This window comes from Delphinus delphis, chromosome 6 (assembly GCF_949987515.2).
Source record: "Delphinus delphis chromosome 6, mDelDel1.2, whole genome shotgun sequence".
In the NCBI taxonomy this organism is placed as follows: Eukaryota; Metazoa; Chordata; class Mammalia; order Artiodactyla; family Delphinidae; genus Delphinus; species Delphinus delphis.
This window is the reverse complement of record NC_082688.1, coordinates 1,257,902-1,318,849: the sequence shown is the minus strand read 5'-3', so window position 1 is coordinate 1,318,849 and position 60,948 is coordinate 1,257,902. Positions and strand designations below refer to the sequence as shown.

Genomic DNA, 60,948 nt, shown 5'->3' with positions numbered 1-60,948 from the left:
TGCACACAACCATGTTTTTCCGAGTCTCCTATAAAGACAGGGCCCATCAGCGCTCGGGCCCCGGGAGCACCAATCCATCTTCTGCTGAACCTGGGAGACGCAGTTCAAGTTGAGACGCCTCCGACGGGGTGGCCCAGGCAGTGTCTCTCCCCAGAAAGGGGTAGGCCTCCCCAGCGTGGGGTCCCAGGTGGGTACCACACCTCTGACTTCTCACTCCGCACGATGCTTAAGTATCAGTGGGGGCGGGGGTGGTGGTGCCTGGGAGCCTCCAGAAAGAACAAGAACTCACAAGACCAATGAACAACTACGTAATACTGAACCCGAAACAAAGATTCATGATTGGTACCATGAAACGTACCCTTGGTATACCCCAAGAACACGTTTTTAAAAGCGTGTTTTAAAAAAGTCATTTAAAAGAACACCAAAACACATAAACCACATCATTCCACATGCTCCTTCCCTATTTTAGAAGCCAATTAACCCATGTGCGTAAGGAGTAAAGGGTCTGCTTTTCTCTCTCTAGATGCATCTTCTCGCAAAACGCAGGTGGTCCTGGGAGCGGGGGTCGGGGGAGTGGTCCCGCTTTGGAGGAGGGGTGAGGGGGCTGTCTGGGGAAACGGGCAGCAGGCCCGGGCACCCCGGGAGCTTTCTGAACAATGCTGGCTCGAAAACCTCCCTTCTCTGACATTTCTTTTCGGATTAAAAAAAAAAAAAAGGAAATCAATAAATAAATGGCATTTGGAAATCATGAATCTTTGTTTATATTTTACAAACACCTGGGAATCTTCATCCTAAGCAGGGAAATCACGATAGAGAACTAGTTTATTTTCTTGGAGCAGATAGAAGTTGCTCCCTGGTGATATACAAAACAGTACATATAAATAAAAAGACAGTGTTTCCAGGTAAAATAAAAGTACATAAATAAATACTAAAAAAAAAAAAAATTAAAAATTCTTGTCCTCTTATTTTGTATAAAGACTCATGTTTTGAAAAAAGCTCCTTTGGTCGGCCCCGACATCCACGGAGCGGACGCGAACGTCCAGCAGGGCTTGGGAAAGGAAGCACAGGGTCCCTGGGGGCAGCCGGCTGTTTACTTAAAGGCCTCAGGAACGTGGGCGATCTGGGACGGCATGCTGGTGGGCGGGCTGGAGATGCCCTCGGACCAGTCGGAGATGTTGGAGTGTGGCGACGAGCTGGACCACTGGTCGGGGGACTCCGGGGACGGGGTGAGGAAGGGGTGCTCGGGCACCTGCAGCTGGTGGCTGGGGGTGTTGTCCACGGGGGAGGAGTAGCTGTGCTGGGAGGGGGGCGTCAGGAACTGGGCGGTGGTCATGGGCGGGGCCAGCGCGGCCGGCAGCGACGTGGGCAGGACCTGGCTGTCCTGCGGCAGGACGGTGTGCGCCGCCAGGCTGCCGGGGCCCAGGGGCTGCACGTCCGCCTGGCTCAGCTCCCCCGCCAGGAAGCTCCGGGCCATGTGGCCGCTGGTGGCCGAGCCCACGCCGAGGTGCGGCTGCGGTGCCTGCGGCTGCATGTTCGGCGGCTGCATCTGTAAGTTCTGCTGTTGCTGCTGAGGCTGTACCAGGTGAGGCTGGGCGGCCAGCCGCGTGCTGGGCAGGGCCTGGTAGCTCATCATCTGGGACAGGGCGGTGGCCGACAGGCCGCCGTGCAGCGGGCCCACCATGCCGTGCTGGAGGGCGGGGGCCTGCGTGCTCAGGGTGCCCGGCGCCACGCTCCCTCGCAGCGGGTTGTACTGGTTCGGCACCAGGCCATTCTGCAGCCGGGACAGCCACTCGCACTGGCCGTTCAAGCCTGCGGCCCCACCCACGGTGAAATTCACGGCCCCACCGCAGCTCCCGCTGCCACCAGCACCCAGGACCGTGCTGGTGCCGGAAGCCACGGGAAGGTGGGAGAGGCGCGGCGGCCCCGCCTCGAAGGCCAGCCGGCCACCCCCACTCAGCGCCGCCATCTCGGGCTTGGCCGCCACGCTCAGGTGGCTGACGCCCAGGTGGGCCTCGGGCATCCCGGGCAGGTGGTTGAGGGGCATAGAGGGAGACTGCTGGAAAGGGGAGGGCAGGAGGGGCGGGGAGGCCACATCCGACAGGTAGCCGTGGGGGGACTCCAGGGAGTCCACGGGCGACAGCGCGCTCGAGCTGTCCAGCAAGCAGCCCCTGCCGTCCTGGGACTTCTTCCTCCGCGCCCTGAGGTCCTTGGGCTCCTTGCCGCCGCAGGCCAGGCCCTTGGTGCTGGGCTTGCGGGCCTTCTTGCCCTGCACGGCGGGCTTGAGGTTGCCCAGGTAGCCGCTGGGAGAGCAGAGCGGGGGCGACAGGGTGGGCGTGCCGTGCAGCGGGGGGCTGCGCACCAGGCTGTACTCGTCCAGTAGCCGCACGATGTCGTGGTGCATGCGCTCCTGCGCGATGTCGCGGGGCAGGCGGTCCATGTGGTCCGTGATGTCCCGGTTGGCGAAATGGTCCAGCAGCACCTTGGCCGTCTCGTAGCTGCCCTCCCGGGCGGCCAGGAACAAAGGCGTCTCCTCCTGGGGGAATGGACGGGGGCAGGTGAGGAGGTCACCTGTCACCAGAGGGACCGGCGGTCTGGCCCCTCCTCCCGGCCACGGGGCGGGGGGCAGCTCATCTCGACCCTCCCCAGCATGCTACCTTTAACTGGCCTGTTAAGTGTTAACAAAAAAGGCCTTAAATACATCTTCTGAGACCCACCCAGAGGCGGTCTGTGGGATCCTAAACTCTAAATCAGTAAAGCTTCACCCTTCCGGGGGTCATAGGCCCCGCAGGAAATCTAACAGACGGTGGCCCCTCTTCCCTCCCTCCAAACCTGCACAGACGCAAACCCTGCCACAATTTCAGGGGCTTGGGGATGTCTAAAGTGCATCCGTGGGCACCACACGGTCCCCCAGGGACCCTGACATCTTAGCTCTGTCCCTGGGTCTTGGCTTTCTCATCTGTACAGCGGACATGCCGCATACGCCCCCAAGGCTGCTGTGCGCGTGTGGGGTGAGGCCTGATGGTGCCGGCCTGGTACACACAAGGCCTCGGCCACGGCCGCCGCCACGCCACGGCAGTCCCTTCGGCCAGCCCCTCCGTCTCCGAGGCTGAGTCTCCCCAACGGGAGGTGGGATCACGTCTCTGCCCCACCGCAGACTCAGGAGCTCCTGGGCCCAACACTGCCCCCTGCGCCCCTCCCCCAGGACAGTCTGAAATGCAACCAGGGGTCAGTGAAGTATAGGGTGGGGCTGGACACACAGAGGAGCCCAGCGACAAGTTCCGGAGACGTGGGGCACAGACTGTGGCAATGCTGAGGGAGATGGGGCGGCCCAGGCGCAGAGCCCCCCACGCCCACCAGCCTCTTGACTCAGCGTGTACCATCTGCGTCCCCCCACCCCGCCCAGGGACAGCCAAGGACAGGGCTGAGGTCCAGGTCACAGTGACAGAGAGCGGAGAGCGGCAGCCGGTTACTCGCTAGCGGGGAACGCACGCCCTGCGCTCGAGAGGGGACCCGTAACTACGGCAGGAAGGAGGGAGGGAGAGCCAACGACACACAGGCACTCGCTGAGGGGTCCCCATCTGTGCGCCAGGGGGTCCTCCTGGGCCTTTACAGGTTAGGGAGCTGAGGCCCAGGAGCTGAAGTCACTGGCTTGGGGCCCCCGTCGGAAGAGAGTGGCGTCGGGGCCGTGAACCGCCAGCCGGCGCACCTTGTTGCTCTGCATGTCCTTGTTGGCCCCGTTCTTCAGGAGCACGACGGCCGCCTCCACGTTGTTCACCGCGGCGGCCCAGTGCAGGGCGGACTTGCCTGCGAGGGGAAGCAGGGGGCGGGTTAGGGAGCAGCAGGTGAACGCGGGCACCCCCGCGGGCCGGGCGCAGCCGGCTCACCCAGGTCGTCCACGGCGTTGACGTCGGCGTGGGAGTTGATGAGGTCCTCCAGCATGCCCTCGACGGCCAGGCGGGCGGCCAGGATCAGTGGCGTGGTGCCGTCGTGCATGCGGGCATCCAGGTCCGTGGCTCGGTTCCGGATGAGGATCTAGGCGACAGGGAGGGTCTCAGGCTCGGCCAGTGTGAGCGCCAAGCGCCCACCTGGGACAAGTGCTTGGGATCCGATCCCTGACGTGGAAGCAGCCCCTCCTGGGGTCTAAGTGGCCCCATGGAGCTGGGGCAGGGGGGAGACACCGGCCGCCGCTAGAGGGGCCGGGGCCAGAGCACCCGCGAGAAGGACGGTCACTGTTTGCTGGTGGGTGAACGGAGCTGGGGACCAAGCCATGCGCGGCACGGGCCGAGCTCCGAAACAAGCGCCCGTGGGAATTTATGTCTCTAAGCGCCAGAGAGGCTGCCAGAGCGAACTCGCCAGGGCCTGCCTCCAGGGGCTCATTTAAATCGTCCTTGATCTCTTACTTCCATAGAAAGACAGCACGTCAAAAATTACTAAATTAAAACCCCGGTCTGCGCCCTGTTTACCTGCCCGTCTGTGCAGAGCACCACGGCCCAGGGCCTGGTTGGTCTGCGGCAGGGGGACCGGCCGGCGGCTTTCAAAGCACCCTGTGCCAGGGACACTCCCCAGAGGCCCAGGTACCCAAGTCCCTAATCCACCCCGATCCTGAGCCCCCGGTTTGCAGGCAGCAAACAGCAGCCTCTAGCCCTTCTCCCCACCGCCAGAGGCGACGCCTCCAGCCCAGGCGGGAGGGGCAGATGCAGGGGACGGAGCCTGTCTTGGGTGAAGGCGAGGAGGCCCTGCTTCCTGCGGGTCCCCACGGCCTCCTGCTAGACCGCGGCTAGACGGGTCCCCCCGCGAGGACGACACGGGGCTTTGATGCCCTCCCCGGCCTCGGGCCCCCTTCAGGGTGCAAAGGCTCGAGGTGGGGAAGCGGGGGAGACGTCAGCTGCCCCTGCTCTGGGCACGCTCGGAATGAGGGCTCCGGGGCCCGGCCACGAGGAGGGAAGGCGCGCGCAAGCTAGCAGAAGGGCGCGGGCACGGCTGCCCACCTGAAAGACACCCTGCGCGTCGGCAGCCACGGCCGCGTGCAGCGGGGTGCGTCCCATGTTGTCTTGGATGTTGGCGTCAGCGCCGGCCTCCAGCAGGCGCTTGGCCGCGTCGGAGCGCGAGTAGCGGGCAGCCAGGTGCAGGGCGGTCTCGCCGGTGCGGTCCGTCTGGCTGTGCAGGCTGGCGCCCTGGTAGATGAAGTCCGAGATGACGGCGGGTGCGTCCTCCTCCTCCTCGCTCTTGCCCGTCTCCAGGCCCCCTCCGCTGCAGGAGGCTATCATGAGGGGCGTGAAGCCGTCTGCAGGGGCGGGACAGGGGCGGGGCAGGGGCGGGGCCTGGTCAGGAAGGCCGGCCCCCAGCAGCCGCTCGGGGACTGCAGACGCGCAGCCCACGGAGGCCACCCTGCCTGGGGCCAACGCAGCCCATGCAAGCTCCCCGAGGGCAGAGGCAAGTCCAGCTCCAACGGGCTGGTGAGAGACAGAGACGCCCGCCGCTCCGCCTCCGGACTTGCCCGAGATCTTCACCAACAGCCCACCCAGGAGAGACCACGTAAGAAATGGGTGGTTAGGAAACCAACACCTTGGGTGTCTCAAAAGAAGCGTTTCGGATCAAGAAATGAACTCGGAGGGCAGAGTGAGTTTTGAGACCGTCGCCCCAAGCGGGGAGCCGGCGAGGAGGCTGAGCGACTCCCCAGGGTCCCCACCGCCTCCCAGGTCTCATCCCCCCAAGCTGAGCTTCCAGGTACTGACCCCGAGGGCTCAGGGGAGGGGGGCAGGCGGGTCACGAGGTCAGGCAAGAGCAGGCTGCCCGCAGCGGCTAGGTGCCCCAGGGTGGAGCCCCGGAGGGTGGTGCGGGGGGCCGGCGGCACCTACCCGGCCCGCGGACGTTGACATCCATGCAGTCAGTGTCGGCCTCGCCCTGGGGCGGCGTGGGGGCCATGGCGGACACGCGGAGGTCAGCGGCGTCCAGGTGCTGCTGGGTCCACTGCCGGTGATCTGTCTGGTCATCCAGGTCGGGAAGGACCACGGGTTCCTCGAACTAAGGAACAGGGTCGAACGGAGGGCCACGTCCAAAGGGGCCGGGAGGGGGGAGGGGCGGGGCGGGGGCGGGGGCCCTGGGGCACCAACTCACCCGGAACTTCTTGGCTTCCAGGCCCTCGTCGCCCCACTCACTCTGGTTGTCGTCCACGAGGGCGCCGTCCGAGGCGTTCTTCAGGGGCCTGGGGTGAGGGGGTGGGGAGGTGGGACTGAGCGGGGCTCCCAGGAGACCCTCGGGGCCCCGCCCGCTCCCGGCATCCGAGGTGGGGCCCGTAGGTCCACAGGGGGCGGCCCCGCCTCCCGCCAAGTCCCCCAGATGCCGCGGCCACGTCCACTAACTTGAGGCCCACGGAGTCCTCGCCGAGGGGCTCCCGCCGCTTCTTCTTGCTGGCCTCCGACACCTTGAAGCCCTCGGGGAACCAGAGCTGGCCATGCTGCCGCCGGCGCTTCCGCGACAGCAGCACCCCACAGCCCACAAAGAAGAGCAGCACGAAGGCCACCACGGCCACGTACATGAAGTGCAGCGGCGCGGGCGGGGGCGGCTCCACCGTCTCACCTGCGGGCATCAGGCCGAGCTACCAGGCAGGCTGGTGGCCGGGGGCAGCGCACTGGCTCCGCGGCCGGGCGCCTCCTCGCCTACTCTCCTCCATCCCGCCCCCCAAAATAAGGTCATTTTCTACGCGATTAATCAGAATTGCAAACTATCGCTAAATTCTCTCCTGCACCAGCCGGCTATCTGGAGACGGCTTTTACTTTTTTCTCCTTTAAGGGAGAAGGATTAGCCAACTTCAAATCACTGCACTTGCGTTGAGCTGTTAAGACAAAGGATTTAGAGGGATTTTCGAGATACAAACTTCAACACTTCACATGACACCAATCAATTCTTTTCTCTCTCTCTCCTTTTTTTTTTAAAAAAAAGCTGTAATGATTTTGAAATAATACCCAACAAAGAAAAATCAGGAGGAAGGGGTGGGGCGAGAAAAAGGCTCCCACTTTCTGGGATGTGCTGGTCCCCCTGGGCCAGCCTCGCTGACAGCTGTCACTGTGGGGAGGGAGAGCGTGCGGGGCGGGAAACGCCAGCGGACACTCCCTAGACTCTGGATGGCGTGACACCCCCGTGGGTGGCAAATGGCACGAAGAATGTGAGCACCTTGGAGGGGAACTGGGAGACAGCCCCTCCCCGGCGGACCCCTCCCAGTACACGCAAAAGCTCCCGAGGGAGTGTGGCTGGGCGAGCAGGGCGGGCCACTCACTCTGCACGGCCTCGATCTTGTAGGGGATGTTGAGGCTGCCCAGCGAGGCGAGCGCGCCCAGGAAGGCGGCCACGTCCGTGGCGCTCTGGAAGCACTGCGAGGACGACTGGACGCACTGCCGGTTGTCGATCTCCAGGTAGACGATGGACCTGGGGGCGCACCGGGGTCGGGGGGCTCGGACCCCAGCCTCCTCCCTGCGCCCACCCAGCGCACTGCCTCCAGGGACCAGCTCTGGCCCCTGTGGCCTCACCCTGATGGGCGGGGGCAGAGGCACTCCCAGAACCCAGGGGGGCAGCCTGGGGCAGCGGGGAGCTGGGTCTGGACAGGAACAACCCTGGAGGTGGCCGGCGCCCCTGCCGGCCCACGTCAGCCCCAGCAGGGCACGCATGGCTGCTGGTCACAGACACTCCTCTGAGAGCTCCCGCCCCACCCCGGCCCCGGGGCTCCCTTGAGTGCCACGAGCATCCCTGTTCCTCATCTCGGAAGGGAAGAGATGTCAAGAAGCTGATCCTCCCCTGGAGCTGACCCCAGGCTCCAGGGCCTGGGCCATGGGGTGAAGAGCCCCCGGGGGAACGCTGTCTCCACCCCTCACCCCACACAGGCCCCGTAAGTCCTGGGCCTCTTTCACCACGTAGTGGGAAGAGCGCTGACGCTCGGGGGCGGGGGGGGGCCCGCGGGAGCGCACTCACCCGCGGATGTCCATGGGGTCCAGCTCCCTGCGCCGGCGCCCGCCCCCGCTGCCCGGGAGCAGCGAGGCCCCGCCGTCCACAGAGCGTCTGATGGGGTGCTTGTGCAGCTCCTCCTCGCGGCCGTAGTAGGGAAAGATCATCTGCTGGCCGCTGGCGTCGCGTTTGAAGACCACGTTCGTGTGCAGCAGGCGGCTGAGCTCGCGCAGGAAGTGCAGCGAGTGGTTGCGCAGCTGCTCGGGTGGCATCAGCACCACCAGCACCAGCGTGCCGGCCGCCAGCCGCTCGGGCACGTGCTCCGCGCAGTCCAGCCCATCCCACTCGCACTCGGCGCTGTTGCAGCCCTGGTCGCAGTGCCCGTCCCTGAAGTGGTCCTTGCAGTACTGGTCGTACAGGGGGCTGTGGGCACGAGGCACGCTCAGGGCTCCCTCCACGCCGGGCCCCCGGGGACCCTCGGCCGGCACCTGCCCTCCCGCCGCCCTGCCCGCGAGCTCGGGGTCCTTTCTCCACCCGCGGCCCTTGCCCTCTCCTGGCCCATGAGCGGACGGCTCCCTCGTGCTGCCCCGTGAGCCCCGGGGCCCCCGCGGTGCAGAGCGGCCGTCCCCGTGGGCCTTACTTGCACTGGCCTTCCGCGCGCTGGCAGTCGAAGCCGTCGAAGAGGCAGCCGGCCGAGTTGCACTGGCTGTCGCAGCGGCCGTTGCTGAAGTACTTCCAGCACTGCAGGGACTGCGTGCAATTCTGCCAGGGGTCGTTGAAGTTGAGCGAGCAGTCGCCGCCGTCCCAGCCGCAGGCGTGGCTGTTGCACTGAAGGCTGCAGACCTTGTTGCCGGCCTCCTCGCGGCAGCCGGGGAGCTCGCAGGCCTCCGCGATCTGCGGCGGGGGGATGTCGAGGCCCACGCCGCCGCCAAAGCTGTAGTCCAGGATGTGGCACAGGAGCCCGTTGAACTTGGCGGGGCACAGGCAGCGGTAGAAGGGGCTCTCGGACGTGGGCTCGCAGCTGCCCTGGTTGTAGCAGGGGTTGCCACCCATGCAGGGGCTGCTGACAGGGAACTGGCACTCGGGGCCGGTGAAGGGGCCCAGGCACAGGCAAGTGGGGCTGCGCGGGCCCGAGATGCAGGTGCCGCCGTTGAGGCATCGCAGGCTGCCGCAGCTGCGTGCGTCGTTCTCACACGTGGCACCCTCGAAGCCCTGCCGGGAGGGGGCCACACAGGGGGTGTCGGGGTGGGCCGGCTCCCCAGACACCCAGGGACCCGCCCAGGCCTGACCTTGCCTCTGCATCCCCCATCCCCCTTTCCCCGGGCAGCCGGACCCTTTAAAGAAAGTCAACATAAAACGCTCGGGGGTTCCCAGGGGTTGGGAGTGAGGGAAGAGGGAGCACAGAGGGGGGAGCGTGGGGCAGTTTTAGGGCAACGGCAAACCCACGTGACCCTGCAACAGTGGACACGTGACACTACACGTGTGTCAGACCCAAACACCACAGGAGAGCAGACCTGACTTAACAGCGTATCAGTGTTGATCATTTAACAATGTATTAATGCTGGTGGCAAGTGGTAACAATGTTCCACGTGAGGGCAAGTTGCCAACAACTGGGAAACTAGGTGTGTAGAGGGAGGGGGTGCGCGGGAACCCTCCTTCTGCACGATTTTTCTATAAAAGTGCTCTAAAGGTAAAGTTTATTGACACAAAGCACACGGTCTCGAGGGGAACAAGGAGGTTGGAGTCCAGACACTCAAGCCACCCATTGTCCTCCGGCACGTGTGCGGGATGGGGGGAGGCGGGGTTCTCTGGCCACCTCAGTATCCCAGGTGCGCCAAGCGGGCGCGTCCTCCTGTCACCTTCAGACCAGGGAGCCTTCCTGGCCGCACAGGGCCCTTCCCACCGCCTGCCCGGCTGTACCTACCGCTGGGCATTTGCAGATGAACCCGCGGGCGGTGTTGGAGGCCACGGCACAGCTGCCCCCGTTCTTGCAGGGCCTGTCCTTGCAGCCGTTGATGACCGACTCACAGCGGCGCCCTGGGGACGACAGCAGGTGTGAGGGGCTGACCCCCACCCCGGCACCGCTCCCTGCCCCCGGCCGGCGGCACCCACCGGTGTGGCCGGCGCGGCACTCGCAATGGAAGGCGTTGACGCGCTGCACGCAGTTCTGGGTGCCGCGGGCGTCGCAGGGGTTGGACAGGCACTCGTTGACATCACCCTCACAGCGCTCGCCCACGAAGCCGGGCGGGCAGGTGCAGCTGTAGCCGCCCACCTGGTCCACGCAGGTGCCGTTGTTAAAGCACCTGGGGCCCCGGGACACGGGATCGATGGGGGGGTTGCAGTCGTCCACGTTGATCTCGCAGTGCACGCCTGCAGGCCCAGGCACCGTCAAACCCCGTGCGGCAGGTCCTCCCACAGGTGCGCCCCTCGGCCAGCGGTCAGGACCAGGGAGCCTGGACGCCCAGGCAATGGACGCCGGCCGCCGGCCCGCACGCTCCCTCCCCGGGTGTGGCCCCGCCTACCCTGCGTGCCCCGGGGGCAGGAACATTTGTAGGTGTTGGTGAGGTCGATGCAGGTGCCCCCATTCCGGCACGGCTGGGACAGACACTCGTTGACCTCCTCGGAGCAGTTCACCCCGTGGTAGCCAGCCACGCACTGCAGGGGGACAGCGAAGGGGCGGGCCCGGGCTCAGTGCGCCCCCCACTCCCTGTGCAGGCTGACGGGGCCCATGAGCTGCCTTCTTGCCCAGCAAAGCTGGGGGCTCCCCCCACTTGGCGGACCCAGAGGGAGACCCTGGGAAGGGCCCCAGGAAGCTGCAGTTTACTGGCCAAGGTGGGTGTTAGACCTGGTTCCCTAGCATAGAGGTGGGGGCCTTGGGGCAAATCTGGGGGAGGGGAAACCCCGTCCCATTTCCTCTTCCAGGTGCCCCCCCGCAGAGGACAACTCCTCCAGGCAGTCTTTCCTGATTACCGAGCCCTCCCTTAATAAGACTGAAAGTTGTACACGTCTGTGGGCTTGGTCTTCCCTGCTGCACCGGCTCCCAGCCCGGGGCCCAGCCCTCGCCGACACTCATACCAGACACGCGCACCCTCACCAGGGACGGGTCCCCACCTCGCAGGAGTAGCCACCAGGGTAGTCGGTGCAAGTGGCCCCGTTCTGGCAGGGGCTGGGCGAGCACTCGTCCACCTGGTCCTCGCAGTAGCTGCCCGTGTAGCCCGCCTGGCAGTGGCAGTGGTGCGTGTTGCCCACATTCATGCAGAGCCCTCCGTTCCGGCACAGGTGGGTAACATTGATGCCTGCAGGGGACGAGGTGGACGGAACGTGAGGCCTGGGCTCCCCTCCGGACAGCAAACCTCCTGACCTCAGAGGACAGACGCCCGGTGGTTGTGGGGAAGCCCGGGCCAGGTCGGGACACGGCCGGTTACCTTGCTGCCATGCGGCCACCTCACAGGAGACGCTGGGCACGTCGCAGTAGAGGCCAGTCCAGCCACTGTGGCACTCGCAGCGGTACAAGGCGTTGGTCTGCCAGCACCTGCCGCCATTCTTGCAGGGCGAGGAGTCACACCAGCGCACGAGGTTCTGGGGACGGCAGTGGGCAGCCTCGCTCACATGCCCCCACCCGTCAACTCCCAAGGGGCCCATCCCACCTGACAGGGGAACACACATGCGCCAGAGAACCTCTCACCCGAGGTGGCTCGTGACCCCATCCTATAGAAATTGACCCCGAGGCCCATGGGCCCCCCTGCTCAGGAACCGCCAGGGGCTGGGGTGCGGGTCTCTCTCTTGTCCTGGGCCCTCGGTGAATCCGGACCACCAGCTGTCTTTCCTTTTTTTTGGGGGGGGGGAGGGGGCACGCCACGCACCTTACGGGATCTTAGTTCCCCGACCGGGGACTGAACTCGCGCCCTTTGCAGTGAAAGTGCGGAGTCCTAACCACTGGACAGCCAGGGAATTCCCAGCTGCTTTTTCTTGAAGGAAGATTTTTCTTAAAAAGTAAACAGCTCTTTTGCAACTGACGTTTTCTTGTTTGTTTGTTTGTTTGTTTTTGCGGTACGCGGGCCTCTCCCGTGGCGGAGCACAGGCTCCGGACACACAGGCTCAGCGGCCATGGCTCACGGGCCCAGCCGCTCCGCGGCACGTGGGATCTTCCCGGACCAGGGCACAAACCCGCGTCCCCTGCATCGGCAGGCGGACTCTCAACCACTGCGCCACCAGGGAAGCCCGCAACGGACGTTTTATGTGAAAATCTTCAATGAACGTAAACCTTCAATACCTTTACGTATTTCCTATGGAAACACTGGCTTTTAGCTGTCTTCCCCCAGATCAGTGGTCCTCGTTCTTGCTCCGTAAACCTCTGCTACCTGAGTTCAAGTTCACCTCTGACTCCTTATCTGGCAGCTAAGCCCAGGGCTGGGCCCCAGGCTGGCAGCCCAGATCTCCAGGAGCACCCCCGCCCCCTGAGCCTCGTACCCCAGGGTGGTGAAGCCAGCTGGAGTTGAGGCGAGGGGGACTCAGTGGTGCGGCCGTGACGCTGAGTGGTGGGCACCCCTGCGGCCCTGACTCACCTGGCAGTTGAGGCCAGTGTAGCCCTGCGGGCAGGTGCACTTGTAGGTGCCGTAGCTGTCGTGGCAGGTGCCACCGTGCAGGCAGGGCCGCGAGTCGCACTCATTGACGTCGTGCTGACAGTAGCTGCCCGTGAAGCCTGGCGGACACAGGCAGGTAAACGAGTTGATGCCGTCCACGCAGGTACCGCCGTTGAAGCAGGAGCTGGAGGTGGGTGGGCAGCAGCGGGGGGCGGTGGTGAGCGGGGGTGGGGGCAGCGGGACCCTGCCGAAGCAGGTACCTCCACGCTGGCGTCTCCCCCTCGAATCAGTGTGGCCGAAGGGGTCTGAGTGCTGGGACAGGCCAGGAACAGCCTCCCTGAGGTCAGCCAACAGGAGTCCCAGGAGGTCGCCAACTCAGGACCAGGGACCTCAGATTCTCACACCACGTCACACTCCCTTCCTTTGCCTCCTTACAACTCACGCTGAGGAACTTCATTACACACGTGGTATACAGCGGTTAAGATAAAAAAGGCAGGAAACAGAATCGCACAGACAACACGGGAGACAGTTATGTCAGAAACCAGGAATGAGCTTCAACACTGAGCCTCCTGGCAGCCAAGGCAAATAAGGAAACTAGATGGGTTACAAGGTCCTTGGTCTGACAGAAGGAGGAACGCCAGTTCTTCAGGATAAACCACCAGGGCTCCTGCTTCTAAGTCACACGGGCCAATGGGCAATAGCTCCTTTAGGAGGAACAGCACCTGAGTCAACCCGACTGGCACTGTGTGCCCACCTGGCAGACACCTGCCAGACACTGCGTGGCCCTGCGGCCCATCTGCCTCCCCACGCCAGCCCAAGGCCCGGGACCGCCCTGCACGGCGCCCATGCCGGTGGCCGTGGCCCCCACGCACCTCTCCGTGCAGTCAGGCGTGTTGTTCTCACAGTGGATCCCACTGAAGCCCGCGGGGCAGGTGCAGGTGTAGCTGTCCACGCAGTCGGTGCAGTTGGCGCCATTGCGGCAGGGGTTGCTGGCGCACTCGTTGATGTCCTCCTCGCAGAAGGCGCCCTGGAAGCCGGGCAGGCAGTCGCAGAAGGCCGTGTTGATGCCGTCTGTGCAGGAGCCCCCGTTGTGGCACGGGTCTGGGAGGGGAAGGGAAGGCAGGCCTGATGGGCGGGCACCACCCCCGCTGCCAGGGCAACGGAAGCTGCGGGGACCCCGGCACTGCCCCCACGGTGTCTGGCCAGGAGCCCCTGACCCGGCAGGCTGCATCACGGGCTTGGGGTCTACACCCCTCCCCGCGTTCCCGGTCCCCAGGCCACAAGGGCGGGAAGAACGCCCGGGCTTAACAGTGACACCAAGCAAGGCTGAAGTCAGTCTTCCCTGCTCGCCAGTGACGCCAGATGACATACTCGGCTTCTCCGGATGCCAAGGTCATGTGAACCAGGGGTCTGAGAGCCCCGCTCCTCAGGGCGCCACGCCGGGCCCGGGCAGGCAAGGCCCTGGGGGCAGAGCCCTGGAGTCTGGTGGGGAGATGCTAGGACGGGCTTGAAGCCTGGCAACCTGGCTCCAGAGCCTCCAGAACCACGTGGGAACACCTCGCTGGTGAACGGCGGCCACCCCCCAGCACTTCCTCCGGCCCCTGACCGGGGCACCCTCCTGGAGGGTCCAGCTGGCCAGCGCCAACCCTGCACCCGGTGCTGCCCCGTCCACTCTCCCAGCCGACCCCGACGAGCTCCCTGCCCTGAGCCCCCTGGGGAAACAGGTCTGAGCATCTCGGAGGTGGACGGAGCTGGCCGGCCACTCACTGGGCCGGCAGTCATCGACGTCCGTCTCGCAGTTGCGGCCCGTGTAGCCGGCCTGGCAGTGGCAGCGGTAGCCGCCGTTGGTGTTCTGGCAGGAGGCTCCCGCGCGGCACGGGCTCTTCACGCACTCGTTGATGTCAATCTCGCAGGTCTGCCCTGGGGGAGGGGGAGAGGGAGCCGTTAGCTCCGCCCCCGCCCCCCAGGAGCGGGGCCTCCGCAGCCGCGGGGTGGTCCTCTGGGGGCGTCCCGGGAAGGAGGGGCTCTCCGACTTGCTGTCCCCCAGCGTGGGGCCGAGCCGGATGCAGACGTCCAAGGCTGGGAGGGCTCTGCAGCCCGCTGGCTCCTCTCCAAGGACGGGGAGCTCACTACCTCTTGCTCTACAGATGCCCAAGCTCCCCGGAACCCCCACCCTCCCTGTCCCAGCGCCTCCTGGGCTCGCTGGCTCACCCTGCCAGCCCACGGGGCAGGCGCAGGAGAAGCTCTCGTAGTCCTTGGACTCCTTGCACTCGCCGCCGTTTCTGCAGGGCCCGGGGGCACATGGCGCCAGCACCACCTCGCACGTGGCTCCTGAGGGGAAGAGGCGCAGGCGGGGAGCCCCGGCCCGGAGGGTCAACGCCCCACGGCACCGCCGGGCAGAGACCGCTGTGGCCACCACTGCGGGTGGCTCTACCACCAAAGCACGTTTGGTTGCCCCGCAGTGGGGCATACGGTGTGGCACCGGAACCCCCGTGAGCGCCTGGTTGAGTCAGGACCTGAACACGACCCAGATGACCCCCTGCCCCGCGACAGGCTGTGGGGCACGGCCTGGGCCTCAGCCCACCGAAAGCACCAGCAGCAAGGGCTGGGCTGGGACTGATGCCCCCCCAGCGTCACAGGGGCCCTGGACCTGCTCCCAGCCTCACACCCCCTCCTCGCCTCCTGGTAGCTGAGGGCCCTGCACTGAGCCGGCGGCCTGGGAGCTAATCCAGGGGCTCTGTGTCAAGGGCAGCAAGTGCCCAACGCAGGAGGCCACTGAACAAAGGCTGTGACAACAGGGGACGAGCCCTCGCTGCCGGGGACGTGCCAGCCCCAGCCCCGAGCACGGGCTACTTATCAGGGGAGCGGTGGGTGAGGTGTCAGGACCCCGGGACGGCGATGGGAGTCTGGCTAGACCCCCGTGCGCACCGGGTGACTTTTCCTCCCTGAAAGCCCTATGCAGGGCTTCCTGTTTACAGCCCACGGGACTGAGTCCTGAGGCCGCGAGGAAGCGTTATCTTCCCCGTGGTCCATTATCTCCCCGGCCCGCGGGTGTGATTGTCCAGGGCCTTTCTTTCTATCGGTTTCCACGGCGACCCGGGCAGGCAGGAAATTCGCTAGAGTTTCCGACAATTGTGCAGAGGGAAGCAGGAAGCGGGCAGACGGGAAGCAGGTCAGCACAGGCCGGCTCCTCCCCGCCGGCCCGCCGGCCCCGATGTCAACGTGTCCGAAAGGACTCGGGTGCGCCCTGGGCGCGGAAGCCCCTGGGCGGCCACCAGAGGAGAGTTTCCTCACCGGTGCGAGAGAGAAAGTCCAGCTCCCCAGCTTTGGTGAAAGAAAACACTGCTCTGGCCATGGGCCGCCCGATGTCATGAGAACCACAGCCATGGGCCCCACCCCGCCCGCCGGGGCCCTCTCAGGACCGCTGGGGGCCACAACCGTCCCCAGTGGCAGCCCCCTCTGCCCATTCCCCGTGGGGCTGGTGGCCCTAGTCGTTGTGGACTTTTATTTTCTAACACTTGGCAAATCTCTTCTAAGGAGGGGACCATATCTCGCGATCCCTTTGGCCAGGCCAGTGGCGGAGGCTGAGACGCCCGGGGACGCGTCTCCCGCCGCTCTCAGCGGGAACAGAAGGCTCCTTGTTCCCCCACACAAAGAGGGCCCGCCATCAAAGGAATCCCTCAGGCCCGGCCAGCGGATGCGGAGGGAGGCCTGGCCGCCAGGGGCCCAAGGCAGCATGGACATTGGGCCGTGGAGGCCAACAACCCAGGCCCAGCTCCCAGCTCTGCCACCAAGGGGCCACCTCACCAGATAAAATACTTGGGACCTACTTATACTAAAGCTTCCTCCCAGGCACCCGGTACTTTGTGGGCTCACCTGGCAATGACACCTGCCAGGCGAGGCCCTAATGTGGCCAGGCCCAAGTACAGAGCAGAGCCTTCGAGATGCCCGCTGAGCAATGCAGACAAGGCCAGCCCCGGAAGCCACTGCGTACCCCTCGGGCACCGCTCCCGTGGGTGGCCCGGGCCCCGCCCCCGCCCCAGGCCCCGCCCCCAGGCCCCGCCCTCACCTGCGTAGGGCAGGAGGCAGTTGCACTTGTACCCAGCCACGTCATCGATACACGTGCCCTGGTTCAGACACGGGTTGGACGCACACTCGTTGATGTTGGTCTGGCAGTTGGGGCCTGGAGAGGGAGGGACAGCAGTCAGTGTGGCCATCACCCTGGGTGCTGTGGCCAGGTCCCACCTGGTGTGGAGGAAGGGCCCTGCGCTGAGCCTGGGGCCTGGAGTCAACCCCAGCAGGTCTGCATGCCCACCCACCCCCCACCCTGGGAGGGAGCCGCCACGGGTCGCGGTGGCTGGACCTGTGTCCTGGCTCCGCGCTGCCGTCCTGGGGGGCCCGCTCTGCACCAGGAGCCCCGCCCCACTCACCACTGAAGCCTTCCCGGCACGCGCACACGTAGCCGCTGGTCATGTCCTTGCAGGTGCCGCCGTTGACACAGGGGTTCGACTCACACTCGTTGTTGTTGATGTCACAGTTTGCCCCACTCCACCCGGGGTCACAGTCACACTTGTACCTGCAGAGGTGACCACACAGCAGCTCAGGTGTGGCCCAAGAGGGGAGGGCCTAGGTGGGGGCACTCCCCGCTCTGCCACCTTCCTATGATCTGACTGGACGGAGGCGCTGGTCCGCTCCGACCCTCGGAGTCCTTTAAACACCTTTAAATAGCCCACCTTGCCCAAGAAGGTGGTGAGGGTTTGTTAAACTAGATTGGGGACAGTGCCCAGTTCAGGGCAGTGGTCAGAAAGCCCTCCACCATTCACTCGCTGTGTGGCCCTGAACAGTGTGCTTACCCTCTCTGTGCCAAATGGGGGCGTGGGGTCCCTGCCCATGTCAATGGCCCCATCTAGACAGAGCGGTGTCAGGCACGTAATGGGTGTCAGAAACTAAAAGTAAGCTTCTCTACACTCTAATATTGACGCCACATACGTAGGGGGTTTCCCACGCCACGCAATCCTCCAGCTCTGGGGACACCAGCCGAGTATCCCACAGTTCACTTCTGGCACTAACTACCTGGGGTCAGCGCAGACCCCACAGACAGGGCTCGGTCCCACAAGACCGGCCCCAAGTCAGACAGTAACCTGAAGCGCCAGGTTGTCACCGGTACTTCCGAGCGAACAGCTACGAATCAGACGCCTTCCTTGTGGCCAGAATGGCTCACAAACTCAGGAAAACAGTTTACTTACAAGATGAGTGGTCTATTATAAAAGGTGAAACTCAGGAACAGCCCGATGGAAGAGGTGCACAGGGCCAGGTACAGGGAAGGGCTCAGAGCTGCGCCCGCCGCCCCTGCACCTGTTCACCGACACGGAAGCTCTCTGAACTCCTGCACTTTGCATTTTTATGGACGGTTCCTCACACAGGCGTGACCCATTTAGGTCACTGGCTGTTGGTGATTACACCCTGCCGCCCCTCTCCCCTCCTTGGAGGTCCGGGCGGGGCTCAAAGATCCAACGCCCTCATCACACAGTTCCCCGGCACCCAGCCTCATCCTCAGGTGTGCTTGAAAGGGGCTTTGACAAATAACAAAAGACACTCCTTCCACTTTTATAGATCTCAGTGATCTCAGGAACCAGGACAAAGCCCAGAGCAATCATCTCATCACACCGCGATGTCACAGAAACCCTGCCTGCGGCCACGGCACAAATGTGTTTCCCGAGCGCACACGGAGCGCAGGGCAGCGCTGGGCTCAGGCCAGGAGCCGAGCGAGTGCCCGACGGCACATTTCCGGGCACCAACGGCAGATCCGTTCTTGAGGGGCACCCACCCACTCAGCCCGGGGCCCACCGCCGGCCAGGCCGGGGCTTCGCGACGGCCCCTCCCTGGCCCGCCAGCCGCCAGCCCCCGAGCAGGCCGCCTCCCTGGGGCAGGGCCCCCGAGGATGCAGAGTGTGGGGCGGCCCCGTACCCATTGAGGCTGTCCCGGCAGGCCCCATGGATGCAGGGGTTGCTGCTGCACTCGTTGACCTCGGACAGGCAGGTGGGGTCGTGGTAGCCCTCGGGGCAGCGGCAGGTGAAGCCATTGACGCCGTCCTCGCAGGTGCCGCCGTTGTGACAGGGGTTGTCCGCGCACTCATCGATGTTGATGTGGCATACGCTCCCTGCGGGCGGGGACGGGGCGGCGGCTCAGACACTCACGCCCACACCCCGGAGGGAGAGTGGGTCCCAGCCCTCGGGGCCTCAGTCTCCCCCTCCGTGAAACCCCCTCCCCAGGTCCTTCCGAGGCACAAACGCCCACCCACGCGAACTCCCCTCCCCGGGCCCAGGGGCCGAGCTGGCCGGGGAGGGCTGCGGCTCAGGACACCCTGGACACCCTCAGGGCAGAGGGCCGTGGAGGGCAGCACGTGTGCCGGGAGCCTGGCTCTGCTCTGGGCCTGCTGGGCCGGCTTTGACCAGGAACGAGAGCCTCAGGGATGCCCGTCCGGTGCCGGCCGGAGCCCCGATCCTTCCGTGGTCTCTGCCACCGTTGCCAAAGCTGGTGGTCTGACAGCTGGGCCCTGGGCGGCGGGCGGCCTACACCATCCTGCCCCCACGGTCCCCAGACCTGGCCCATCCCGGAGACCCTGAGGTGCGAGCACAGCCTGGGCCCCCGAGGCGAGGCCGTGACGAGGGCCGGGGGGACAGAGCCCTGCGGGCCCCCGAGCGGCTCACCCGTGTAGCCCGGCTCACACACACACTCGTAGCCGTCAATCTTGTCCAGACACGTGCCCGAGTCACAGGGGTTGCTGGCACAGTCGTCCAGGTTGATCTCACAGTTGGGGCCTGGCGGTGGGAGGCAAGAGGTGGTCAGCTCCTGCCCCGCCCCCAGCCCCCCAGGCACAGCCCCAGCCAGGCACCTGTGGTCCCCTTGAGGCAGAAGCAGAGGTAGGCGTTGTCGCGGTCCTGGCAGGTGCCCCCGTGGCGGCAGGGCTGGCTGTGGCATTCATTGATGTTGGTCTCGCAGTGGTGGCCCGTGTAGCCCGGCCGGCACAGGCAGGTGAAGGTGGCAACGCCGTCCTTGCAGGACCCGTAGTGACAGGGGTCGGGGTCGCACTCGTCAATGTCCACCTCACAGTGGGGCCCTGTGTAGCCTGCAGGGCGGGGGCTGAGAAGCTAAGTGGGGCTGCTCCCCGGGCACGCGGCCGTCCCATCCCAGGACGCCACCAGCCAACCCAGGGTCACTTGCGCTCCCGCCGGGGGAGACCGGGGATGTCTGGGGACGTCCCCCACTGCCCGGGTCAAAGCCTCACCTTGCTCTTGGCCCCTGGACCAGAGGCCCCAGAATGAGGGGTCACCTTCCCAGCCTCAGCTCCCGGCTGTTCCCCTTCCCTGGACGCTACGCGCCTGCTTTCCCTCCCCCCGCTCAGCCTGGCGGGCGGGCGGCCGCGCACCTTCTGCGCACACGCAGGCGTAGGTGTTGGGCCCGTCCAGGCACTTGGCGCCATGCCTGCAGGGCGTGCTCGCACACTCGTCCACGTCGTACTGACACAGGTGCCCGGTGAAGCCTGCAGCCGGGGAGAGGGACGGCGGTCAGACACGACGGGCGCCGCGGCCCGCAGCCAGCCAAGGGCAGGGAGTGCCTGGGAGGGCCCCTGGAGAGTGCTTTGGCCGGGGCTGGGCCAACGCCCCATTCTCTTCTCGGCCCCTTTCAGCTCCTGCCTTTCGGGTCACACGCCTCCCGCTCCCTCATACAGGGGCCTCTGCCCCAGACTGACTCCGGTTGCTATGGCTACAGCCTGGTCGGGCTGAGAATCAGGTTCCCGGCTCGGTGTCTAGAGCAGCTGATTTGCATCTCGGGAGATCCAAGGCTCTGACCCACGACACCTCCCCGGGCCCGGCGTCCCCCAGCCCCCAGCCCCCCCCCGGGACAGACTCGGGCCCCCAAAGGCTCCTTAGGCCCTCCTGGGCATCATGTCCACCGCAGGCTGGCGGAGACGGGCGGCCAGGGCAGGCTAGACCTCCTCCTGTCGAGGTCCCTCAGGGGTCGGCGAGCACACTGCTGCTCCCAGGGACCCGCCAGCAGGAAGGAGGGTCTCTGGGTCCCGGGCTCCTCAGCAAGGGCGGGGGCCAGGACCCCCTGCCCAACCTAGCCTTGCCCATTGGGGGAAGCCTGAAAACACCCCACCCGCTCCCAGGGTGAAAGTCAGCCGCCTCCCACCCAGCCCTTGGGGGACCCAACCCGGCAGCCCTCAGGGACAGCGGGGTGCTCCCGCGCGGGGGGCACGGCTGGGGCCGGCCTCACCTGTGGGACACTCGCACACGAACTCGTTGACCTTGTCTAGGCAGCGGCCGTTCTGGAGGCAGGGGCTGCTGGCACACTCGTCCGTGTTCACCTCGCAGTGCACGCCCTCGTAGCCTGGGGGAGGGGGCGGTCAAGGGGTGCAGGGGACCGTGACCCACCTGGGCGGCCCTCACCACAGCTGAGGGCTCGGGATGCCCCCCCCACACCTGCTCCCCGGGGCTGACCCAGCTGCCCGGCTCTGGCCTCCTCTCCGCTGTGCCCCACGGGCCTGGCTCGGTCCCCCCAGATACCCGCTGGGGCCGCGGCCTGGGTGAGCACGGAGGCCGGGGGGCAGAGGACATGCGGCCGGGGTGCTCGCTGGGGTCCGTCGGCCTTGACACGGCTTCCCCACCCCCGCCTGTCAGGCGGCGCCCTGACGTTCGGGCGGGAGGCTGGCCGCGTACCGGGCATGCAGATGCACTGGAACTCCCCAATCTGGTCCAGGCAGGTGGCGTCGTTCTGACACGGGTTCGACACACACTCGTTGACGTCGATCTCGCAGCGTGGGCCGGTGTAGCCCTGCAGACACTGGCACTCGAAGGAGCCCAGCGTGTTGATGCATTTGCCCGCGTGCTCACAGGGGTTGGCGCCTGGGGGTGGGCGGGCACGGCGCAGTGAGGGGCTGCTCCGGGAGCCCTGGCCTCCAGACACTCTGGGGTGTGCCCGCCTCCCCCATCAGACTATTTCCACCAGGTTCCCAGCGCCCTGGCTGCCCCCTCGGCCGCCCGTACCCAGCGAGCACTCGTCCACGTCCTGGCTGCAGGCCGGCCCCGTGTAGCCCGAGGGGCAGGTGCAGATGGCCTTGCCGTTGACGGGGTTGGTGTCGCAGTTGGAGCCCTCGTTGCAGGGGTTGCTGATGCAGGCGTCGTTGAGGTGGCACAGCAGGCCTGGACACGGGCGGCGGGGGTCAGCCGAGGCGCTGCCCCCGGCCTGGGGACGCGGGCTGCCCACAGCCGCGGTCCACCCCCGCCTGGCTACCCAGGGAGGGCCCCCCCGCACTGTGCCGCTGCTAGTGACCCTGTGGAGCGTCCCATGACGCCCGAGTCACTCCAGGAGGTTCGCTGCCAGCAGCCCTGACGGCAGGCAACGCCCCAGCCCCGCCAGCCCCTTCACCCCAGAAAGGCCCCTTTTGGGGTCACCCTCACGGGCCCCGCAAAGCTGCAGTCCGTGTGTCTGTGCAAGGCCACGCACGCGAGCCCTGACCCGAGGGGGCCCACCGCCGGGCGAGGGCAGCGAGAACCCGCCTCGTCGGCGCTCACCCGTGCGGCCGTGGGGACACTCGCAGTAGAAGGAGGCCACGCGGTCATGGCAGGTGGCACCGTGGAAGCAGGAGGCACTGGCGCAGTCATCGATATTCTCGCTGCAGTCCTCGCCTGTCCAGCCGTTGACACACACGCAGTTGTAGCCGCCGTGGGCATTGTGGCAGGTCCCGCCGTTCTGGCAGGCGTTCGGCATGAGCTGGCACTCGTCCACATCCTCGGTGCAGTGCTGACCTGCGGGGGCCGGGACCGTCGGGCCAGGCGGCGCCTCCAGACCCTCCCCCTCGGGGCGCAGGGCCCCCTCCACCAGGAAGCCTTCCCTCATGACTCCTCCACCTGCCGCCAGCCTGAATCACTCCTTCCCCTGCACCCCTGGCGCCAGAGGGGGCTCTCATCTGGCTGCTGTGCGGGCACAGGTGCACTGGGGTCCACGCTCATCTGTGGGCGGGGCCGGCGTCCTACCGGCCAGCGTCCCCGTGTCCTGCCCAGCAGCTGGGCTCAAACTGGGGACCTGATTCTGGCTCAGGGCTGTCCGGGGCCAGGCTGCAAATGGCCCGCACAGACCAGCTGCTGCCACATCCGTGCTGGCTGCTGGGGCGGAGGCCTGGGAGCCCGGCGGCGGGGCAGCCCCTGGTCACTCCGGAATCCCTGCCGGCCTGGACCAGGTTCTCGGCCCCCCTCTGGCCCGCCACGTGCGTGTGCTCCAGCAGTGGTGGTGCCCACCCAGGCCTCCCCGTGCATGCACCTGTCCACTCCGGGGGGCAGCGGCAGTTGTAAGTGTTCACGCCGTCCACGCAGGCGCCTCCGTTCTTGCAGTTGTTTCCTGGACAGTCGTCAATGTTTGCCTCGCAGTTCTGGCCGGTGAAGCCTGTGTGGCAGGGGGGAGCCGGGGGCCCGGTCAAGCCTCCCCACGGGGCTGGGCAGCGCGCGTCCCGGCCCTCACCTTCCCTGCCACGCTCAACCTGGCCTCTGGCACCTTCCTGGCTGCACCCACGACACCCTACTCTGGACAGAGAGCTGTCCCTCCATGGCCTACCCTGTGCTGCCCGCTGCCTCACAACCCTCGGGGGTCCACGCCCCACCCTTCCCACTCCTGTGACCGGGACAGGCGACACACTCCTCTCTAAGGAATCATTCTGTAAAGAGCCGGCTGAACAGACAGGGACTCGGGATTACAGGGTTCTAGAGGTTCTGCTGTAAAAGACGTTCTGTGTAGTGGCTCCAGCAACTGGGCGCCGTCTGCTGGCTCGCCCCACGCTGGGGGTTCTCTGCAACACCCCCGTGTGTGGCCACAGACACCCCGCCTTGCAGGGGCTGCACTGGGCCCGGGGGCGCCCCAAGCAGGGCCCACATCCTCCCCCAGCCTGGGCCCGCCTCTGCAGCGCCAGCTCCGTGGCCAGCCAGTTAGCTATTAATCCATTCAACTCCCGCTGGTTCAATAATCAACCCAGAAAGGGGCGTCTGGTCGTAGCCCAACCTGCAGCCAGTTATTGATTAGTGCTCCTCCCGGGGTGCCTTTGGACTCCCTCCTGCCCCTCCCTCTGAGGCCCCCGCACGGGAGCCCGGAGCCCTCACTCCAGACCCCCTTGTATGCGGTGGGCCGGAAGCGCTGCTTCTCCCTGGCCTTGGAGGGTGAGTTCTAAAGCGGGCTGGGTCTCACCTCACCCCCCCCAGGTGGGGCCACACCTGCCCCAGGTGTGCAGCATCCGCTGGCTGGCCCCCCACTCCGCCCACCTCCACAGCCCCGCTTGACCCACGTGGCTAGACACAAGGTCCCAGGCCTGGGGTCCCACAACCACCAAGAAGGCATTTGAACCCAGAACCGGGAGGCACGCCTGGCCCAGCCCCCTGTGGACAGCTGAGCAGCCCAGCCGGGTGGCCAGCAGCGCCGCGGCAGGCAGGCGGCGAGGGGAGCGCCACTGACACGCAGGAAGTGCATGCGCCCGGCGTCTGCACGCAGAGGCGGCCGCTGCAGTGACAAGGCCCGGGGCTCATGGACGGTGGGCGGGCAGAGCACTTCCTCTTTGCAGGGGCCGAGCTGGGCTGCGGCAGCATGGGGGCTGGGGCGACCCTCGGCTCACCCCTGGGTCCGCCAGACCCTGGGCTCCCCTCCAGCACCCAAACCTCATCCCGCCCCCCTCCTGAAACACCCTTCCCTTCCTCGTTCCTGCCTAACCGCCTAACCACCAGTGCGCAGACGACAGACGAGAGCTCTTCAAACCTCTTTGTCGTTACCAGTATTTTTAGATCACCGGCAGCAAAACTGACTCAGATGAAAACTACAGTGGCAAGTGTGGGACACACAACAGGGACAGTGGAGCTGCTGGGGGGTGGGGGGCTGTGCCCGCCACTGTCGCCCCACTGGTGGGAGACCAGCGGGGCCAGGAGGAAGGGCCACCGCTGGGGCAAGTGACGCATAAGCCCCAGCCCCACCTCGGGGACACAGGGGAAGCCCGGGGGCCGCACGAGGGAGGGTGCTCCCTGCTGCCGTGGAGAGTTCTATAACGTGCACGTGGTCCCAGGGAGCTCAAGATTCGGGGGTTCCTGAGTGGCCTGGAGAAGGCTGGCGGCAGGGGAGGAGCATCGGGGGTCATGGGCCCAGCCGTCTGGTCACAGCGGACCCGTCCGCGGGCAGAAGTGGGTGGGCAGGTGCCTAATGGGTGGCCCCCATTCCAGCCCCGCCCCTACACCACACCCAAGGCTGCCTTCCAATCGCCCACGCCCAGTGGACGTCCAACCCCAGGCCCAGCCGGCCCCGCTCCAGCCCTGTGCTCCCTCCGCCCTGGGCACCCCCCGCCCTCCCACCAGGCAGGGGGAGCACGGCCACCCCCAGCAGGGGGCAGCGGGCGGTACCTGGCAGGCAGGCGCATTCGTGGGCGGTGTCCCCCGTGGGGCGGCAGGTGCCCCCGTTCTGGCAGGGGGAGGGGCTGCAGGGCACGTAGGGCAGCTCGCAGTGGGGGCCGGTGTGGGTGGCGCGGCAGGCGCAGCGGTAGGAACCGACCTCATTGTGGCAGGTGCCACCGTGGTGGCAGAGCCCGGGGTTCTGGCTGCACTCGTTGACGTCCTGCCTGCAGGTGGGGCCGTGGAAGCCGGGTGGGCAGCCGCAGATGTACGAGGCCTCGAAGGGCAGGCACTGGCCCCCGTTGGCACAGGGGTTGGAGGCGCAGGGGTCCGCCTGCTGGCATGTCTTCCCTGGCGGGGGAGGGGCGAAGGGGGTCAGCCGGCCTCCCTGCTCCCCGAGCCAGGCCGTCCCAAGAGCCGGGGGCGGCCTCCAGGCACCACGGAGGTGCCCGCCGGGGATGGGCCCCACGGCGTCGGCTCCTGACACCTCAGGACCCCGACAGCTTAGGGGCTGAGTGACCGTCGCAGGATGCACGGCGGCAGGCGCCCCTCCAGAGCCCGTGTTCTTAAACTCTGGTGCCCGCAGTGACGTCACGGCTCCTGAAGGGGGGGCCTGCACTCCTGGCAGGAGGGAGGTGGGAGTGTCCGCTTTGCTCACAGAGGCGGGCAGGGGTGGGGCCCTCCAGGGCTGGAGAGGGGCGTGGGGACCCTCCGGGGGGGGGGGGGCTCTGCGCCACTTCTGGATCACAGACCCCAACGGCCGAGCAGAGCCCTCCCCAGCCACACAGACGGGCCGGCAACTGCTGTGCGGGCAGCTGGGGGAGGGCCGGGGCCTGCCCACCCCTCGCGAGCGCCACAGCCGCGTCTCCCGCCGGCGTCCTCACCTGACCAGCCCGGGGGGCAGAGGCACTTGTACTCGGTGAGAGTCAGCAAGTCGCAGGTGCCGCCGTTGAGGCAGGGGCTGGCGAGGCAGGCATGGTCGCGGGGCGTCAGGCACAGCGGCCCCGAGAGGCCCAGGCGGCAGCGGCAGGCGTAGTCCACAAGGCCGTCGCGCTCCACCGTGTGGCACGTCCCGCCGTTCTTGCAGGGGGCGCTGAGGCAGGGGTTGGGCGCCTGGCATCGCTGGCCCGCAAAGGCTCCGCTGCAGCTGCGGCAGACACACCGGGGCGGTGAGTGCCCGCTCCCCAGCCAGCCGCCCGCCACCAGCCCCGGCGTCGGTGGGGCCCCACCCCGGGCAGCGGGCACAGCCGGGTGAGGCCCCGCGAGGAGAGAGGGGAAGTTCTGGGACCAGAGGGAGCGGGGGTTGCCCAATATCACTAGTGTGCCAAAGGCCACTGAACTGTACGCTTTTAAGTGGTTAATTTTATATTAAGTGAATTTCACCTCCATAAAGAAAAGTGATTATGTTAATTGGAGAAACTAGAGACCAGAGTGTCCGGTGGGCGCCGGCGTAGGTTTCAGAACTCACGGGGGCACGTGTCTGCACCCTGGCAAGCCACCGAGAAGGGGACCACACGGGCAGACACGGCCATTCTCTGCCGAGGGGAGCAGCGCTCGGTAAAATCTTTAGTTTCGGGGGGCTGTCTGCTTTCTCTCCTCTTTAGCTTTTCGGTAATGAACGTGCATTATTTGGTTAATAAAAGAGTTCACAGCTTTTTTTCTTTCAACATCAATAGGATAGCAAACGTGGAAACGACTGCCAACACGACGTGGCCTGGCTTCCCGTTTTCTTCGCGACGTGGAGTTCTTTGTCAGGGGTCTGATGCGTTGGGGGCCGTGCTGGTCAGCACCCATCCCCACCCACACATAGCACCCAGACACGGCTTTTCCATTGTGCGGGGGTCAAGGCTTCGCGACAGAGGTCCACGCAACGCCAGCCAGGAGCAGAGGCACCCGCTGCCCGGCTGGAGAAGCCGGGGTCCAGGAGGACCACCGCTCTGGCAGGCCGGCACGCTCCCCGGGTACTCACTGCCCAGGCTGTGACTGGGGCAGGGGAGGCAGGCTGCCGCCCTCCTGGTGCCAGGCCTGGGGCCACGCGTTCCCTGCAGGGAAGGGCTCAGCGCCTGCCATCCCCACCCCAGGGCCCCCCTTGGCCCCCTGTCGCCTCGGCTTCTGGGGGCTGGGCCATAAACTGCCCTGCGAAGTCACCTCGCGGCCTTGCACTCGAGGAAAAATCTCAGGAAAGGCTCTGGGACCAGCCAGGCATCACTCTTCCCAGCGGCAACGCCCCCAGCCTGCAGCAGCCTGAGAAGGCGGCCCCAACGCTGGGCCCACAGCTCTGGGCACCTGTGGGCGGAGCCTCCTCCCGCCTGGCGGGGCAGCAGGGGGTGCTGCCAGGAGCCTGGGCTCCCCTGGATGAAGAGAGGGCCCTCCTGAGCCCGGACCATCCCACCTTCCAGAGCCCACCAGAACCCCTGCCCCCGACAAATGCCAGCCCCCCCCCTCCCCACCTGCCTGCCCCGGGGGCTAAAAGCAAAGTCGCACAGGGAAGAAGGGGAGGGGCGGCCCCTGGAGAGGCCCTTCCCCAGGGCTGGCGGTGGCGGTTTCGGGCGGCCGGGGTCTGTGCGTTTCTCAGCAGCTGGGCTGCTCCCCTGTCCCCTTGGCCTGGGAGGCATCTGTCTCCCTGAAGCCTTTTATCTGTGGCTGTGGCTTGGGTAGGGCCGGCGGGGAGGACGCGCAATGGCCACTCCGGCCCACCATCTGCTGCCAGAAGCCGAAAGCCCCAAACCAACTGGCTTAAAGAAAACCAGCTGCCCTCTGGGAGGGGTCCGGGGGAGGTAACTCAGGCCCGAGCCAGCCCGCTCAGGGAGCGGGGGGTGGCTGGCTCCTCGCGAGGGGCACAGACCCCAGCACGCGGCCCCCGTGCCGCTGGCGCCCTGGCACCTTGGCTCCTGCAAGGCCACACCCCAGAGCCTGGGGAAGGCGGTGTGACCCCCACTGTGCGTGGATCCAGTTACAGCCCGCCTGGTTCCGGCCCGAGTGGCACTGGGAACCCAGAGCCCCGGGGGTGGGAGGGGGGAGACCCAGGAGGCAGCACCTCCGCCACCTCTCAATGCCCTCCATTGTCAGGCGGGAGCTGGCCACGGCTCCCACTTGGAGAAAAGGCTCTTTTTTCTTCCCCAGCTACTGACGGAGCAGGCAGGCGGTGGGTGCTGCACTGAGGGTGCCTGGTCATCGAAGCGGGATGGGAGCCAGTCCTGTCCACGCCTCCCTCTCGCCTCTGGGCCCTGCCCCCATCCCGCCAGCTCCAAGGGGAGGGAAGCCCACCCGCACGGGCGAGATGAGGCGGGCCCGCCCCACGGCTTTCAGGGGAATCCACACGAGGCTGCCCAGCACCGTCCTTCTCGTAGGCGAGGCCTCCATCATTGGTCCCGGGGGTGGGGGCGGGCACCCCGGGGCCTGCCACCGCTGGAGCCGTGTTCCCAAGTGGACCAGAAGGGCGCACTCGGAGGCACAACCCCACACCCTCCAGCCATGGGGCAGTGTGCTCCCGAACCAGCCCCCCTCCGTCCCAGCCTGAGTGGGGAGCCTAACGTGGAGGACTGTGGGAGAATCCGCCTGGACCGGGGGCATCCCGGCCAGTAAGGCTGTATCATGCTGGGCCGGCAAGAGGGAAAACGCACCCAGTAAATCAGGCGTCGGCAGCGCGGACAAAGGGCAGCTGGGGAGCAGGTGCGCCTGTGGCTGGGTACGCGGGCAGCAGCTGCTGTCGGCCGGGCGCGGCGGCCGCCAACCCAGTGGGCGGGGCAGGAGCCAGGGAGGCCCCTCTGTGGGGGAAGGCGGCAGCTGAGGGGCCCATTGTCCTCCCCACTCCCGCCCAGGCCTGGTGGACGCTGCCGTGAAGGCATGCTGCCCATCCGGGCCGGCTCCGGGGCTGGGCCCAGGCCTGGCCACCGTCCACCAGCACCCCAGCCAGGGGATGGGCAGGGCCAGAGGGAGGGGCAGCCTCCGGGGGTAGGACTGCCGAGGCAGGTGCTTCGTGGGGTGTGAGGTACGACCAGGGTCTGGCCAGGAGCCTCAGCTGGGAGGGAGGAAGCCCTGAGCCAGGCGGGCAGGGTCTGGGCCTGGGGGGTGGTGGGGGGTGGCAGAGCAGCTTTCAGCCAGTCCCGGAGGCCGCTCCCCAGCGCCCTCCCCCCCCCAGTCCTGTCCCTGCTCTGGCCAGCCTCCAGCCATGCCCCCTCTGTCCCCTGGACCTGTCTGCACCTCTCTCCTATCCTGGCTGCAGTGCTGGGCTTCCTGGGGAGGCCCCCACGGCACCGACCCGTCCCTAAGAAGGCGGAAGGCCCGTGAGGCTGCTCAGGCAGGGGCAAGGCCACCAGCACCAGCGAGCAAGGCCCTCTCGGCCATTCTGTCCCCGACACCTGTCCTGGCAGGTCAGTGTAAGTGCCCGGCGGGGACAGGTGCCCGGGCTTGGAGAGGGAGGTCACACCCAACACCTGCCGTGCGATTCCAGGCCAGGGGCCGTCGGGGGCCGTGTGGAGAACCCGAGACGGGGGGGGGGGGGGGGGGCGGGGCACGAGCCTCCTGCAGACGGGATAGGACCCACCCCCGGCAGCCGGGGCCCACGATGGCTCCCCGTTCCTTGCTCCCCTCCGGAAGGAGGTCACCCCAGCACCTGCCCCTCCGCTGGCCTTCTCTCCCACCCACACACAACCTGGCCATCTGGCCGGGGTGACCTGTCCTGGCCCCACCTGGCCAGCGGCAGGTGAGTGACAGGTGGGGCTGAAGGCCCCAGGAGAGGGGCTGCAGAGGGGCCGGCTCCCCCCACAGCGGCTCTGCCCGCACCCACCCCCACCCCCACCCCCGGAGGAGCGCCAAATGGCCGCGGTCCCGCCGGCCTGGAGCTCTGTGTCCACTGTGCTGCTCGGCCCTCCCTGCCACACCCCACCAGCCAGCCCGCTCCACAGAAATGCAACCCCGGAAAGAAACATCCCGACGCAGATGTTGCCTCGACCTTTCACCCTTTCACCCGGGACTAATTCTAAATTGTGCTGTTTTCCTTTCTAAGTTAAGCAGGCCATCTGCTGCCCCCAGGGGACAGATGACAGCTCCCTCCTCCCCTCAGTTCCAAGGGGGAGGGACTCAGTACTGAGGAGGGATTTACTCAGTTCTGCCCTCAAGGAGTTTACGGTCCAGTGGGGCAGAGCCAGGGGTGAGCACGGGCCCTGCACCCTGGCCGGGACGGGAGGTGGGGGGGGGGCAGGGGATCAGTGATGTGCCGCTGCCCTCCTTCCTTCTGCAGGAGGGACAGAGGTGCCCCAGGGAGGGCCATCCTGGGGGCTCCCCCAATGGGTGGGTGAGACACAGTTCGGTCAAAGGGACTTTGGGGGCCGAGAGGGGCCTCCTTCCGCTCTGCCAGCCCCGGCTCTGCGGTGTGCCCCGCCTGCCCGGGCCTCGGCTTCCTGTGAGTGCGGGCAGGGGGTCGAGGGGACTGCGTGGGCTCACAGAAGGCCCCACGCAGAGGCAACCTGGCCATGTGGGCAGAGGAGACTCTCGCTCTAGCCAGCACTAATGGATTTGATCTGCACGCAATTCACCGATGTGTCTCTGGGAACATGTTCGCTGCACCAAGGGAGGTGCGCCTGTTTAAGGAAAGCCGTGAGGGACACAAGGGCTCCCCAGGCACAGAGGGCCCCCCCCACCCCACGCTGCCTGGGGGCCGGGGTGTGCAGGACGAGCTTGTAACCCCTGCCGGAGGCCACATCTGCAGGGCGCGGAGCCTGCACCCCAAAGGTGGGCAGGGGCCGTGCCACCCAACACAGAAAGGGACAGCTCCGCAGGTCCCTGGGCCCTGGCCCCCCAGGCAGGCAGCCTGCATCCCGAGCCCCAGGGGGAAGGAGCCCCCGGCTGATTGCAGCCATCCTGTTCTCACCTGGCTCCACCTGGCTCTGGAGTAGCAGGGAAGGCAGACTCCCCGTGCCTGCCCCTGGGACAGCCCCTCCACCAGCGTCCGTTCCAGCCCATCTTCCCGCCACCTCCGAAGTCCAAAGTTTCCTCTGGCCGCAGAGGGCAGCGTGGTTACTCACAAGCAACAAAGGTGTGTGTGGGGGTGTTACCCTTCCCAAACACCCGCCCCCAAGCTGGGGGCCACCAAGCCGCCTGCTCCCAGGGAGGCTGAGTCAGGACCTGGGGTCCCGTCCCCAAGTTGTGGGTCCCACAGCCGAAGGCCCCTCCCACCCCATAGCCTGGCCCAGCTCTGCCTGCAGGGGGTTCCGGCCGAGAAGCCCTTTCCCCACACCAGCACAGCCTCCTCTCACAGGCTTTCTGCCCAGGAGCCTCCAACCCAGTGTCACCAGGGCCCCTGATGACGGGGGCCAGGGAGCATGGGTGGCTCATCTTGGTACCCGCACTCCTCCCCAGAGGTGGTCCGTGGCACTGAACAAAGGGCACTAAGGCCCTCCACCAGGCAGGCAGGCCCGCCCACCCCTGGGCAGCTTGGCCGGGAGGTTCTGAGACCCCTGTCCCAGCCCAGGCGACTGGGGCCACCTGCAGACTGAACAGGGAGACTGAGGCCAGGAGAGAGCAGGACAGGGGGGCTCCAGACTCTGGGTCCCCAACTCCTCCCCTAGAGGGGGCGGGGCCAAGGAGCCCAACTGTGTTCCTGGCCAAGGTGTGGGGGGGCGGTCCTGGGCTCCTTTGGGCAGAGGCCAGTCCAAGGCCCCCCATATCCCAGTTGAGGGGTCACACCTTCCAGGAGGCACCAGCTGCTAATGGATGACGTGCTCACGGCAGGTGTGGGTGCGTGCTCGGTGACACCTGCTGGCCACCCCCACTGCGCCCACCCGGGGTCCTGGGGTCCTTCCTCACTGGGAAGAGCCAGGACAGCTCAGCTCCGGGGAACAGAGCCCCCCGGGGAGACACGAGAGCCAGGGTGCGAGGGCGCCCAGTGACTCCGACGGCCCCTTGCCCTCAGCTCCCCAAAGCCCCCAGGACGAAGAGCCACAGCAGGCAACGTCCCCAGGTTTCTCTCAAGCCTGCAGGGTCCTCTGTCCAGATACCGGTCTGAGGGGCAGGCTGGGTCCCAGCTGTGACTCTGCTGTGCCCGAGGGCCACCTGGAAGATGGCCCTCTGCACTCCCCTCATCTCTGCCCCCTTCTGCATCAGGGCACGGCTCAGGTGGGGTGTGCCGGGTCCCTGGAAGATGGCCCTCTGCACTGCCCTCATCTCTGCCCCCTTCTGCATCAGGGCACGGCTCAGGTGGGGTGTGCCGGGTCCCTGGAAGATGGCCCTCTGCACTCCCCTCATCTCTGCCCCCTTCTGCATCAGGGCACGCGTCAGGTGGGGTGTGCCGGGTGCCTGGAAGATGGCCCTCTGCACTCCCCTCATCTCTGCCCCCTCCTGCATCAGGGCACGGGTCAGGTGGGGTGTGCCGGGTCAGCCCGGAGCGTGGTCGGCCCTCCATGCGTCTGGAGGCTACAGTGTGGGACTGCTGCCCCCTTGCCCGACCTGCCGCCCCACTGCCCCAGGAAGTGACTGCAGGGGGGCCCACCAGAGCTGGCAGAGCTGTGGTCTCCCTCCAGCCTGTGCAGCCGCTGGGCTGGGGCAGCTCAGAGCTGCGTGGGGCGGTGGCGGGGCGGGGGGTGGGGGGGTCCCTGCCCTGGCTCCCAGGGCGTCGGGAAGGAGGAGAAGGGCAGTCAGGGCTGCAGAGGGATGGGGGACCCTGGAAAGGGACCAGCCAGGTCTGGTGCAGACAGACCCCAACCCCGAACAACAGTGGTCCCCAGCCCGGAGTGGCAGCAGCAGCCGAGGAGGAGACCTGGCCCCGGGGTAGGGCGGGGTGTGGAGCGCACTGGGCCCCCGCAGCTGCTCCCAGCACTCTCCGCTCTTTGTCTAGAATCTTTCTCCCAAGTTGCATCTCTGGATGGTTTAAAATATGCTGGAAATAGGAAGTGCTGGAGCACGGGGAAACCCTTTGTGTGTGGGACGGAAGCCACCTTTCCCACTGCAGGGAAAACAATGCCCGCCCGTGGCTCAGGGCCCCCCGCGGCGCTCAGAGCTGCCCCACCCTTGACGTGGGAAGTGGCTTGCCCGTCTGAAGGGACGGAAGGGCCGGTGCAGAGGTCTAGCGGCTTCCCGGAGATGGCCCAGCTGCAGCGGGCAGAGGCAACCCAGACCCACCCATGGGGCAGGGACGGCCGCTGCTTGGCCAGCCCCCCCCACCCCAGACACTGTAAAAGGCACAGCCAACGGGGCCAGGGTGTCCCGGGAACGGGCTGTCCCGAGAGAGCCCCGGGGGCTGCTGGGCGTGTGAGAAAAGCTTGCTGCCCCCCACGCCCACACTCTGCTGGGGGAATTTACCAACCACCCCCAAAAGATGGAGCCTGAAGCCGGAGAAAGGCTGGAATGGGCGTCCTTCCCTGGGCTCACCCCAACGGCCCCGAGACCCACGTGGACGAGCCTGCCGCCCCTACTGCCAGGGATCCCCACAGCTGCCGGGGGCCTCCGCTCCCAAGCAGGACGGAGCCAGACCTGCGTCCCCAGACGCTCGGATGCAATGAAGGGGTGGACGCGCGCGCAGCCTGGCGCCACGGGGAGGGCTTAATCCAAAACGCGATGAATTAAGTCAGCAACTGCAGACCGAGCTCCGCACCAAAGCCAGAAACCATTCTGCAACTTCCCGCCTCTGCTCTCAGGAGCAGATGCCGTCCCAGAGGTTCGGGAAGAGGGAAGGGTGGCCCGGCGGCGCTCCTGTCCTCTCCCACTGACCAGGGCAGACGCGGGGGGCAGCCCCGCTTGTGTCCAGCGTCTGGTCGAGAATGCAGGGGGAGGACACCAAGGACCCCCTGACATGGGTCCCAGAATGAAGACACTGTGGACAGCACCCCCCGCACTCCCCGGACCTACTTGGACTCTGCCAGCTGTATCTCATCTTACTTTTGAAACAGCCCTGCAAGGACACACCGGGCCCATTTTACAGATGAGCAAAGCAGGGCTCAGCCAGGTTATGCCCACGGCACCACCTGGATTTGAATTCAGCTCTTAACCTCTCCTGCCCCCAAGGGTGGCCCGACGCCGGCCACCAGGGCGCAGTCAGAGCACAGCCGCCCCCCTAGAGGCAGCTAAAGGGCCAGAAGGAGCTCCCTGGGCAGGGAAGGAATGTGTGGGTCCCCTGCGCCCCAGCTGTCCCCCGCCCCCTGCCCCCAGCAGCCTGGATTTCTTGCCTGACCGCCTGCTCTCCCCAGACCGGGAGGGCCGGAGCAGACAATGCATTCTTACAACCCCACAAGATCAGCTGAAACTCAAAACCCCAGATTGGGGGGGGATGTCTGGGTGAGAAGCCTGGGAATTGGGGAGCTCCCAGCCGGTGGGTGGGACCGCTCTGGGCCCCAGCTCCCCGCACCCCTTCCAGGCAGCAGGAGGGCCCCACCAGTACCGGACACCTGTCACCACCCTCACCCACAGTGCCTGCGTGGCCTTCCTTCCTGTCCTGTCTGGCTCTGGGGACGGAGGGGACGGAGGCCACAGCCAGCCATCCCCAGGCCAGGCCGAAGGAGAGCCGGCCCCTGACTGAGCCGCAGCACAGGGCGCAGGCTTCCGTGGGATCCCAGGGCCCACCACCAGCGCCCCTCTCTCTGGACCCTCCTCCCAGCTCAGGCAGGCCACCTGCCCACCGCCACCCACCCCACCCAAGGCAGACCACCAGGCTCCCGTGCCCCCCAGGCTCCTGTGCCCCCTCCCCAGGCTTGCACACGGGCCCATGGTACCCCTGGCCATCCACTTATAGCCCTTGCTCTCACCCCAGGCCCAGCACAGTCCCCAAGGCACCGGGGGGCCCAGGAAACACCAGAAGATAGAATCCTGCCAGCTGCACCCAGGCCTGCGTGGGACAGGCCTGCACTGTCACGTCCTGGGGCCACCCGGGCATCCTGGGCCAGTTGGTATGGGTCTAGGGCCGTCTGGGGGGCTCTTCCCTGTGGGGAAAGCAGTAGGTTCTTGGGTGGGGCATGACCTTCTGCCCAAATCCTGAGCTCGGCTAGTCTCCAGGAGAACTTTCTGGACGAGGCCTCGGAGTGTTAGGAACGAGCTCCAGGGTGGAGTAAAGCTACGCTGACGCGTCCCATTGGGATCGATCCACGGGGCTACCACGTGGGGCCGACCTGTGATACTTCTCATAGGGGGGCTCAGAGAGGTGAGTGAGCAGCCCAAGGTCACACAGCCCAGCACAGGCCGCGCTACGGACGTGGCCGCACCATCCCAGCCCGGCCAGGCGGGAGCAGCGTGCTGGGACGGGGGAAGCCCAGTGCTGGGCAACCGGCTCAGACCGAGCCTCCCTGCGTCTTGCAAGCCGGGCCTTCCCGAAACCTGGATCTGCCCACCTGCCTCCACTCCCTGCTCCGCGCCCACGGCTCCAGCCCTCAACCAGGCGCGCACACCACATACCTGCCGAGTGCCCATGCTGGAGGCACTTGGACCCAAGTGCCCTGGGCCCTGGACCACCCGGGGGGAGGCCACCATGACCTGGGCCCCTGCCATGGTGGGTGCCGGGACACACAGCCCTGCCAGACATCCTGACCCCGGAGGAGGAAGTGAGGGGAGCCCCGCCCTTTGGGGCCGCCCCCTAGGAGCCGGTACCGGCCTGGGGAGCGGGGTAATGAGACCCTCGGCTGACCCAGAAGGCCCAGAGGTAGTCACCTCCCCCAGCCCTCTGGATGGATGGGAGACGGAGGCCCCAAGGGGCGGAAGTGTGGCCAGGCCCCCGCCTGTCCCCGCCTTAGCCCGGCCTTTAGCTCAGCATCGCTCTTACTGAAAAGCTCTCAGGGAAAAACACGCATACTCAAAACTCTGGCTTCTCCCCCAAACCTCTCATTTCCAGTAACCGTGCAGTTTCCGCTTATCAACAACCGAAACAGAGAGGAAATGGTGGGAGGCAGGTCCCCGTGCCCCAGGCCCTGCTGCTGGGGTGCTGACAGATCTTCCCAGAGGCTGCCGCCCACCTCCTCGCACACGCGTTCCCCGTGGGCCCTCGACGATCTGCCGGGGCGGCCAGGGTCCAGGGCAGTGCCACGACCTCCCGGCAGCTTCTGGGGCCCAGCAGGCTGGCCGATGCTGAAACGGGGCCGGGGGCCTCCCCGGGGCTCGGCAGAGGGGCCGCCCTCGGCTGTGACGCGTGCTGGCCCATGATCTTGGGGTGAAGGAGGCGGGAGGCCGGGAGGGATCCCCGGAGAAGGGGACGGCCCCGGGCCCGAGCGGCACCTTGGCACCAGGCCCAGAGCCGGGGCTCTTCCCAGCCTCCAGCTGTCTGTCCCCCATCCAGCGTGTATCAGACCCTCAGCCCCTCTCCCAGGCCCACCGCCCTCACACTAAGGTCCATGTGACGACGCGGGACCCGCCTGCACGAGCCCTCGGCTGGGCTGGGTGAGGCTGGCCTTTCGTGCCACCTGTGCGGCGAGAGTTTGTTCAGCAAATCACAGTGTCAACAGAGGGACGAGGGACCGTTTACCCAGCTGAGAAGAGCAACCAATTCAAGCCCTTCAGAGACACACGACTGACACCCAGCCCGGTGACAGACGGAGCAGGCGGGACGGGCGGGGACGAGGCTCCCACCTCACGGAGCCAGGCCAGGCTGCGCGCGGCAGGGTCACAATGCGGCCGTTTCTTTGGCGAAAGTCCCGACAACAGAGCTGGGCCTGGGCCTGGCCTACTGCCGCTGAAAGCGGCTCCCACCCGGCACCCACCTGTCCCCGGGCAGCCGTGGGGTGGGAGTGGGCTCTGTGCGCCCGGCACCCGCCCCGCAAGGACTCCCAGGTGAAGGCTGGCGGGGGCTGGCGGCCCGCCCGAGCGACTCTCAGGGCTGGGAACCGCCGTGTAGGCGTTGGAGGTGAGGCCTCCCCAGGGCATCCCCCACCCCCATCGAGGCTCGCTGGGAGCCAGGACCCCGGGCACTCCTTCCAGGAAACCGTGAGGGCCCCAGAGGGCCGCCGCCATCGCTCAGGCGGAGAGAGGCTCCAGGTCAGACCTCCGAAGACGGCCCCCAGCCCCAGCCCAGGAGAGCCCAAGACCCCCCAGTGCAGCACGTGGCAGGGGGTCCCGGGAGGCCTGAGCCGCAGAGTGGGGCGCGCTGCCTGGAAGGAGAGGCCGGGCCCTCTGGAGGTGTCCACACCCCACCTGATGGGTGCCCACTCAAGGCAGCAGCTCGGTGTCAGGAAGGGAGCGGGGAGCAGGCAGTGCTTGACCTCATACACTCCACAGTGTGGACGACGGGATGATGACCCCTGCCCCCAAGCCTGGGGGAGTGGACGGCGAGGTCGAGGGCCCCCTTTCCCAGAATGCTCCCATCGCAGGGGCAGAGGGTGCGGGGCGGGAGGAGACCCTCAGAAGAAGGGACCACTCAGTGGTGAAACCCTGTTCCCGTAGCTCCATGCGTCCCAGAGATGCACAGAGAGCTACCCCCACCCGTGACGCGGGGACCAGCTCGACCCTCCCCACTGGGATGATGCTAACACCTTGAGAAAGGGCCACTTTCTCAAGGGCCTGCGGGCCCCTCTGGTGCCCTGGAGGAAACACGGAGCCTCCCTGAGCCCCGAGGGCCACTTGGAGGGGACCCATCTGTGGCTAAGAGCGAAGGGCCAGACCCCTGGCCCTCTCTCCTCTCACACAAGGCTGAGTGCCTCCTGCTGGGGTACACGCAGTAACTCTGAGCTGACCCTGAGGAAAGGATGTGCTCCCACCCCAGGGAGAGGCCGGGAAGCAGGCAGATGACGTGGGCAGGGGCCGAGGGTCTCACATCCAAAGCCTTACTGCCCGCCGCTGCCCCTAGCTGCTTCTCCTGCCTGCGGCTGCACTGCCTGCTGACCTGTCCCAGCCCATCTGCCCGCTGTCTCCGCGGTGGGCTCACTCCAAGGCCGCGGCAGGCCTGGGGCACCCGGGTGGGCTGTGCCCACAGCACTGGCCTCGCACCACGGGCAGTTAAGGCGTCTGCCCGGAAGTCTGGCTCCGAAACAACGAGCCCCCTTCTCCGCACAGGCCGGGCCTGCGTCTGCCTTGCCCGCCCAGCCCCAGCCCCAGCACCTAGTAAGTGCTCAATAAAAGTCCGCTTTCCCCTCGCATTCCTGACACTGACGCCGGGCAGGTGGGGCGCTGGCCCTGGAGCCCGGGTGCCCCTCCTCTGCGCCCGCTGGCGCTCAGCCGGCGCCAGCCAAGGCCCAGGGGCAGAAGCCGAGGCCGCAAGCTGACGTGGAGCCCTGAGCAGGCTGGCACCGCGGGCACGCTGGGCCATCCTAACGAATACACCCAATACGTGCCGGGCCCCACTCGAGGGGCTCCGCGGCTGCCAGGCGGGCGGCCACACAGGCACGGAAATGAGCACCGACTCCTCCAAGAAGCCTCCCGCACGTCCACCACCCCCAACACCCACCCCCTCTGGACTTCTGTCCAAGACCACATACGGACTAGGATGCTGGTGCCACCGCCAGCCAGTCCCTGACAGTCTCAGGCAGGTCAAGTCCAGCGCCCGGAGGAGCGAGGCATGGACATGCACACTGAGTGAACGAAGACGGGTAAGAGAGAGGAGAGGCACGGTTCCACGCGTGTGAAACGGCCAGAACGGGTAACGCCAGAGACAGACAGCAGACGAGTGCTCGCCAGGGGCTGGCGGGGAGGAGAGGGGCGAGTGCCTGTTTAATGGGTACGGGATTTTGTGCCGGGTGATGAAAAAGCTCTGGAACGAGATACGGGCGATGGGTCCACAACCTTGTGAATGTACTGAACGCCACTGAAATGCACACGTTAACCAGCTAAAATCATAAAACTCAGGATGTGTGCAACTGGCCACCTAAAAGCAAATATCGATCCCCCCAATCTAGTCGTCAGCTCCCCGTGCTCTCAGAGAGCAGAGTCGGGGAGGGTGGCAAGGCCTCGAGGAAGGAGATGCCGGGGGAGAAGCCAACAGAAGCCACTCTGGCAAAGGGCCTTCCTCTGCCCGCCAGCCCCTCCTCTGCAGTACCTGTCAATCACTGCTCCCTCTCTAGTGGGTGTGTCCCCAGCCCAGCGGGCCAGGCGGTAAGGACACCAGAGCCCAGAGCTGGCCCCAGACCGGCAGAAGCTGCCCAGCTGCACAGCCAGGTCTGACTCCTGGGCACCTCTCCACGCCACCTCTCCACCTCTCTCCCACCACGCTGCTGCCCACTGCCACCATCCGGGCATCTACAGGCACATCCCAGGGTCCTGCGGGGATGCAGTTGGAAGGGAGCTCCAGGGGCCACCTAACCCCACACCCTCACGTGCAGAGGAGGAACCTGGGGCCCAGAAAGGAGACGCGAGTCCGAAGGGGCACAGCAAACCAGAGCCAGCTGGCTCTGTATCTGCTGGGTCGTCTGCGGCGGGGCACGAGGCGGGGCCCACCAGAGACAGCCCCGCCGGGAGCTTCGGGACCGTCAAACACATCCTGACCCACAGCCATGATGCCCCGGAGCCAGCCACTCATTAAAGCCTCCGGAAAGAGTCTGAAAAGTTCTGGATACGCCCGTACACGACGGCAGAAGCTGATGCAAGCTGGCCTCACATCCCCACCCCCTTTCCCAGCCTCTTCATCTCTCAGCCTCAGCTTTCCCCACCTGGGGAAACTGGGGGTTTAGAGAAAAGCAGAGCTGGCCACCACCCCAAGGGGGCACGAGCCTGGAGAGGAAAAGTCTGCCGGGGGTTTTCTGAGGCCGGATAAAAGCAGCTGCCTGTGTGTGGAGGCCTCATCATTACATTCTTGAGGAGAGCGATCAGGGCGCTCAATGAGCTCTGCAGAGCCACATCCTTTCACTATTTATAGACAAGGTACGAAGCAGGAAAGGTGCCCTCCCCACCCCAGGAGGGTGCAGCCCCTCAGCCCAGCCCGGCACTGCCCAGTGGACCCCACCTGCCAGCGACAGCCATGGCCACCCATCAGGGTCACAGTCAATGAGGAAGACAGCCAGTCCCAGCTCTCCTGGGACCTTCGGACCGCCACCCAGCACTCGGGGAGTGGAGCCGTGACGCCCTCCGGACCTGCCCCCCCGGCCCTCCACTCCAGCTTCCCGGGGTCCCAGCACGCAGCCCACGCCCCCCGCCAGCCAGACCCCACTCAGCTGTCCTGATGAAGAGCTTCTCCATCAGCTATCTGCCCTGCCCCACTCTCTTCCAGCCGAGGGCACAGTTTTCCTTTTTTCTCTTTGTTAAAACACGTCACTATTATTTTCTCAATGGGAAAAACGTTGGCTGCTGTACAGAGGCAGGGCCAGGCCCCAGAAGGCACCTTCCTGCAGAGATCGCGTGTCCCTGGATGTCCCTGTGCGGTCAGAGGCAGGAGGTGAAGCTTTCTAGCTGACGCTGTGCGTTTACCGTGTGTTTTTCTAACCCTGCGTCCTTGGAGCCCGGGCTCTGCATAAACAGAGGAAGTCCTGTACAGACCTTGTTTGCTCTCAGCCTAGGAGCGAGGATGAGAATTAACCTGTTCCCCCCACCCCCACCCCACGCCTCGCCCAAGGCTCGCAGGTGACTCACTGGAAACAGACGGACCAGGTGACAGAGACGCAGAACGTTCCATCCCTCTGCAGCCGGGCAGCCGAGTCACTTCCACCCGACCCTCTGAACCTCCTCTTTTAAGGGAAGTTGCCGTTCCCGCCCTGCTTCCTCACAGAAGGGCCAGCGAGGGCCCGGGGCAGTGCAGGCAGGATGCGGCAGTGGTTAGGAACACACGCTCTGGAGAAAGAGCTAGGGCTGGGCTCCACTCTGCACTGTGTGATGCTGGGGCCGAGGGCCACCTGCTCTGTGCTCCGTTACATGCCTGATCCCATGGTTACGGGGTTGCTCCGAGCCCCACCCACCGTGCTCGCCTCCACCTGACACGTCACGTGTCACGCTGCCTCTCCTGCCCCCACACCGGAAAGTGGACCCCATGAGGGCAAGGGGCCGTGTCTGCCCTGAGCCCACGGCGCCCAAGTCCAGAACAGAGCCCAGCACGCGACAGGCGCGCAGAACCGCAGAAGCGAACGAGGAAGAGACGCTGATAGGAGCCATCGCGGGCGAGGAAGTCTCCGCATTGGCCGGCGCCTCCCAGGCAGCATGCCGCTCGCGCCCAGCAGGCCGCACCTCTCGGGCTCTCTGAGTTAACTCGCTAGCCAACTAAACACCCTCAAATGAGGATCCTGAAACCAGCAGCATCAACTCAAAAGGAGAAGACAGGGAGGAAACGGACCCTGGCCCGGTGCCTGCTGCGTGCCCCTCTTACGCAACCTTATGCATCACTGAGAGATCAATCGTGGGTCAGCCCTGAATGACAGACTGGGCGGGAGGGGGGGATCTGGATTCAGGTGACCCGATGACCTGAGGTCACGAAGCCACTGGGCGGCAAAGCCAGGCCTCAAATACAGGATCGGCCAAAGCTGAGGGCCGCCACACGCTGGCTGGCCGGACTTCCCTCCCAGGTACTCTGGGTGCGACGACGGTGCACCCCACTTCTGCAATCACCTGGAAGACGTCCCGGTAAAATTCTGACTTTCTCGCAGGCAGGGGGAGCATCTGAGCCATCCTGGGGCCTCAGCTCCCAGCCCAGCACCGGGCAGCACCCCCCCACCAACAAGCCTTTCAGACGGAAAACGCACGCTCACCCCACAGATGGCAGCCCCCAGAGGCCTTCCCACACTGCCACCCCAATCAAAAGGAAAGAGGGGGAGCCCACTTCGGTATCTCCTCAGCACTGATGGGGCGGCACGGAGGCTGGAGATGCACAGGGGGTCGCAAAGACCCGCCTCAGCCTGCCCCCCGGGCCACCAGCCTCCCCCGGCGGCCCCCGGGCCACCACACACAGCCAACGTCCAGAGACAGCACTCCGCCCGTGGGGACACGCAGCCTTCCCGCCGCGGCCACTGGCCAGCCGGGCACGGGCTCTCTGTGACCTCCCGGAGGGCCTTCACACCAACACGAACCTCTTTTTCCCACCCTGAGCCCTGCAGACACCTGACTGGCAGCTTCGGGGGAAGGTTCCTTCTCTTTGGGGTGGAAACAGATGAGTCACCTGCTATTAACGCGCCTGGCACAATGACACCACCGTTTCCCACGCCCTGGCCATGCGGGAGCCAGCAAGTCAACAAGAAAGTCTAGGAACTTTCTGAAGGTCCTGCTGGATGCCGCCAAGCTGGAACTCACAGCCAGGTCAGCAGGGCCCCAGAAGCCTGCACCCGGACACCTCTGAGGAGACAAAGTGGCTCCCCCTCAGCCAGGAGAGCAGGGCCTCCCCCATGAGCAGACCTCCCGGGGCCTCCGCGCAACGGTGGGGGATGGGCAAGAGCGGGAAGGCACAGGCCCCGGGGTGGCCGCAGCGCCCCCCAAACTGCCCAGTGAGCCTGGACCCATGCCTCTGCAGAGCCGGGACCGGCCAGCCGGTCGCAGCTCTGATACCCTTGCCTCCCACCCGGGATGCCCAGTGGTGCGGCCTCCGAGGACGGCGCTTCCGTTCATCTTCCAAGTGGCTCTGTGGGGTGTGCACAATGGGGTCTCTGTGTGCCGAGCCCGGCCGGGTGCCAGGCCAGACAGGCAGGCTTCCCGCCAAGGGGGGGGCGGGGCGCCGGGCCCAAGGGAGGAGAAAGGCCGGTACCACAGCCCTGGTCCCTGGCCGTCTTGGGGGGCAGGACTCCCAAAGTGCCCAGGCTTGGAGAGTGGGAGAGCACACCCCCATCCCCTGAGGCCAGCGAGTAAGCCGCTGCAGCATGTACCCCAAGGCACCCCCTTCCCTGCCCAGGCAACACTCGGCTGGAGCTTTGGCCCCGGGAGGCCCCGGGCTGTCCGGGCTCCCCGACCAGACAAGAAGAGACTGCTCCCACTTTCCTCAGCACAGCACTGCCCCCCACCCTCCCAAAGCCCTCTGCAGAGACGCGGAGGCTGCCCCCCGCCCCTACACAGGAGCTCGAGCTCGAGGGGCGGCAGGGAAGGAGTCTGCATTCTGGGAAGCCACGCATAATTAATCACCCAGCATTAATCCACCTCCCCAACAATAGGCACTGCACTTCCACTGAATCCCAGCTGTCGGTCTCTGAATGAAAGGAAACAAGATTTAGGGCATCAAGCGTCGGTGAGGCTTCTGCAGGAGAAAAAGGCCCCCAAAAAGCAAAAAAAAAAAAAAAGTAGTGTGCATTCATTAGCGTCTGACAAAGACACAATGCACTTTGTCCATTAAACTGCTCACAGACCTGCTTAATTGGCTTCAGTCTGGGGAGGGTAGGAGGCAGTGGAAGGAGGGGCTGCTTGCCCACTGGCTGGGCAGCAGCGAGCCCGGCCTGGGGGTTGTCAAGGGAATGGGTCCTCAGCAGTTGGAATGAGGGCGCGCCACTTCGGCAGCCTGGGGAGGGGGGCGTTTCTCCAGCCAGCAAGCACCTCCTCATTATTCCCATCAGGGACGAACTCAAGTTGAAGGGCATCAGCCACAGCAGAAAAACTTCCCTAAGGCTGACTGGTACTCAGAGGCAGGCGGCCAGGCAGGAGATTCTAACCAGATTACCCGACCACAGACCTCAGTTCACAGCTGAGGACCCAAGGCTGGGAAGGTGAAGGGCCAGCCGGTTAGGAGGCCAGAGCTGCAGATGCCAGGACAGAAACCAAGTTTCTGGCAGACACTCCCACCCCCACCCCCAACGGAGGGGGGCACAGCCAACCAGACGAGTTCCAACTTCCCTTCCCCAACCCCACCTGAGGCCAGAGAGAAGAGGCCGGGAAGGCAGAGGGCTGGGAAGGTGGGTTTGGCTTTGAAATTGTCAGTTTCTTGCTGAGGCATCACCTGCCCAGGAGGCGCTCACCTGCCCAGAAGAGGTACCCCCCCGGTTGGCAGGGCGGTTGGCAGGGCAATGAGGGCTGGGCCTCTCTACAGATGCTCCAGCGCCTCCCCGGCAGGTCAAATTATTTCTCAGGGACTCCGGAAAGAAATGGGGTACCAGCGATCCCCACCTAGCTCCCCGGGAGCCTGAGGTGGCCCAAAAGGGAGCGCTCCAGCCTCTACGGGGCCGGGCCAGCTCCACACGCAGCATAATTGCTGGTGATTAGGTAATTGCCAGACTTTGTCCAATAAAACTAGCACGTGACCGCGCCCAGCCTCTGGGCCGCCTCCAGAAGACAATGGCCCAGTGTTCTGTCCCTGCTGGCCCGCTGCAGGAGGCCGGGGCTCTGCTCCCAACAAAGCAACAGGTCCCTGCAGGGGCGCATACTCACACACAGGCCTCGGTGCCGTTGGGGAACACTTCACACTTCCCGCCATTCAAGCAGGTCTCGCTGGGCTGGGAACATCGCAGGCCTGGGGGAGGCAAAGGGAGACGTCAGCCTGGCCAGCACCCCAAGGGGCACTGCCCACCCCTCACCTCCTGTCATGCGGTTGCTGGGGGCCCCAGGAAGCCTGGCGTGAACCCCAAGGGGATTTAACATTCCGCCCAGAGTTCTGGGGTCAGCGATGGAGGGAGGGGGAGCCCATTGATGGGGGGCAGGTGGCTAGGTCATGCTCAAAGTGGAGGCGGGGTGGCCTGAGACGCCTCGGGGACAGCAGTGGAGGAAAGCTGGGATGACCCCGGGCCACGCTCCCGAAGTTCTCACTCCCCACCCCATCTTCACTGGGGACCCTGGCTGGGCTGAGGCCCCCATCCAACCACCAGGATTGTCTTGCTGTTCAAACAAGTTCTTCGAGGGGGCGGCGCTGAGTGGGGGGTGGGCAGCCCTGGCCACACTCAGCTCCTCCGCTCGTGGGAAAATGCGACAGCTGCAAGGCCCGCTGCCCCTCCCGCCAACAAAGCGCCGGCCGGAGGAATCAGAGCGGCCCATTGTCGCGCCAGGGCCGCCTCCTGGGGCACCGGGACTGCACCCCAGGGACCGGGCCGCGCCTCCACGCCTCCACCGACACCCAATACCAGCTCCCCAGGGCGGGCATCTTCAGTGGCAGCCCCCCACACACACACACACAGCCCCAGGGGAGGGGGATGAAGATGCTCCATTTGGAAGGAACTCGACCCCATTCCCTGGAAGGGGTCAACCAGTCAAGCTCCCGCCTCTTCCTCTTCCCAGGGCTACGTAATGAAGCCCCCCACGGGGGCCGGGGCGGGGTGTGACACCGAACCCTAACTTCAGGAACCGGGGAGCTAATGCTCCCTCCAACTTTTAGCGGAAGAGAAGAATTAATCACCATCAGATTCCTCGGAGATCCTCTTGACGTGAAGTGGAGAGAGGAATGACCGCCCCCCCCACACGCCGCCCCCCCCCTCCCCGCAAGGTTTCCAAACTTGAACTCCACAAAGTGAAAGTCCCATCAGTAGCAGCTGTCTTCCGCACACACGCCCCCCTCCCCAAACTGTGAGCCGGGATGGGGGCAGCGACCCGGCGTGGGGAGGGGACACCGCGGGCGGGGCGGCCAGGAGCCCGGGGTCGCCTGGGTCCGCGCCCCTCGCCCCGGCCCTGCGCAAACTCTCTTACTCGGGAAGGAGGCCGGGCCCGCCGGGCCCGCCCAACTCCCCTCTGCCCACCACGCCCGGCGGCCGGGTCCGGCAGTGCGGCTCCGTAAAGACCAGCGCGGCGCCCCGGACCCCACGCTCCACGCTCCACGCCCCAACATCCGCCCCCGGCGCGGGCAAGAGGCGAAGAAAAAAGATAAATGGCCCCAAGGCAACAGGAAACCAAAACCGACTCGATTCAAACCGAAAAGTAGTAGGCAGCTCGTCCGCCCGCCCCGGCGGCGAGCCCCACGCGCGGCTGGCGAAGGACGAGCCCAGGACTGGGTCTCCCGGGCCCCCAGAGGCCCACGCCCGGCTTCAAACCCGGCCCCAAACCCGGTTCCAGGAGCAAGCCGCGTGAGTTCGCCCCGATGGGGCAGGCGGAGCAGGGGAGGGTCAGTCCTTCTCCCCGAGCCCGGGACTCCGGCCCCTACCCTGCCCCAGGTCGCCCGGTCCCCCTCCCCACCCTGGCCGCCCGCTCCCAGCCACCCGGGGCGCGCGCCTAGGGCGCTGCCAAAAGTTTCCGAAGGCGCGGAAAGTTGCGGGCTCGCGGCGGGCGGTCGCCTACCTCGTGCGGCGAGCGCGGGCAGCAGCGCCAGGCAGAGCAGGGGCGCCAGGAGAGGCGGCATGCCTGCCCGCCGGCTGCCCGCTGCGCCCGGTGGCGGCCTCCTGCGCCCGGCCGGCGGGGCTCGGGCGCACACGCGCGCTCCGGACTGTCCCACGGGCGGTGGCGGCCCGCTACTGCCCTCTCCTTCCTGGCTGGAGGGCGACGCTGCGCTCTCGCGACCTCGCCGGCCCGTCTCCGCGCCCGCGATCGTTCCTCCGCTGTGCCCGCGCCCCGCGCCCCGCGCCCCGCACCCCGCACCCCTGCGCTCTCTCCCACGGCCGAGGCACTAGTGAGGCGCTGGGCCGCCGTGCGCTCCGCCCCCGCCCCGCCGGCCCCGCCCCCGGGTCCCGCCCCCGCCGATCCCTCCGCAGCCGTCGCCCCCTCGCTGGCCGCGCCCCTCCGCGCGCCTGGACCAGCCCTGCACCTCCTTGGGGTGGGGCGCGCGTCCCGAACCCGGGTCCTCCGAGGTTGGGGGCCGCGGCGGTGCGGAGCGGGGTTGGGGCCCGGCCCTAGGGACTACTTCTCGTTCGAAAGTTTTCGGAGGCCAAAAGTTTGGTCCGTGGCTGCGGAAGGATCCGCTCTGTCCTCAGCCGTGCTCGGCGACAATTGACAACGATTTACATCTCAATAGCGGAGGAGGCGCGGGGCGAGTGGGGAAAGGGGAGCCTGCGGGAGGCCTTGCCCCGCGAGGAGCTGGGCCCCGGCAGGTGGGGAGGAGCTGCCGAAGCCCCGTTTGGGGGACTCTGGGAGGCGAGCTCTGGGAGAAGTCGCGCCCTAGGCAGTCCTGGGTGCACCCCTGGCCCGGGGCTCCAATCTTAGGAGCCCGTGGTCGCAACTTTAAGCCTCTGAGAGATCGAGCCCAGACACCCGTGGCTGTGAAGGTCGGGGCACTTGACCCTGAGGGATGGTGGTACCAGGGCCGCAGCCTCTGCAAAGGGGGCTCTGGGTGCCCCCAAGGAGGCATCCTGGGGCCAATGCCTGACGCCTGGCCAGACGGATTGCGCACCAGCGCCCCCAGGAGGGACCCACCTCTAGACGCCCCTTGGTCACTGTCCTACCCCTTCTTGGGCGCCTCCAGCCTAAGGAGCCCGGCAAAGCACCCGTGGGCCGAGCAGACCTGGTGGTAGCGCTCACGCAGCCCTGGGCCCCTCCCACATGCTCCTTCCAGATGATTTATTTCTCCACCACGATGGCAGATTTGGACATCCTGTGCCAGCCCGGGTTAAGTGCTGGGCGTCCAAAATGCCTGCCATAGACCCTACTAAACCAAAGTTTACAGCCTCGCACTGGGTACGGGCACCACCCTGTGGTGGGGGTGGGGGTGGGGGCTTCCTGGAGTAGGTGATACCAAAGGGGAGCCTTAAAGGCTGAGAGGGACCTAGCAAGGTAAAGGGTCCGGGGCAGGAGAACCCTCAGGAATGCAGAAATCCCAGAGGCTGGCTGAGGAGCAGCCCTTGCCAGGGAGGCCCAGAGAGGTGGGCAGAGTGGGGTTGCCAGGTCGTGGGCAGATCGCACACCTGACCCCAGCCCGCCCTTCTTGGCACACCTGTTGCGGGGCACTGGTGGCAGCTGGGCTGCTGCTGGGAGCACAGGAGGGACAGCCGGTCCAGGCCCCCGGGCAGCTACCACTGGAGCCACCCTGGCCTGCCGCCTCCCAGAAGCTGGGCGCTTCTCAGAGCCTGGGGTAACTTCTCTTGGGGTCAGTGCCCAGGAGAGGAGGCGTCTGGAGACAGCAGAGATGTTTATAGAATGGCAGCCAGGAAGCCTGGAGGAGCAGATTTTCCGTAGAAGGAAGAGGGGGGTTGCGAAGTCCCTCCATACCTCCCTCCAGCTCGCAGTCTCAGGGCTCTGCACACCACAGCCCCTTCGTCTCCCGGGGATGGACTGAGGACCTCCGGCCAGGCACTCCCCCGGGGCCATTGCCTGTGTGCCCTCCATCAGAGCTAGCATCTCTGCCGATAGGCCCCAGGCCGAAAGTGAAGGCCCACCAGCCCTGGCTTGGGAGCAAGTTCTCAGCTTTCCATCAAGGGGCAGCCCTGGCGGAGGGCGCTGGGGAGGCGGGGAGTCTTACCTGGGTCTGCCCGGCTGTGCCCAGTACCCTGGGCCTCTGCCCAGGAGCTGGGTGCTCTCATTAGCCCGTGGTACAGACAGTGCAGCTAGGCCCCCCAAGCTTCTAAGCCCTGTGCCACCTGCTTCCTGGGATATCCCATGGGCGACTCGGGCCCCCGAGGAGATCCTGGGAAAGCCAGAAGTGCCTGGGGCTGGGGAGGGGCTTGTGTGAGGCCAAGGACAGGGCCTGGGCTGGGCGTCCCTCCCCTCCAGGCCCTGGCAAGTGGGCACGGAGCTTTTTCGTTCACAAATTCACCAATTAGGCCGGGGATTTCTGGCCTCCCCTTCTCCTCTCTTTATCAAGCTTCCCAGGCCAGGGGGTTTGAGGGAGGAGAGGACTGGGGCGTCCCCACGGCCTAGATCCTGGAGACCTTCTCTCAGGATGGGCAGCCTAGGGGCAGCCCTGGTTGGGGTATGTTGGGGAAGATAAGGAGAAACAGGGAGGGGAGGGGAATTTGGGGTGCTGGCCGGTTCCAGAGCCCAGTGCGAGGGTGGGGCCTGGGATGGGCAGAAGTTGAATCAGGGTACGGCAATGGGACACCACTTTGGGCTTCCTGGCTGGCTTATGTTGGGCGCTGGGGCCAGGTTCTCAGGGAGTCCCCTGCACAGGCGCTGAAGGAAGAGCCCCCAAGCGGTCTGAAGAACCTGGGACCAGTGGCGGTGAGGCGGCAGGCCCGGCTCCCAGAGGTGAGTGTCCAGCGGCCACGTTCTTCTCCAGGGTCCAGCTTGCCGGGCCCCGAGGGGGAGAAGGCCCTCACGCTCTACACCCGAGGCTGAGCTGGGTCAGTTCCCCTGTCTCTTGCCTCCAGAGATGCCATCGTCAGGATGGGCTGAGCTGACGGTGGCCCATTCCTGCCCCGCAGAGAAAACCCACCCAAGCCCCCTCCTGCAGGGGGTCCAGCATGACTCGGCCTGCTTGGTGGGTGGGGGGAGCATGTTTAAAGCCGCCCCCGATTCTGAGGCACAGCCGGGCTGAGACTCCTGGTCCTGGGGCCCCAGCTCCTCTCTTTCCTACAATGGCTGTTCCTAGCACTTCAGATGCGCCCCTGTGACCCCCGCAGCCCGGGGGTCAGGGTAGCGTCATGTACGTGACTTTTCCGAGACGCTGTGACAGGACTGGTTCTGGGTCACCCAGGTCCCCGCCTGGCTCTGCAGCAGGCAGATGGGCTCCGGAAGCCTGTGGTGTGGCAGGCTGTCTGTGACCACGACAGGGCCGCTCCCGCCCTGCCCTCATGTGCTGCTAACAGCTTGGTGTGGGTGATGGCGGCCCTGAGGCAGAGGAGACAGGGTGTCGGGAGGAGGGGTGAGGGCTCGGGGGCGGGCCTGAGAGTGGGGGGCCTGTGACGGGCACACCGGCCTGACCGGATGGGGGTCATACCAGCCAGGGCAGCTGTGGGGCGATTCCAGAACACCAGGGGTAGGGCTTGTCCACCTTTGGAAGTTAATTGTCAAACGTATCTGAACTGCTTGCAAAGAGAGAGCCCAGGGGCCTGAGACGTGTCCAGCCTCCTACCCCACCACAGCCAGGCCCAGGCCCGGCACCGGACTCTGTGACCAGCAGGCCCACTGAGGGACCATCCCTGCTCCCTGGGCTCAGTCTCCTCCACTATCAAGAGATTTCCGAAGTCCTGTTTACATTTTTCTACTTGAAACCAAGCCAGAACATTTCCAGAGGTTTGAGCGTTTTTCCCGGACGTGGTTTCAGTGGCTGTGTGGCGTGGCTTCAGGTGGACGGGCCAGGGCTGGCTCCCCAGCCCCCTGTGCTGGACCCCGGGCTGGGCGTCCCTGTGTGCTTACGTGTGGAAGCTCCGCTAGTTCCTGGACCTTCTTTCCCAAGGTTGGATTCAGGCCGACGTTGGAGGACTTCCCTTTATCCTGAGAAGGGAAGGGGCGGGCTGGGGTCTACAGTTTGCTTCCTGCCCGCCCTCGCCCCCCCAAGCAGGGATCCACTGTCGCCCAGGCCCGGATGTGCACCCACCTGTCTGTGTTGGGAGTGGGCCGGTTGGGGCCACTGCAGGTGCCGGCATTTCCCCTGGGCCAGCTTTGCCAGGCCTGATGGGGGAGGCCCCCTGCAGTGGGTCAGTTCCCCGCTCTGCTGTCTGCGTGTCGTGTCGTGTCCTCTGCTGAAATGACCCCACCCTCATCGGCCTTCACCTCCTCCAGGAAGGTGTCACAGAGCCCCTGGGCCTCCCAACTACTGCACCATCGTACGGTATTCCTTGGGGGGTGCGGTCCCGGATGTAAGGACCTGTCACTGTGTGTCCTGCCCCTTCCAACAGATGCAGACAGACCAAGACAGCTCCATAACGCGGGACCCTGCACCAGGCCCTGCCCTGCTGAGGGTCCTGTCCACCTGCCGCCCACAGGGGTCACTCCTTGGAAGCCCCAAGGCCTCTCGGCAGCTCAGGGCCAGGAAGCAGGTTGGCCGTGAGCCGCCCTGCTGCCCACGAAGCCCAGGAAGGAAGGTCAGCATCTCAGAGGCAGGCACAGAGCCTGGGAGCGTGTTGCCCGGGCAAGTCCCCTGACAGGTAGCTGCCGCCCTGAGCAGGTGAGCCGATGCGGCCCAGCTGGTGTGGGCTCCGAGGGCCGCGGGACTGGCCCTGGTCCTTGTCATTTGAGGAATGGGCTGCGGGGCAGCCAGAGGAGCACAGGCCCTGGCAGAGACCACCTGCTTCTCCCCAGGAGCCCCTGGACTAACTGCTCAGGGCACTGGCCCCAACGGCAGGGGGCCCTGGGCCTGGTCTCCCAAGCTCTGAGAAGGAGGGGCCTGCCTGGACCTCTCCAGGCCCCCCGACCCCCTCCGCTGCCCACAGAGCCCGGGCGGAACTGGGCCTGGGGTTGGATCACTCAGGGTTCGGTGGCCCACCTCTGGGTGCCCCTGGGGGACAGCCGGCCTCAGAGGAGGAGGAGCCTGCCCAGACTCCAGGGCACTCCAGGCTGGGCCTGCTGAAACCAAGGAGGGACCCCGGTGGGGCGGGGCTGGGCTTGAGCTGACCTCTCCTGGCAGGGCCTGGCAGAGGGGCTGCGGCGGGGACGCTGTCACCCTGCCCACTTTATGCACACTGATGCTCTGGGGGGACTGTGGAGCCCAGCCCGGTCTAGGTCTCCCCCTCCCACCCCCGGGGATCCTGGGACCCCTGCAGAGCCGGCTGGGAGTGGGGCTGGCCCTGCTGGCTGCAGCTCAGAACTTTCTCCAAAGAGAAAGGGCCTCGAGGGGGGCAGTGGGGGGGGGCGGTGGGAACCGCTTGGCCCCATCCCTCAAGCTTCAGTAGGAGCCTCTGCAGCCCTGAGTCACTCACCCAGGGAAGAGCCGGCCAGGCTCCTTCCTCCCCCCACTTCCCTCTCCCCTTCCTTCCTTCTTTCTTTCCTTTTCCTTCCTTCCGTCTGTCATCCCTCCCTCCCTCCTCCCTCCCTCCCTCCCTCCTTCCCTTTCTTCCTTTCCGGGGTTAAAAATAGCTGGAAATTACCTTCTAAAAAAAGTCCATTTTTATTTTTACAGGGAAGGTATAGGCTTCTCACAGCAAACTCTTTCTGCCCCAGCGGGAATTGCTGGAAGGAAGCCAGGAGTCCCCTCAGACCGTTTGTCCCCCGCACTCTCTGCACCACGCCCCCATCCCCACCGGCTGCCCTGTCCCCCAGGCGGGCCTTCGAGGGGACCCTCAGCCCCTCAGCAAGTTTCTCAGGGCCGCCTGGGTTTCCTCCCATTTGCTCCAGACACATTTAAACATGTCTAGGGCTTCCCCCTCCCCCATACTCCCCCCAGCGGCCCCTGTTACAAAGAAAACGGGCCTGGAAATCAGGGTTTGGGTTACAGGGAGCACGGGGAATCGCGTTCCCGAGGTAAGCGGAGCACAGGCACTAGCAGGTACGGCACATCTGTGAGTTATTTTCACGTCTCCAGGGGGAAGGGAAAAAACCCCAACAATCCTTAAGTAAGACCAGAATTCTTCTATATTTCTGCCTTGACAGCTAAGGAAAAAATTTGCCAAAAACCAGAGGCGCTGCAGAGTGTTGGCGTGGGAATGTTAGTTTAGTCAGAGACTTGCTCTGGGCCATTTAAATAAAAACAGGCACTTTGGTGACAAATGCCAGCGGCCGAGCCTGCGACTGGAGCTTCTGCCATCCGGAGGGGCTTTTGCAACCCCCTCTCGCGTCCCTTTTTCCTCGGCCTTTCCAGCCTCCTTATCTTCATAATCAGCATCTCGTGGGTAAACATTCATTGCAATAATTCTCAAAAATCAGCAAGGAAAGCCGTCTTTCACGTGGCCCCGGCTGGAGAGAGGACCGCTCAGCCGTCGGAGCCCGCCCCAGGGGCCTGCAGCCGCTGGAGGGTCTTTGCACAGCGTAAATCAGACCGACTATCGCTCAGGCACAGGGAGGATAAACACGCTTCAGCACTGTGGGAACCAGCAGGCCGTGATGGGATTAGCTTGCAGGTTCCCAGGGGCGCGCGGCCTTTGGGGGGGCCGCCGCCCCTCCTCACCTCCATGCGGGACCTGCCGGGGTGTCTGCTGTGCGCTGAGCATCTGCGTGGGCACCCATGAGGCCGGGGTGAGGGGCCTCATGGGTTTTTTCCCTCTTTGGTTCCCACGCACCTCGTGGAAGGAAAGCTGGTTCCCGTGCCTGTGGGCAGGGCTGAGAAGGGGCGACAGGGGCCCAGGGCTCTGCTGGTGCCGGGGGAGTGTGGGGGAAGTTCTCCCTCGGCCACCCCCCTGCTGTGCAGGGCACTGGGGGAGAGGGGCGCCTCCCCCCCTCCCTGGGGACCCTGACTCGCGGACGGGTCCGTCCTCCCTTCCCCAGAGCTGGGGGTCCTGAGTATGCCTGGACTAACGTCTGTTCCTCACTTAGAACAGCAAGGCTTGGGGTAAATTCAAGCGGAGAAACGTGACGCAAAGCAGACGCCATCTGTGTGGAGACCCCCGTGTTCTGCCCCCCGCAGCCTGGGAGCCTGGCAAAGCTGGGGGCGGGGAGAGGCCTTATCACTCCGACGCCCGACCCCGGCGACTGCAGGGGGCCGGCGGGTCCCAGAGGACCTGAGGCGGTGTGCCGTCCATCCATCCGTCCATCTGTCTGTCCCTGTGCCTGGGCCCCTCACCGGGCCGGGGCTGCAACCCCCAGGCAGCAGTTACGCACCGGTGTCAGTGCTAGGAGGCCACCTGAGCCCCGACCTCTTCCACGGGCTGGGCCTGGCCCGCGGCCCAGCTGACCCCCAGCTGAGAAATGGACTGGCGCCCGGACCACAGGGGTGCCATGGCAGGGGGTTAAGCCGGGGTGTGAGAAGATCTCTGGCTCTGCGTCGAGCAGGACGGGTGCACCGGCCAGGGAGGCGAGAGGGCCTTTCGTGGACTCAGAGGACATCGCTCCTTCCCGGTTGTGTGACGGGGCTGGCGGGAGGCGAGCGCTGGGTGCCGCTGGGCGAGGTCCGCTCAGGAGGCTTCTCTGAGGAGGCGACGGGGGGGGGGGGGTGGAGGCAGAGACCCCAGGAAGTGAGGGACGTCTGGGCAGAGTGGCCCCAGCACACCCAGCTCTGCTCCCACGGGGACCGGCCACGGGGGCCAAGGGCTCGCTTGTGCCTTTAGCCTGGCGGCCCACGGTGGGCCTTTGGAATAAAATCGGACATGTCCGACATCGTCCACCGGCCCAGTCTCCCTCACTGTGCCCGGCTCTGCCTGCCGGGAGCAGCTCCTCGTTTGTCACTTGCCACTCGTGGGTGTTATGAGCTGAACTGTGTCCCCCAAAGATGCATCGGGTAGTTTCCTCCTGGAACCCGTGGATGTGACCTTACTTGGAAATAGGGTTTTTGCAGATGTGATCAAGTTAAAATGAGGTCCGACTGGAGTATGGTGGGCTCCCATCCAGTGACTGGGGTCCTGAGAAGAGGGAATTTTGGACCTGGGCGCAGGCGCCGTGAAGACAGACGCAGAGGTCAGGGTGATGCAGCCACAAGCCCAGGAACACCAAGGACTGCCAGCCTCCGGCAGGAGCTGCAGAGGCAGGAAGGACCCTCTCCTAGAGCCTCCGACACCTCGATCTCGGACTTCTGGACACGAGACTAACACGAGGGGGTTTAAGTCAGAGAAAAATGGTTTTTGAACTTCACAACCTTTGCGCTAGGCTGTGTGAAGTTGGCAAAAGGGGGGATGGCGGCGAGGTGAGTGGGGGCGTCTCGGGGTCCCGCTTCCTCGGGAAGGAGCGTGGGAGGTTTGCCGCACCTGCCTCCACGCCCACTGGCGGCACATGGGTACATCAGGTCCCTCTTTAGCTGAAACAACATGATGAGAGGCCTTGCTGTCTGTTAGATTGTGGAGTGGGACTCCGCTTGTCACAGCTGGCAGGGAGAGCACCGCTCTGGTGCCCCCCCACCCCGGCTTTCTGGTAGCTAAAGGGCTCTGCTCTGTGCCCACTGGTCCATGGCGCCGGGCCTATCCCTCCTCAGGCCAGGAGATGACCCGCCGCCTCCACAGGGTGCGAACACTCTGCTAAAATGCGACAACGACGCTGAAACCTGAACTTGCTCTGGCCCCAGACGCAGACTCCGACTGGCAAACTGTGCTGTGTTGGCACCACTGCGCACATCCAAGCCCGTGGGCTCAGCGTTTCCGAGGAAAGGACAAAACAGCCCAGAGGGATTAGTGTGGGTTACAAACATCCCAAGTTGGCTTTAAAGTGGAAACTAAATCAGGGAGGGTTCACGTTCCCCGTGACTCAGGTGAAAAGTGAGGACGGAGCATTTCTCTCGGCCCCTCTGAGGCCTTTCTTCTGGGCGTTTCTTCCCAAGGGAGCCGGCTGAGGGGTCCTCAAGGGAGCCGTGCTTCCTGTTTCTGCAGAACGAGGAAAACGGTTGCTTCTCAAATCTTCTGGGCCTTGCTTGGGTCCCCGTGCGGCTGACATCGGTCCCTGCGTGCGACTCCTCCATTTAACTGAGGGTGCGGTAAGGGAGCCAGGTGCGCGGGGCACACAGCCTGCTCTCCTGAGACCCAGTGTCCCAGCCCGACGAGCGGGGACTGACACCACATCTTGGCCTTTTCTCAGTCAGTTCATCTTCTCGTGCAAAAGTGGGCGATTTTGGTTCCAAAGGAGACTCTAGACCGCAGGGAGGCAGCCCCTGTGGAGTGGCCCAGCCCCTGCTCGCAGACCCCGCAGGGGGGCAGGGGTGGCTCGTCTGGGAGGTTCTGGAAGAAGGGGCCCTCCCCCCCTGCCACGCACGGCCCAGAGAGGCACCAGCTCCAAGGACATGTGCAGGACTCCAGGAGACAGAGGGACAGGTCTGAGATTTGGACCAGCGTCCCACTGGGAGGTTGTAGGGACCAGTGCCCGTCTCCCCGAGGCCCTTGTCAACGCCCCACACCACTGATTTCCGCCCTCCACCCCCTCACATGCTGCTCAGTCCTGAACTGGGCCCTGGGGTGATGGACACCCCTGGCCTGTGTCCCGAGAGGCCCCCCAAGAAGGGAGGTGCTGTGAGATTCGGGGAGGCCAGTCTCTGCTGGAGCTGCACCCGGGGCGGGGGGGCAGCTTTCCCACCCCACGCCCAGCGGGAGGCCCCATTTCCTTGGAGCCCAGAGCCAGAAAACGGCTTCGCTCCGTGGACCCCTTCCAACGGGACCGACCCAGCCCCCTGGGGACCCTCGTCCAGACACGGCAGGGGCAGGAGGGCAGTGACCCTGAGAGCCACACAGGCCGGGGCCGGGCACCCAGGGACCTGGAGGGGCACAGCCGGGGGGAGGCCCAGGGAGGGCCAGGTCTTCTGACCCGGCACCCTCCTCTTGGTCACAGCTGAGCCAGCGGCCTCTGAGCTTCCCAAAAGGGGAAACCAAGGCAGAGAAGCCGGGGGCTGGGGCCACTGTTGTAGGCGGGTCGCGGGTGGCCTGGGCCTCTCTGCCTCCGTGGCAAGGCAACATTTTTTTTTTCACTTCGAGGCCAATGGGGGAAAAACAAAATATTTGTGTTTACTGGTTATATCTTTTCACACAAGTGAAAATGCCTCATCCCCCACCCCGTCACAAAAATTCAGACATTGCGGGCAACCCCAGCAGAGGTCGCGGGTTTGTTTTGTTTTTGTTTTGTTTTGTTTCTTTAATTTGGACTGAAGTATAGCTGATTTACGATGTTGGAAGCCGTGTTTTAAGTGCGTCTGGCGGCTTCTTTCCGCCTTCGTTGGAGTCCACAGCGTGGACTGTTTTGGGGTGGAGGCCCCTCCACTCTTGGGGTTCCCCTCCTGGGAGCCTCTGCAGCCCTGCACCCCGACCTCTGGGCCTGCCCTTATGGTTAGGCGTCGTGGTTATTTTCACGAGTCTTCACCCACTGGATCGGGATCTGCTCCTGAGGACAGGGCTTGGGTGGGACCGTTTGCCTGGGGTCCACAGAGCCTGACGCAGTGTAGTCACCCAGAGCGCCAGTCCTATGAGCGAGTATAAACTGGGGACTTCTGAGCCAGCGCAGGGCAGTCCCCACCTCCCACCCCGTGGTCCGCTCTCCGGCACCTTACCTGTGGTCACACCCCTGTAGCCCAGGTCCTCTGCATCTCAAGGTCAGGAAAGCTCTGGGTTCTGGGCGGGCTGGATGGAACAGGGAACTAAAAACCACGACGAGCTGTGTCCCAAAGTCCTTGAGTCTCTTGGGGACATCCTGTGACCCAGCTGTGGGGGAGGGCCCTGTGGCCTGGCTGTGGCCATGGTCAGAGTCTCCATGGCCAGGGTGAGTGAGGGCACACGTTGGGGAGCGGTGCTGTTTTCCTTGGACGGTGGAGCTCATCTGAGACACCATGCCCTCGGGGGCTGGCCCAAGACACATTGCTTCCTTCCTCAGTGGAGGCTATCGTGGGCTGGAGGGGACCCCGAGGCCCATGTTCCCCAGGCCCTTCCCTGGACCTTGGGTGTTCTATTCCAGCATCTCCCGGGCAACCTGGCATCCCAGGAGCTGAGGGAAGACTCCTGAGAGCCTCCCCCGAGGTGCCGTGGGGTGCCGGGAGCAGAGGCAGTGGGGCATTCTCCAGGCCAAAGCCCACTGTAGCTGTGCTGTTGCACGAGTGTGTGTGTTCATATTTAAAAAGTGAGTTTAGGGACTTCCCTGGTGGCGCAGTGCAACTAAGCCCGTGCACCTCAACTACTGAGCCTGCACTCTAGAGCCCGCGAGCCACAACTACCGAAGCCCGCCCGCCTAGAGCCTGTGCTCTGCAACAAGAGAAGCCACCGCGATGAGAAGCCCGCGCACCGCAATGAAGAGTAGCCCCCACTCGCTGCAACTAGAGAAAGCCCGCGCACAGCAACAAAAACCCAACGCAGCAAAATTAATAAATAAATTTGAAAAATAATAAAAGTAATTGAGTTTACGTTTGTTTTAGAATTCAGGCACACCTCGTTTTATTGCACTTCTCAGATATTGCATTTTTTACACGTTGAATGTTTGTGGCTACCCTGCATTGAGCAGGTCTATCTGAGCCATTTTTCCAACAGCATTTGCTCACTTCCTGTCTCTGTGTCACATCTTGGTAATTCTTGAAATATTCAAGCTTTTTCTTTTATTTATTTATTTTGGCTGCGTTTGGTCTCCGCTGCTGCGCGCGGGCTTTCTCTAGTTGCGGCAACTCTTGGTTGCGGTGTGCGGGCTTCTCATTGCGGTGGCTTCTCTTGTTGCGGAGCACAGGCTCTAGGCGCCCGGGCTCCGTAGTTGTGGCGCACAGGCTTAGCTGCTCCGTGACATGTGGGATCTTCCCGGACCAGGGCTCGAACCCGTGTCCCCTGCACTGGCAGGCGGATTCTTAACCACTGCACCATCAGGGAAGCCCTCAAACTTTTTCATCATTATTGCATTTGTTATAGTGACTGTGGTCAGTGATCTTTGATGTTACTACTACAACTCCTGCGTTTTTTAGCAATAAAGTATTTTTTAATTAAGTTCTGTACATTGTTTATTTTTAGGCATAATGCTAGTACGCGCTTAATAGACTACATTATAGTTGCACCGGGACCAAAAAATCCGTGTGACTGGCTTTACCGCGGTCCTTCTTTTATTGTGATACTCGCTTTATTGCCGGATCTGGAACTGAACCCACAGCATCACCAATACGTTCCCGTTGCCCCTAAGTGAGACCCTGCTCAGAATAAAAAGGCTGGGTTTTGTCCCGTGGGTTTTGGCTCTTCTTGTGCCCGACAAGTGCCCCAGTTCAAGAAGCGTCACCTCAAACGTCAGCCCCCAATAGGAGGAACACGGGGTGGGCGGGCCCTGGCACCGGGGTGATGACTGACTTCTGTACTCCCAAGGGTTCCAGGATCGCTCCTAAAGCCCGCGGGAGAGCTTGCGGGTGGCATCTTAGACTTTGGGGTCAGGACCCCCGATCCACATCTCTTGGCCACAGTCTAGCAAGCTAGGCAGGCTTACGCAGGTGGCTTTCCTGCTCTGAGCCCCTCCTCATCTGGAGGATGGACTCACCTCTGGCCTTGTGAGGGCACGAAGTGGGCTAAGTGGACGCTCAGTGCTTCTGGGTCTGGCTCATGGTCAGCACTTTCGGTGGACAGCTGTGGTTTGGAAACCTACTGTTCCCCTAAACATCGGCCTGTGTGCTTGGACTTCTGGGTCCACGGGTGGGCACACGCAGAGTCCCTCTTCCACAGGAGGTGCTGAGCAGGGGGCACCTGAGCCACCTCTGCCACTCTGTGGGGAGTGGAACCCCAGGAGCCCAGAGACAGACAGAGACAAAGTCTAGATGGCACTGCTGGAGCCCCTGGATCCAGCCATACCTGAAGCTGTTGGGGTTTTTTGCTTGTGTGTTTCTTTTTGTTTCTTGGCCGTGCTGCGCGGCTTGTGGGATCTTAGTTCCCTGACCAGGGATTGAACCTGGGCCCTGGCAGTGAAAGCGCAGAGTCCTAACCACTGGACCGCCAGGGAATTCCCTACCTGAAGCTGTTCTTAATAACCCCGTTTATCCTTCCAGGGCTTTACTGTCCAAAAAGCAACTAAATATTCATCTTTGCCTTTTACCTCCAGCGACCCTGCTGGAGGCTGGGCAAGGCTATCCTGCCCGCAAGACCGTTGGGACACTGAGGTCTGCAAGAAAAGGACAGCATTCAGGATGGCCCAAGGCTTTGGAAGCAGAACCAGGATGAGAGTCCAGGCCTGTCTCCCTCCTCAGACCCCTCCAGGAGCCCCCTGGCTGGGCAAGCTCTGCCTGCCTGTGGGGCTGCTGTGAGAATGACCATCAGGGCTTCCTGAGCTGACCTGGTACCCTGCCAGCGCTGGGAGGCCTGGATGTCAAACTACAGCCAGAAACCCTCCCAAGGCCCACCCAGCGCCGCCCACCGCCCTCACCCCCGCCCCCTCCGGTCTCTGGACCACGGCCAAGTCAGCTTGAGAGGCCCCTGTGGTCAGCGACCTCAGGGCTTGGAGCAGACCCCTTGGCTCGCCGCCTGTCACAGCAGACAGTGAATCCACCCACTTTCTTCCCAGGTCGCCCGGGCCGGCCGGGGCTGCACCCTCCCTTCAGCCCTGGCTGCCAGAGCCCCCTTCCCTCCCAGGCCCAGCAGTGGGCACCCTCCCTTCAGCCCGGGCCCTTCATCCGCCCCTGTGCCCACTTCCCTCTTCAACCCTGGCCCGGCAGCTTGTCGAGGGGAGGGTGTTGGCTGCACTCAGGAAGCGTCCTGACCCTGATGTCTTCCCTCATGCCGAGCTGTGCCCGCTGCCGCCTTCATCCCAGCGCCGAGCAGGTGTTTCCGCACCCAGGCGCTCAGAGAACCTCCGAGCCTCGCGGCGGGAATTAGAGGCCCCCAGAGGCCCCACGGCTTGGCCACGGTTTCTGTTGACTCTTAGGAGAAGTTCCCATCCTCCTCGGCAGGAGCTGGTCCCCCAGCAACCAGCCAGCCCAGCCTGGCCCTCGCTGGGCAAGTCTCATTTCTGTCCTAAGATCACGAGGGGCCCGTGTCCAGGTGGGAGCCGTGGGGCTGGGTTCTCCCCTGGCTCATGGGTCCTGACTCTTCCTCAGGCAGGTCCCGCTCTCCTGCATCAACTTTCCCATCTGTAAAGTGGGGCCAACAACCCCCCCCAGAGAGAGTCACAGTGAGACGTGGGGAGGGGGGGTGTAGCGGGGTGGCCAGCGGCTCAGACGCAGTGCCAAAGATGCCCGACCGAGAAGGTGGGGCGTCTTCTGGGCCTCGCCTGGGAGGGGTGCCCTGCTCCTGGGACCCAGCCCCACCTGGCACTCGGGTCTTCAGCCAGCTGTCCACAGGGGGTCTTTTGGGCCCCTGACCCCAGCGTCCTGGCCTGCCCCAGGAAGGCCAGACCACCGGGGACAGGAAATGTTCCCCTGGGGACTGTCCCCTCCCTCACCTGATGGTAGCAGGCCAGGTTTGTGAGCATGAACAAGTCACCTCACTTTTCTGAGCCTTAGTTTTCTCCTCTGGAAAATGGGAATATTTCTACCTACCCTATTCACCCCATGGGATTGGCCAAAGGTTGGAAAAGGTAAAACGGGGGGCGAAAATGCTGGAAGAATTAGGCAGAGTTTGGACTCCTCCAGCCAGGTCACCTGCCTGGCCCTGGACCACATGCCACCTTGGGATGCATCCGCCCAAAAGTGTGTCGGGCGTTTGACCATCCACAAAGCGAGGCTGACACTTCACAGTTTGTCTACACTCTTGCATGGGACCCTTCCCCGTGGCACCCTGGTCTCTCCAACACTAGGGCCCCCTCCCCCCAACACCGTCCCCCAGGCTGGGCTCTTCCTGGAGTTTGGAAGGTGGGGGTCGCCGCCCTGCTCCCAACCAAACTGACCACTTGGAAATGTGTTTGTTGGGATGGGGTGGGCCTGAGACTCTGAGGCTCTGGGTTGGGTTCACACTTGGAGAACCTACTTCAGTAAGCCCCCCACGGCC

The 60,948-nt window shown here is 65.1% G+C and overlaps 1 protein-coding gene across 1 annotated transcript; it reads right to left on the bottom strand.

The window, feature by feature from the left end:
- Positions 1-804: 804 nt before the first annotated feature.
- Positions 805-46,188, bottom strand: NOTCH1 (notch receptor 1). The gene is made up of 34 exons (XM_060013759.1): positions 45,935-46,188; positions 44,105-44,186; positions 25,825-26,087; positions 24,953-25,291; positions 22,845-22,967; positions 22,100-22,333; positions 21,572-21,727; positions 21,245-21,430; positions 20,802-20,915; positions 19,951-20,064; positions 19,417-19,650; positions 19,232-19,342; positions 18,489-18,681; positions 16,952-17,097; positions 16,591-16,704; positions 14,733-14,852; positions 14,289-14,441; positions 13,394-13,622; positions 12,504-12,705; positions 11,364-11,517; positions 11,050-11,234; positions 10,461-10,593; positions 10,051-10,308; positions 9,863-9,975; positions 8,579-9,150; positions 7,966-8,361; positions 7,277-7,425; positions 6,363-6,579; positions 6,118-6,205; positions 5,859-6,024; positions 4,989-5,284; positions 3,885-4,032; positions 3,707-3,804; positions 805-2,533 (listed from the first exon to the last, which is right to left on the bottom strand). The coding sequence occupies exons 1-34, from the start codon at positions 45,993-45,995 to the stop codon at positions 1,091-1,093; spliced, it is 7,590 nt and encodes a 2,529-aa protein (XP_059869742.1). The 5' UTR covers positions 45,996-46,188; the 3' UTR covers positions 805-1,090.
- Between the last annotated feature and the right edge of the window lie 14,760 nt (positions 46,189-60,948).

Excerpts from the sequence above, each read along its gene's own strand:
- NOTCH1 (XM_060013759.1), bottom strand. The coding sequence starts at position 45,995 with ATGCCGCCTCTCCTGGCGCCCCTGCTCTGCCTGGCGCTGCTGCCCGCG. Across the intron at positions 26,088-44,104 it reads AACGGCACCGAGGCCTGTGT|CTGCAGCGGAGCCTTTGCGG; the intron begins GTGAGTATGCGC and ends TGTCTGCCGCAG. Across the intron at positions 11,235-11,363 it reads GGTGGCCGCATGGCAGCAAG|GCATCAATGTTACCCACCTG; the intron begins GTAACCGGCCGT and ends CGTCCCCTGCAG.